The sequence below is a fragment of the Miniopterus natalensis genome, chromosome 17, assembly GCF_054644295.1.
Source record: "Miniopterus natalensis isolate mMinNat1 chromosome 17, mMinNat1.hap1, whole genome shotgun sequence".
In the NCBI taxonomy this organism is placed as follows: Eukaryota; Metazoa; Chordata; class Mammalia; order Chiroptera; family Miniopteridae; genus Miniopterus; species Miniopterus natalensis.
The window spans coordinates 30447277-30518787 of NC_142097.1; the positions used below are offsets into that span (position 1 = coordinate 30447277).

General features: G+C 45.6%; 1 protein-coding gene across 5 annotated transcripts; it reads left to right on the top strand.

Moving 5' to 3' along the window:
- Window positions 1-6794: 6794 nt before the first annotated feature.
- On the top strand, window positions 6795-36076 carry PCTP (phosphatidylcholine transfer protein). 5 transcript variants are annotated; one of them, XM_016207206.2, is made up of 8 exons: window positions 6795-6957; window positions 14078-14225; window positions 14872-15057; window positions 27793-27910; window positions 30401-30480; window positions 32381-32552; window positions 33407-33474; window positions 34812-36076. In XM_016207206.2, exons 4-8 carry the CDS (start codon window positions 27868-27870, stop codon window positions 34875-34877), a joined length of 429 nt encoding a protein of 142 aa, XP_016062692.1. In that variant the 5' UTR covers window positions 6795-6957; window positions 14078-14225; window positions 14872-15057; window positions 27793-27867; the 3' UTR covers window positions 34878-36076. The 5 variants fall into 5 exon arrangements, with proteins under 5 accessions (XP_016062692.1, XP_016062694.1, XP_016062695.1 ...); XM_016207208.2 differs by having other exon boundaries at window positions 14924-15057; XM_016207209.2 differs by having other exon boundaries at window positions 14953-15057.
- The last annotated feature ends 35435 nt before the right edge of the window (window positions 36077-71511 follow it).

Genomic DNA, 71511 nt, shown 5'->3' on the forward strand with positions numbered 1-71511 from the left:
GTCACCCAGGCCATTCCTCAGCTTCCAGGGGCATTTCGGTTCCACTGATATTTATTGTACTCCTTCCAGGTGGCAGAAACTTGTTCAAGCCAATAAACAAGCAAGACCTCTGTTCTCAGGGAGCTTACAGTACAGGACAGGAAAACCACAGGGCCACCAATGTGGAAATCTTTTTTGCTAGAGGGAATAACAAACTGTTACAGGAGGCCCCGGGGATGGTGAAGTCAGTTCTGGTCTAGGTGGGAAGGAAAGCGTCGTGGCAGACCAGCATTCGACAGTAGGAGCAGGAAAGAAAGGTGATTCTAGGTGAAGGGACAGCCTATATATAAACAGCTCAGAAAAGTGCCAGTCTTCTGGCAGAGAGCTTTGAGTAGCCTACAGGGCTGAATTTTAGATCTCAAAGGGCAGGCAGAGCAGTCAAAATAAGACTGGAAATGGTTTACGGTGAGGTGTTTGCCTGTACATCGAGTTTGGAATTTATTTGGAAACCGATGACGTTTTTGAGCAAGATGACATAGTCAGCTCTGTGCATTATCAAAAGTAGCCCAGCATTAGAGTGTTGAGGTGCACTGGGGAACATCAAATGGGGAAGGCAGAAAATACAATTGGGACGACCATCAGTTAGGAAACCTTTGTCCAGGTGAGAGGTGCTGGGCCTGATACTGGGTCACGCGTGCAGCTTGGAAGTCACTGCAAGGGGAGAATTGGGAAAAGTTGGCAATGAATGTCCCGGGGGGGAGGTGACCAAGGAAGAAGGCTTTGTCAGGTTTCAGAGCCTAAGTGATGAATAACTTAGCGATGCTGTGGGCAGAAGTAGAAGGCCAGGGCAAGGAGCAGGTGCGGGTGGCGGTTATGCGCTTGGTTTTGGTAGCTGGGTATCCGCTTCTCCAGCAAAGAGGCAAAATGCTCGAGAGAGTGGTCTTAGCGCCCGACTGCTGATTCGTGAAGCACTGTCGGAATTGCCAAGTAATGCTGTCAAAGGCTCGCAGATGGATCTCCCGCTAAAGTTAGGAATGAATTTATAGTTCACTTCATTCTATATACGTGTGTGTGTATATATACATATATATATATATATATATATATATATACCATTGCAGACACATATGCAATAGACATGCATGACTGAGATAGCTCACTTTTTGCATAGACAAGAACGTACATAGTTTAAGCATTCCAGTTTGAACCTTTAATTGTACTGACTCTATGCAAAGAATGTATTGATTCAATTTTAAAGTGCAGCTTTAAACTCCTTGGAAACAAGAACGTAGCTATGCAATTCTTTCTATGCAGTGCCTAGAGTGGAAATGAAAACGCTTTCTCCTCCCGTGAATCACCACTCCAAGGTACTACTCTAGAAAGTTCCAGTTTCCCCACTTTACACGTGGAAAAATAGCCTTTGTCTTGCCAATAGCTAATTTTATATTGCCCCATGAGTTAATGCTTCTTTTAAATAAAGCAATCCAAGCTCACTGTGGACTTTCCTAGAAATGTCATGCTTTGGGCCTCACGGAATGTACGCAAATCTTCCTATTGGGTTTACCAAGATCATGTTGACTGGAAAGTCCCCCATAAGTTCCTGGAGGAAAATATCAGCAATTGTGTGTATGTTTATAGAAAGTCTTTGGCAAATAAAAGAACAAATAAATAAAAAATGACACTACACTGAAGTCAGATATAAACTTGAAAACTCAGGTCATTATTCAAGTGGATTACTTCAAAGCATTCAGATATTTAGTGCTAAGTACATTAATTATTCAATTTTATTAAACATTCAATTATTTCATTTTGTCGGAGTTCTTTGGATAGTGGATAGACACCATGTAGCTCTAGCCACAGGATCCACCTAACTAGTAAACCTAAATATTGAGTATTGACTGTATGCTATATACTTTCTATAGATTTATTATTTTACTTAATACTCACAAATAATGGGAGAGGTAGGTACCAGACAGTCTCAATATACAAATAAAGAGATTAAGGGCCCTGCCTTGGAAAGTCACCATTTGGAAAAGTACCAAAGCCTGTTTGACTCCAGAGTTTACCCGCCTAATCCTTATGCAATATGGTTTCTGTGTTCAGATTATGTGCACACTTTCTGTTACTCATAAGGAGTTTCTACTCCACTGAAAATAAACACTTAGGTTTTGAAATGATTGTTTTGCCAGAAAAAATATGCAGCCTCCCTTCCCCAGAATCTCTGTGGTGGTCCACTGATTAAGAATAGGACCAGCTTGAAAAAATGGAAGCATTTTTATCTACATAAAAAGTCTTTGATATCCACAACGTGGGTGGGTAGTGGGCAATGGGACCATTTGTCCAGCCGAACTGAGCTCAAAATAGAACTATTTACCTTATGAACTTACGCTGATCGTGTCAATGCAGAGAACAAATCTCTTGCTTTGTTTAGAAAAAAATTTTCAAGTCTTGCTCACAAGATGATGATGTCTCATTATTTACTTAGATAAACTATGTAGGAACCAGGAATTACTGTCTTTGTAAAAGCAATTGTAAAACTTGCTAAAAGGATCCCAAGTGCAGTGGCCACAGAAAGAGAACACAACGTTTCTTCCCTCGGCCACACTGAGGGGCATTAAGGCCACTCTGAATGCCACCTGGCCACTTGCACCTGGTCAGTAAATCTGCCATCGATAGCGGTGGACGGCTTCCAATTTGATGGGCTCTGTGGTCTCAGGGGAACCTCTCTCCCTGGCCTTATTTCATGCTTTTTATTTTCTAAGTTAAACTTAGCCTGGAAAATTTTCTTGACAGCATTGACAGGACTTGGTCTTTTTCTCTAGGGTCACAGGGTAAGGTTTTGGATCGCTTCCACCACAAAATGAACATTTCTGACTCCCTGCTCTCGTTGTGCAATCAAAACAGCCATGAACTGGAAGTCAGGAAACTTGGGTTTCAATCTCCTTTCCTCTTGGTGGCCTTTCCGACCTCTCCGAGTCCCATCTGTCAGTTCTCAGGGTCCTTTCCTTTTACTCTATTTTTAAAAATCCTATTCGAGCTCATAATATCAGAGAACGTAGACAAGACAACTTGGGGCAATAGTGAACGCTACCATCCAAGCGACCAGGGCAGCTGTAGGAAGTCTCTTTTTTAAAATAATATTCCCGGGCCCAGCATCCGTGAGCAGGGTCATTGACCTCTGCTGTGGACACTCGTCTCTTTCCCTGTGAGGGGGTCCCAGGCATCTGGCTGGGGGACTGACTGCGGGGCGCAGGTTTTCTGCAGCGCCCTCCAGAAATCCAAGCTTTGCAGTGTTGGCGCACCGATTCCACTCCTGCGGGCCCACGGTCAGGGCGCCGAGGGCGTGGGGTGTCCAAGGAGATCCAGCGTTTTCATAAACAGCAACTGGAATTTGGAAGTCAAGCAGCGGGGGCCAGAATTCCCACCTGCGGAGCCTTACTCCGCTGCGACTGATGCGACGTGACGCAAGTCGGAGACCTCAGTTCACAGTTTTATGTGACAGGACGCAGGAGCAGCCAACTCTAGGGAAGGCTGATGGGAAAGCCCAAGGGTGAGCTCCCTGGGAACAGGAAGCAGCGCCGCTCTACCAACGGGGCTTTGAGACAGAGAATTTTGACAGGTTTTGCAGAAGCCGTGGGGCTCCCCGGGGGCCGCCAGGAGGGTGTGCTCCTGTCCCACGGAGCACTCGCATTTCCTCTGGGGCTTCTCCCCGCCCAGGCCGCCGAGCCACAAAGGAGCAGCCCTGCAGCTGTGTGACTTGCGTTAAGGCGGCAGATTCCTTTATAAGCAGCCAGTTCAGGTCCTCGCAGGATGGGTTAGAGCAGAGAAAGGGCTAAGTCTATATATCCCTCTCTTTCCAGGATTCCTTCTTGTGCTTTTTATGGTGGGATTACAGTCTTACCACTGTCAAATAAATGTTGTACAGCAGCGAAGGTTTCGGCCACCTGGGTCAGAACTGCACAGGGAACTTGTCAAAAATACAGGTTTCTGGGCTCCACCCCAGATCTACTGCATTAGTGCACTGACGTGTGTGTGTGTGTGTGTGTGTGTGTTGAAAGGTCAGGAACCTGCATTTTTTTCTCTGCATCTCAAATAAAGTTTGACATCTGCTCCACACTAATCTAGCAGGCCATCGAGCACCCAGGCCTAATTATACCACTCTGCTGGCTAAAGGCCACCGGCGCGCCCCGGCCTGAGCCCTCCCCATGCACCGAGAGAGGCCACGGTTGGATTCCAGGTCAGGGCACGGGCCCGGGGTTCCTGCTTCATCCCCAGTAGGGGGCCTGCAGGAGGCAGCCAACCAATGTTTCTCTCTCCCATTGACGTTTCTCTCTCTCTCCCTTCCTCTGTCTCTCAAATAAATAAAAACGTATTTTAAAAACCATTAGTAGTTCCCCTTCATGGAAGGTCTGGAACCTGAGCCTTACACACAAGGGTCCCCGTGAGCTGGCCTCTCCCTTCCTCTCCAGCCTCAGTCCCAGGTTTAATCAAATTACAAATGCAATACGTCGACGTTCCTCACGTCTTGCCGGCCAGTGTTCTCGGAGAATCAAGACGACAGCTGCTCATCTTTCCTGACTACCTCAGGCATCGCTGCGTCCCCGACAAGTCCTCCATCCTTAGACCAGACAGACCCGAGTCCCTTTCTGCTATGTCCCCATACTGCTCTATGCCAGGCTTTCTCAACCTGGGCACTTTGAACATTTTGGACTGGATGATATATTTTATTGAGATATAACTGGCAAATAACATTATATTAATTTCAAGCGCACAACACAATTATTTGATATGTGTGTATATTGTGAAGCTAACATCACAATAAGTTTAGCGAGTATCTGTCACCACATACAGGGTATCCCCCCAAAATGCGTACACACTTTGAATAATTATAAAGGCAGTGTTTATTAAAATACATTTCATTTTCCAAATGTAACAGAATCAGCTGTTAAAGCATGTTTACACTTTTTTTGAGGACACCCTGTATAATTACAAAACTTTTTCCTTATGATGAGAACTTTTAAGATCTACTCTCATAGCAACTTTCAAATAGACAGTAAAGTATTATTAGCTTTAGTTACCATGCTGTGCATTTTATCCCCAGGACTTACTTATTTTATAACTGGAAGTTTGTACCTTTTGTTCCCCTTCACCCATGTTACCCACCCCCACCCCCTGCCTTTGGCAACTGCCAGCCTGTTCCCTGTATCTATGACTTGTGGGTTTTTCGTTTGTTTGTTTCTTTGTTTTTAGATTCCACCTATAAGTGAGATCATATGGTCTTTGTGTTTCTCTGTCCGACTTATTTCACCTAGCACGATGCCTTCAAGGTCCATCCATGTTGTTGCAAATGGCAGAATTTCCTTTTCTATGGTTGACTAATATTCCATTGTATATGGAAGCTTCTCTGATGTGGGGGGCTGGCCTGTTATTGAAGGATGTTTAGCAGCATTCCTGGCCTCTACCCACAAGATGCCGGTAGCAACCCCTCACTTGTGGGAACCAAAAAATGTCTTCAGATGTTTCCAAATATTTCCCTGGGGTGCAAAATTGTACCTGGTTGAGACCACTGCTCTGTGCATCTATCATAGCCCTCAACACATAATGTAGAAAGCAGCTGTTTGCTTGTCTGCCTCCTCTAAGACTCTGAGAGCCTCTCAAGGCTAGGGCCACACAGAATGAATCCCATTTTCTCCTGTGCCAAAGCATAGCACCTGCTGCATAGTATGCATATAATACACTTTTTAATTTTTATTTTAGCAAAACTTGATTGAGAATCTGATGTCAGAAGACCTAGATTTTAAGCTTATCTTGGTTGTCTCTGCTGCTTGAAATGTTGTGACTGGACGAATCAGCGAGCATCTCCTTACCTCAGTTTCCCTCATTTGGAAAACGAGAATAATAACAGCAGCCTCGCCCCTTCGGGTTGTCATGTGGATGGAGTGAGAGGGGGGTATGGAAAAGCACACGGTGCAGAAAGGAGCGTGGGTAAGGCATGTCCTAAGGGAGGTTGCTGTCGTGTTTGCATCCTCTGGGCGCGACGTCTGGGTGGCAATGAAAGTTCAGGTGTACGCAAACAACATACAACCTTCTGTAACAATCTGGAAGATTTCTTTAATGCAAAACATGATAAATACAAAAAAAAACAAAAACCCCACCTTGTTGAAATGATTAAACCTGCAATGTGGAGTGAGACCCACACAATTACCAAAGAGTTACCTTAAGCACGAGGCCGTACAACACCTAGGACAGCAGAAAGGGCAGGCGCTCTCCTCCCTGTCTCGGCCAGGCCTCCGCGGGCCCCAGGAGGGCTCAGGCCTCGGGGAGCCGTCTCAGCTCCGGGCCTGTCTGACATTCTGTGTCCTCAAGGGCCTGCCAGTTCCTTTCTTTAGACCCTTTTCTGCTCTGTGCTGGGATGGCTGCTTCCTTATTTCCTGACTTTTAATATCAACGATAGGAAATTAGCAGGTTTTGCATCAGCAAGGGCTCAGAATTCACAGTGTAAACTTCTTGTAAACTCCCCCCCCTCTAGTATATCCTATGGCATCCCTCTCCAGTTATTTATTACCTTCAAAAAGTCCCTCTCTCCCCCCCCACCCTACTTTATGACTTCCTCCTGCAGCCTGGGTGTCCCCTCGCGGTTGCCTGTGTGCGCCCAGCGCCGCGGTGGGCTGGCTCTCGTGCCTCTCTCCCTCCTTTTTCCAGGCCGAGCCCAGCTGAGAAGGACCCTTGTTGGATGGAAGTGGACTGTGAGGTCCCGGTACTGCCATCGCCCCCCTCCAGCCGCAGCTGCCAGGCTTTCCTGTTAACCGTTGCGTGCCCCGAGCACATCAGCAGCACAAGCACTCCCGTGTTGTACACTTCTACACAAACGAGTCCAAAAGTCCTAAGCACATATTCTTTTAGGGCTGCAATAGGACCTGGAAACCATCTAGTCGAGCTCTTTCATTTTAAACTCCAGAACACTGAAGACCGAACAGGGTAAGTGACTCAGTACCATTTTCTTTGTGATTATTAACCATCTCAAATAGCCAATCTGAATCCTTCTGTTCTTTTTAATGCATCAGAGTTAATCTTTACTTTCAACTTTTTTTTATACTTCTTACTCTTCTCTTTAAGCTTAAAAAATAATTTCTTTTCAATACGGAAAGGTGGTAGATGTTTTAAAATAGTGTGTTCTGTGTATCTATTTTAACAGTAGCTCATGGTTTAGAGTGATGAACAGTATTTTTTTTTTACCCCCAAGAGACCATTTTCCCCCCATGTAAATTGAAAATAACTCTATTCCAAAAATGTTCTTTCTTACAATTTATTTTAAAAACTTCTTAGGCAGATTACCAAGATTTGTTTGGGAAAAGACTGCCTTTTGGGAAAATTTTCACTGCCCATTAGCCATTAAAATTTTTCTATTTGAGAATTTTGGAGAACTTGAAATATGGATGCACCTGTTTATTAGTTTACCTGAAGAGCTCACTGAAGGCTTGGCTGAGAAGCTTTTTGGAGTCTGCTGCAGCCGGAGAGACTAGGGTTGATCGAAACCAGTGTTTCCTTGGGGACTCAGATCAGAAAGAAACTAAAATGGGTCGGGGAGATTGACATAGGATTCCAAACTTTTGTTTTGCTGAACAAGTGCTTTAGAAAAAGGAAGCCCACCATCATCCATCACCATGGTGTTTTCTTAAAAGAGAGAATTCTTTCGGATAAAAACAAAAAAACAGGATATAAAACCTCAGCCCGTGTTTATTTTTCGTATTTGAGTGCATGTCTCCAAACTGATATTTGGAAACCACCAAATTTAGGTTATTTAATCCAGGAACCAGAGGTGTAAATTATGATGTCAAATCCTATTAAAAAAAAAAAAAAAAAGGAGAACCCAAATTCTTTGATTTGTATTGGTATTAACTGTTGCTCATATCATGTGGCTCTCTAGGGGCCAAGGTATTTCTTACGCCTGAAGATGTCTGGATTATTAGAGAGACAGCATTAGGGAGGTCGGAAAGCTCAGACACACAGGCCTGGGCGAGAGAATCTCGGGCTTTGCCACGCTCCCTACACCACTTAGCCTGTTTGTGCTTTCATTCTTAAAAGAAGGATCTATTTCACAGGATGTTGTGTAAAGTGAAACAATTAATCTGAAAGCATTTAACAAACCAGAAAGTGGTCCGTAGCTGTGAGATTTTTGTCAGGATCTCTAAACTCTTGTGGATTTTTCTTTAGTCGAAGCCTTATCAAGACTATTAATCTGTCTACAATGTCTGATGAAACTTATCAAAATATATTGAACATAAGCTATTGTAGTTTGTAAAGTATATGCCAGTGCCTGGCCAAAAAAAAAAAAAAAAATAGTCACTCAATTATTTTTAATATCCTTTACTCAGTAAAAGTGTATATTCTGACACTTCCCATAACATAATGCCAAATGTTTTACAGTGTAAGTGACTGTCAAACTGCAATTATGCGCCTGTGATCTTTTGAAAGTTTTCTTGGAAAAAGGAGTGAAAAGGAAATCGAATAGCTTTTATGTTATGAAACCTTTCAACCCAGCTACACAGGGGCCTTTCCACTTCACTTCCTTCTTTCGCTCCTCTGCGCCCTCTACCGACCGCAAATCTGTATTAAATTGGCAAATTTAACTGTTTTGAACAGAAAGGTCACAATTTTACCGTCTGTGACTGACAGTTATAACACGAAAATAACTGCTTTAAAGAATCATGGTACTCTCTTTCTCCTTTGTTAAAAAAAAATAGGTTTTTATTGATTTTAGAGAAAGAGGAAGGGAGATGGAGAGAAAGAAACATCAGTGAGAGAGAAACGTCTATCAGCTGCCTCCTGCACGGCCCCCACTGGTTTTGAGCCTGAAACCTGGGCCTGTGACCTGACTAGAAATCGAACCCGTGACCTCTTGGTGCATGGGACGAGCCACACCGGCCAGGCTCCTTTTTCCTTTTAAATGACACCAGGGAAACCTGGTGTAATAATGTAAAGATTAGGTATTAGAGATAGATAATAAAATAAGTAGAAAAAATCAAATGTTTACTTTCAATAGAACGGTCAACATTTTCCTGTATCTTCAATTTTCTCTCTATACAATGAATGTTATTTTCGTACAAAAATAGGATCATGCTGTTTTTATATAATTTTTACAAACTGACTTTTAGCACTATCCATATATGGCAAACATCTTTCCACATCAGTAACTGGACCATCAGAAAGGCTACACTCCGTTCCATCGCAACGATGTCCCGTAATGTCTTCATGTATTTATAAAGTGCACATTGAGTCTGCTTTTAGCTTTTCCCATTGCTGTTTTCTTTTTTTAATTTTCTTTTTATGTCCCATTTTCTCCATGAAGATATGTCAGAAGTTAGAGCCAACATTGATGATAGTCCATCATTAATATCAGGGGCTAAAAATGATACACCAGTACTCATAACCCCCCAAGGGACTGTATTGCCAAGTATTTCTCCTGCCCCTTTCCATTTCCTGCGCTGCTTATTGTTTCTTACTAACTGGCATGAAAATACATCCATCATCAGCAAAGCGCAAGCGTTTTAATAAGATTTAAATCTTTTCCTCAATAACATTTAAGAAGACATTTCATCTCCAAAATGAGAGTTGACAGTCATGAAGAAGGAAAAGTCTGAGTCTGGAAAGAGTGGGTGAAAATTAGAGCTACATTTGCCCTGTTCAACTCCCAGTGAAGGAATAAGTGTCTTAGCTTATACTGAAAAAAAAAAACACCAAAAAACCCAATTAGTGAAGCTAAAGATAAACTGGAGAGTTCTCTTAAGACTCGTAGGAAAATAATTAATAATTGAAAATAATGAGAGAAAAAAGTTAAGAAGTAAGGAGCCCAGCCCTGGCCGGGTGGCTCAGTTGGCTGGAGTGTGGTCCCATACACATAAAAAAGTTGCGAGTTTGATTCCTGGGGAAAATACCTGGGTTGCAGGTTCCATCCCGGGTGGGATGCATATAGGAGGCAACCGACTGCTGTTTCTCTCTCACATCGATGTTTCTCTCTCTGTGTCTCTTTCTCTTCCTCTCTCTCTAAAACAAAACAAAACAAAACAAAACAAAACAAAACAAAACAAAACAAAACAAAACAAAACAAAACAAAACAAAACAAAACATATCCTTAGGTGAGAGAAGAAAGAAAGAAAGAAAGAAAGAAAGAAAGAAAGAAAGAAAGAAAGAAAGAAAGAAAGAAAGAAGAAAGAAAGAAAGAAAAAGAAAGAAGGAAAGAAGGAAAGAAGGAAAGAAGGAAAGAAGGAAAGAAGGAAAGGGAAGAAAGGGAAGAAAGGGAAGAAAGGGAAGAAAGGGAAGAAAGGAAGAAAGGAAGAAAGGAAGGAAGGAAGGAAGGAAGGAAGGAAGGAAGGAAGAAAGAAAGAAAGAAAGAAAGAAAGAAAGAAAGAAAGAAAGAAAGAAAGAAAGAAAGAAAGAAAGAAAGAAAGAAGGAGACCAAAGGGTTTAGTCTATGCAAAGTAGAAACTGCAGAGCAGGAACTGGGGCCAAGAGAAAGAAGCACAAATAAAAGCAATAGAAGACAACACTTTTGAGCTAAAGAAATATCCGGGTTTGAAGCCGTAAAAAGACTTACCGAAAATAAATGAAACGCGGGTCTAGGTAGGTCCAGGCAAAATTCTGGAATATAAAAGGGAAACCAAACTTTCTGCACAAATTGAGGCTTTTAAAAGAAAGCAAATATGCATTCGGGAGAACACAAGTCAAGTTATTCTCCCCGAAGCTAAGTGCCCATCCTCAGTGTTTATAGAACTTGGAAGAGGGATGAAAAGGAAGAATTGAAGGGTACTGAAGACATAGCATATACGTTTTAAAATTGAGCAATGAAATCATCCTTTTAAAACATGTTGCAAATGTAAAAATATAGTTCTCAAACGAGAAGACATATATATTGTAAACCACAATGGTACTAATTCAGGTTTTCATTCCAAAATAACATAAGCCAACCCAGGAAATAGCAGAGGTTAGTGAGAGGCAGTATAAACTCACTACATATTTGTTTTACTTTACACAGGGGAAGTCAGTTATAATTGTTTTGTTCTTGATACTAGCATAGATGATATATATATTAAAAAACCTAACCATTAGTAGGAATTTCTTCTCTCCCTTTTTTAAAATTTCTACTTTCCCTTCTTTTGTAAGACAGGCATATCCCATATATGTCTTCTGTTTTAGTTATCTGGTACTGCTTAACAAGCCACCCTAAATCTCAGTGGCTTCCAACAGCGACCATTATTTGTTTGTTCCTGAATTTGCACTAGGCGAGGCTCAGTGGGGCCAGCCCCCCCCCCCCGCCCCTGCAGTGTCAGCTGGGGTGGGCTAGAGGACTTCAAGTTGACTCACGTGGCTGGCAGGGTGGCACCGACTGCTGGCTGGGAGCTCAGCCAGGGCTGTGGGCCAGGGCCCTCAGATCTGTCCCCAGGGATCTTTGCAGGCTGCTTGGGCTTCCTTGTGTCATGGTGTCTGGGCTCTGAGCGAGAGTTCCAAGAGAAACGGGGAGCTGCACTGACTTCTATGACCTGGCCTTGGAAGTTACAGAACATCACTGCTGAGGGCCCAGAGGCCCACTAGGATTCAAGGTGAAGGGACACAGACTCTACCTCTTGGTGGGACAAGTGTGAAAGTCACATCATAACAGATTATGTGGGATCAGAGATATTGTTGTGGCTATTTTTTTGAAAATACAATTTGTCTATTTTTCAATTACTAAAGGAAATAAGTATTTAAAAATCTCCTCATGAGAGGGTAAAGGGGGGGGGAATTGGGGGACCTCTGTAATACTGTAAACAATAAAAAAAAAGAAAAAGTTATTACAGTACACACACACACAAAATAAAACAAAATAAAATAAAAGCCTCCTCATATATGGCTTATTTACCTTCGTAGTTATAAGAAATGGCTAGGCTTAGAAAGATCTGGAATTGAATCCTGTTTGTAATATTTACTTTCTGTGTATCTATGGATGGGTCACTTAGTTTTTTTTAAACCATCTGTGAAAGGGAAATATTGACATACAACTTGTAGTTTGTAGTGAGAAATGTACTATTAAGTACTGAGCATAGTCTCTACTCATATAATCAGTCAATACGTGGTAGTTTTAAAAAAGACAAGGACGGCTATGATATCATTGTTCCAGAAGTCCTAGCCCAGTAATTTTCAAGTTCATTGTGAGCAGTAGAACCCCCTCATAAACTCTTTCGCAGAGCCCCAATGTAGAAAACCAAGGGAAGCTTCCCTCTTGTTTGTGAGGCAAGGATGGGAAGGCTGGAGCTGTACCTGCATTATGGAGCCAGAGGCATCTCGTTGGACATAGTGCAAACCACTGTTCCAGCCCATATAATGACGCTGGAAAGGAAATCATTGGTATAGCTCATGGAAAGGCTATGGTGAACTTACCTATGTCATTTCCGCTGACAATATGATTGTCTATGTAGAAGACTGAGAAGAACTTAAAAATTAATGAAACTAACCAAAAACAATGTAGTATGGTGGTGACCAGTATATATATTTATATATATATTCATATATATATATGTACATATATATATATACACATATTCATATATAGAATTCATGTATATATACCTATATATACATATATATGAATATCAACAGGATCCTGATACTAATTCACTCAACAGATATTTATGTGCCAGGTGTGAGCTTGTTACTGGGGAGGCCGAGGTGAGAGGGACGGACAGGCCTTTGCTATTGAATTTATGCTTTGATGGAGGAGACAGCTGCTCAACTAATTACAGATCAAGATCAGTGCTGGAAAGCAATTCAAATTTATTAGTTCACTTTTTATTGTTTTCCTCCTGCCCCCACTGAGGCACAGGTCCAATTGCCAGTGGCCATCAATTTTATTCAGGAAATAGAAACCAAAGGCTGAGATAGCAAATAAAAGAGGTTGGGGGAGGAGAGTCCTTGGAAGAAAGATTCAGGCTGATACCAGAAGGACGAAAATGAATGAAGAGCGTGGGGAGAGCAGTTTGGCAGAGAAAAGAAGAGGGCCATGCTCCTGAGGCGAGCAAGCACTTAGCATGAGCCAGAAACCCAAGAGCAGCAGGCTGGAGCCTGGTGAGTGAGGGGAGGGTGGAGAAGACAGGAATGGAGATTCAGGAAGGGCCAGCAGGATGGCATGACCCTGTAGGCTAGGGTGAGAAGTGTGAATGTTATTTAATGCAATGTGAAGCCTGTCAACTATTCTTGTAAGGCGGGGACAGGATCAATTCAGCATCTGACATTTTTAATACAGCTCTCTGTGTATGTCCATGTGGGGAATGGACTCCAGCAGGGAGACCAACCAGTCAGAAGGTCACTTGGCAGTCAGGGGAACAGCGATGGTGGCTTCGGCTAGGGAGGCCAGTGCAGATAGAAAGAAGTGAACAAATTCAGGCTACGTGGGCCGTAGAAATAGTAAAACCTGTTGACAAGTTATATGCAGGGTTTGAAGGAAAGAGGGGAGTATCCTTGTAAGGTTTTCGAACTTCCAAACAAATGTGATTTGTCCTCATGGACACACAGCCCTAGTGAGATAGTGAGTAAAACGGACCCGAGTGAGTCCTTTCCTCAGCTAGAGCTCATCTAAATTAAGTCAACTAAAATAATGAGAGGCACCATCCACATTCCCAGACGAAGACAGCCAGGCTTCGGATCCAAACTTGAGACCTCCACTCGACGAGAGGGTTCCAGGTGTACAGGAAAAAAAAAAGGCACTGGTATTTATGCTGATTAATACGAGAGTGCAGATCTGCAGTCTGGGGAGCACAGCCCAAGTGAAACCCTAGCCCCTTGGTCTGAAACGCCCTGGAGCTGAACTCGGATCCCCGTGGCGATTAGTCAGGGCAGCGGAAGGGACTTGTAATACAATACTTCCAGCTCGCTCTGGAATCTCCTTACTGGAAGGTGCATGATGACTTTATTCTCTGACCCCTTCCAGGATTCCAACAGGCGCAGTTTTCTTAAATGTCAGTTTCATTTAATCAAGTTCACAGCAAGCAGGTGCCCCACAGGCAAAATTATAAACTCATCTTTCCTAACACCTGATTTGCATGTCTTACTTGATTTGTATTAGCAGGTGAAAGGCACTAGGGACCCCGGGGCCTTATGGATCTGTGACAACATGGACTGACTAACTGCATACCCAAGTTATCATCCAACGTATCATCTCCTTGTGCCTCGATTCTCTTATCTATAAAAGTGGCCGACGAGAGAATGTGTAGCACGTACGTAAAATGATTTCTCTGATGAACCGTGTTCATGTAGATGGCAAAGCTGAGAAGGAGAATTTGCATCTGACGCATCTTTGTGCTTTATAATAGCTGTGATGGTCAGAAAGCCTAACATCTGGTGCTGAAGGATGATTCAGACATTGCCTTTAATTTATTCTTTTATCTATTAATGTAGTCACTTGTAATAAGTATTGATCAATGATTAATGAATATCAAACAAATGAGTACATGAATAAATGAGAGAACTAACTAAAGGTGATACCTACATCAGTTTTCAGTATTAAATTTTATAGTTTTTATGGCTGCAATGGCTCATAAAAGTCTTTTAGGAGTGAAACCCTTTACAGATATAACTAGATTAGAAGCTATGTTCATTGCTTCAATGTCCTACATCAGTAGGAGGTGACCGGGACCTGAGTAAGCAGACTGTAGATTCTAATAGAACCGTGGCCTTGGATAAGTCACTTCTCTCCTCCAGACTTCAGTTTCTTCATGTGAAATCTGGAGATTATAGTGGAGCTGATTTCAGAGTGGTACTGTGAGGATTAAATGAAAACACTTAGCATAGCTGCCGGTTCCTAATGAGTACTTTGCAGGTTTAAACTATTATTAACCGACTTACGGGTTATTATTTTATAAGCTCTGGAGCCCAGTGACAGCGAAGTCACCCTGTTGGGTCTCCATTGTCCCAGCAAGATAAAGCCCTTCAGCATTTCAACAGGAGAAGACATTCAGCAGTAGACCTTGAGTAGAATGGACGGCCATAGAAACAGGTGAAAGTCAAGTCAGCTGCCCGGTGGAGATACCGCTTGAGACAACGCATTCTGTAAGTGCTCACTTTCATTTTACAGAGTCCTTTTGTTTGTATCACCTTTATATTCCTCTCTGCAAATCTTGAGATAAATTATTATTATTTTTACATAGCTATTATTATTTTTTACATAGCACACAGTTTGTTTTATTTTGTTTTACAATTACATTTTATCTCTATTGTTCAAAGCATTACTGATGTCCCATTGTTTCTCCCATTTATCCCCTCCACCCCCTGGGGAGGGGTGTGGGCTGGGCTGCTACTGAGGGGATGTCTCTGAGATGACACTGGCGTCTTCCTTCTTCCTTCCGTCTATAGATAAGACGCCCCCATTGCCCCGGCCCCTCCATCTCTCCCTAGCTCAAACCCAGTTTCTCTCCTTGCACCTTTTTGCTCAGCCCAGCTCAGCTCTGGCTAAGCTCCGCCCACTTCGCTAGGCCCGCCCCTTCTCGGCTCCTCCCCTCCCCTCGACCCCGCCTCCCCACTAAGTCCCGCCTTCCCCTCGCTCACTTCTCTGTTCCCAGCCAATCACGCGGGGCCGCCCTTCCGCCCCCTGCGCCCCGCCCCGCCCCGCCTCGGCCCCGGCCCCGCAGCAGGCCCTCCGACCGCCTCTCTGCAGGCGGAGGCGCCGGGCTGCGGAAGGACGGACCCTGCCATGGCCGGCGGCTTCTCCCAGGAGCAGTTCCGCGAGGCCTGTGCAGAGCTCCTGCAGCCCGCGCTGGCCGCGGCCGAGTGGCAGCTGCTGCTGGAGACCTTGGGCATCAGCATCTACCGGCTGCTGGACCAGGTAGCGGCCGGCCGGCCTGCGGGAGGCCCGCGGGGCTCAGCGCTCCGGGGCCAGCCTCCCCGCGGGGACCGAGGGGCTGCAGCCACGGAAGTCAGGACCTGCCGGGTCCTCTGGAGCTGGGACGGGCGAGCGTGGTTGAGGAAGGGGGGGCTGTGCCTGCAGCTGACTTTGTCCTGTGCAGGGAGTGGGGAGGTCAGCAGAATTCAGCGTGAAGCCCCAGGCCCCACGGGGGTGTAGTTTGTCAGAAGTTCACTGTCCAGTTAAAACGTGGGTCCGCAGATTCTTAGCCTCATGCACCTCCGGGGTGTGTGCATATGAGGAATGTTCTGGGGTTTGGATATAGGTGGAAAAGAGACTGGTCTTTTCAGAGACTGGATGTGCAGGGGGGCTGGTGTGTGGGGCGAGGAGCGTCGCTGAGGACGGGCCTGTTACCATCTCAGGCCATTTTAGTGACTTGCTTCTTTTGGCTGCTTCCCCTTTCCTTGTAAGTTGCAGTTAATAACTTGAGTTTAAAGCTTCAGAGGAAAAGATTCACTGGAGGCCTTGGGCGAATGGAGTTGGTTATTAAGCAAGTCTCCAGGCTTTCCTGCAGGCCTTTGGAGTCAGGTAGCCATCCAGGTGGAAGGCTCGTATTGCACCTGAGCCCTGTCATCAGTTGCTCTGCCTAATAGCAGTTCTTGGCAAGTAGGTTAAAAGTCAGCCTTAGGCGAGGTAAATGAAATAGAGGTTTCTTGGCAGAGGACCAGAGTATTATAGTGTTAGAGCAGGGAGGAGCTCTGGATGTCTCGCTATATATACCTTTGGGTATAGCAAGGTGAGCAAGTTCACGGCCTAGAGCAGATAGAATTAATTTCGTAGTGTAATTGCAAGTTACCTTGGTACAAAAACGGACATGTTTTCAGACAAAATCCATTTATCTTCTCTCTGATTATTCCATTTTTTCCATACCAGCCACATCCAGGCATTTGCCAAGTTTTGTCCATTCGATTGCTCAGACATATCTGACCTATGGCCCATTTCCCTTCCCTTTTCTTTCCTATATGTTTGCCACTTTGCATGGCACCTGTCACCTAGAATTGCAGTGACCTGTTAACTAGTTTCCCAGCCTTGCATCCAACACATTACAGCCCACTCAACCACCTCAGAGGCCGTGATCTTATCACTCCCATTTCAGTGGCATTGTTGACTGCAGAATTAATAGTAACTATTGTAATAAGTTTCATGCTTTCTTATGTTCCAAGCACTGTTTAAGCCTTTGCAGGTACTGACGTCCTTAATCCTCACATCAACCCTAATTAAGGTGCTATGATTATAATTTTTTTTACCTGTATGGAAACGAATCTATGGAAAGATTGATTGTTCAAGATTTGAACTGGGGTCAGAACTCAGCTGTCTTGCTCCAGACCTGTGTCATAAATAGGCTTCTATATTGCCTCTCTGAAAGAAGGCAAATGTTACCCGTATGTTACCCTGAACTAGTTTGGTCTTAACTCACATTTTCAGCTTTATCTCTTGTGATGCATCCATACAGCTCCTGTCCTCTAGCCAACACATGCCCCTACCCCTTACCCTATAGGCCCTTGCTTTTTTGCTTTTGTGCCTTTTATCCCATAGTATCCATTACCTATAAGCTGACTGGCTTTGTATTGTGTATTGTTTCTGTTATGTATTGTTATGTAGCAGGGACCACTTCCCTCCTGTGGACATGAGTGGTATTCAGAACAGTTCCTATCCCTACTAACCATAGGTCTCATTTCCACCTGTTCTGGAGCTGAGGATAGACCTGGTATATTGATGTAAATTAGAGAGCTTTTGTAAGTTTGGAGGGCCATAAGGTTCCCATAGGTTTGCCTTTGAGCCTCAGCAGCCTGGATGGAGGGCCATTGCCCCTGGCCATTTTGATCTCCATCTATATTAAAATGTGGAGGCCCTATTCTTAATGGAGGCAGGGTTGAATCATATAAGGCATTTATTGAGAAGGCTGGCCAACCAAGAAGACAGGGAGCATACGAGCATTCAAAACCTGTCTTAAAGAGTGGCCTGAGGGATAGGGTTATATGGGGCAGACTCAGGCTGGGAACGGAATGCAGCTACATGCAGTCCTGGAAGCCATTCTCTTGATCTTGGTCACCTGGCGATGTCTTACATCATAACCCATTGTTCACAGCTGCAGCCACCCCCTTAATTGCTTTAGTCCAGGATTAAGGGGAGTGCAGGGTGTAAAGGTCTAGGAGAAAGAAGCCTAAGGAAAAAACCCCACTTAAATCCCTGTTCACATAAGTATATGTGTTCTACAATTTTATAAGTATTATAACTATATTTCATATTAATTCAGGTGCTTAATCTTTGGAAATTATAAGTGCCCCTATCACTATTGGGTCAGGGTACATACAAGCTCTTTTCTAGAAGCCTTACCGGTCTGTAGCATTATCCAGCATCATTTGCTGCCTGGCCCACCTTGCTAAAGCCTCGTTTGTTTTCCAGGTTGACTCCCAACCTTTACCTTCCCCCGGAAGAGAATTCCTTCTAATCTCTAGTTAGTAAATCTTTTCATATGAACACCCATAGATTTTGGGTTGTTATGTTTTCGTTTTCATTTGTCTTAAGATATCTTTTGACTTTTGTCATTGATCTCATTGTTAACCCATTCATTGTTTAGTATTAATGTTATTTAGCCTCCATGTGTTTGTGTGTTTTTCAGTTTTTTTCTTGGAATTGATTTCTAGTTTTATATCATTGTGATTGGATGAGATGCTTGATATAATTTCAATCTTCTTAAACTTACTGAGTCTTGTTTTGTGGCCTAACATGGGGTCTGTCCTGGAAAGTGTTCCATGTGCACTTGAAAAGAATGTCTGTTCTGCTGCTTTGGGGTGAAGTGCTCTAAAAATACCAATTAAATCTATCTGGTCTACTGTGTCATTTAAGGTAGCTGTTTCCTTGTTGATTTTCTGTCTGGAAAATCTATCCATTGATGTCCCGGGGGTTATCACCCATCTACCACCTGCCTGGGACCTGTAGACAGACCATTTGGGTTGGGCAGAGTCTCACAGATTCAACAGGGTGGAGCTAGTGGAGTTCACCGGGCTAATGTAGATTAAGATTGGGCTGTGGGGAGAGGGCTCAACATAGGAAAGATGGTGCCTGTAAACCACATTGGGGGGGGGGCATGCGGCTCAACACAGGGTCAATGGCAGCTATCCCTCCAGCCCATTTTGTGTCTCTTCCCTTCCCATCAGAGTCGATGTGGCTTCTTCTTTATATTCTTAGTTAGAGGGCTTGTGTTCAGCTAGTCTTTCTATGGTTACCCAGGTTGGCTGTTGTGTAATTTAGCTGTAATTTTGATGTGGCCGTGGGAGGAGGTGAGCACGGTGTCCTCCCACCCTGCCGTGGAAGTTTCATTATCCGGCGGAACAAACCTGGAAGACGGGCGGGGACAGGCTTCTCCTCCTAGTTCACGGGTGGAAGGAAGACCAAGAGGGCGTCACACAAGACCTCGTAACTAGTAACTAGGCACGAACCACCTACTTTGATAAACCCAGTACCAAATGTGCAGCTTGCTTCCAGGCAAAAACTTCATTCTCTTTGCGGAGGCCAAGCAGAGCTAGTCCAGAGCTGCCCCTTGGGATCGCGGGAAGAGCGTGGGTTTGGAGGCAGACGGTCCTGGGTTAGAGTCCTCACTCCGTCCCACTGTTAATCATTTACTCACCCAGGGGATGCTCACCAAGTACCACCCACGGGCTGCTGCCCTCGGACACCGGGGATGAGCAGGCAACAAGGCGGTGGAGCTGCTGTTTCCATGAGTTAGCTTCTTGAGCGACAAACAACATTCACAGACAAAAATAAACCCACAGTATATAATGAAATGTCGGGTAAAAAATGCTCCTTAGAAAGTAAAGTGGGGTAAAGGGATAAGAGGGATGGGGTTGCCGGGGGTGATGTGATGTGTTTCAGATGAGGGAGTTTGGAAAGCACCTCCACGGAGGCAGAAGTAAAGGGAGACACTGCGTCATCCAAATACCTGGGGGAGAAATGCACCACAGACCCCAAGCCCTACCCGAGTCCCAGGGGAAACTGATCGGAAGGGGGCTTGGGCAGTTCTTTCTAAAAACTCCCCTTTCATGCACGGGTTGATTGTTCTGTTCTCTCTGCTTTTGTGTATGTGTGAAATGCTTTAAAATAAAATGTTTTGTTGTTTTGTTTTTGTTTTTGAATGCTCAAGCTTCCCAGGAGACTCAGATAAGCGTGCTGGGTTTTAAACCACTGCAGTAATGGGAACACTTTGTGCTAAGTCCCTGAGCCAGGTTGTGCTCGCCTTGATTTTCAGGAATTGCCAGGAAGCCACAGAACTGGGGTCCAGCTGAGGTTGGAGAGTGGCTAGGGGCCAGGCCCCACTCACTAGCAGGTGATATTATTCAGTTATCTCAGCTCTCTCATTTGCAAACTAAGCATAATACTTATCCTTTAGGATTGTTGACCTCTCAATAATCATTGAATGAAATGATATATGACAGAGTGGTTCTCAAACTTGAGCACACATCAGAATCACCTGCAGGGCCTGTTAAATTTAGAGTCGCAGCCCTACTTTCTGATTCAGTAGGTTTGGCGTGGGGTATGAGAATTAGCGTTATATATATTTTCTTTTTCTTCCCCCTTTCCCTTTCCCTTTCCCTTTCCCTTTCCCTTTCCCTTTCCCTTTCCCTTTCCCTTTCCCTTTCCCTTTCCCTTTCCCTTTCCCTTTCCCTTTCCCTTTCCCTTTCCCTTTCCCTTTCCCTTTCCCTTTCCCTTTCCCTTTCCCTTTCCTTTCCGTTTCCTTTCCTTTCCTTTCCTTTCCTTTCCTTTCCTTTCCTTTCCTTTCCTTTCCGTTTCCTTTCCCTTCCCCTCCCCTCCCCTCCCCTCCCCTCCCCTCCCCTCCCCTCCCCTCCCCTCCCCTCCCCTCCCCTCCCCTCCCCTCCCCTCCCCTCCCCTCCCCTCCCCTCCCCTCCCCTCCCCTCCCCTCCCCTCCCCTTTTCTTTTCTATCTTTTGTCTTTGTGCTTGCATTTTATTTCTAACCAGTTGCCAAGTGATGCTGAAGCTAGTGGTCTAGGGACCATACTTTGAGAACCACTGATGAGAAGCTAGCATGGTCCTCAGGAAGGTTCTGACATTAAGAGGTAGGAGAGTGACCTCGAGATAAGAAGCAATGGAAGCTAAAAGGTAAGAGTGAGAATCAAAAAGAATTATCTTAAAACAAAGGCAGTTAAAAATCAGTGATTCATTCTCCCTGATTTTTAAGTGAGTGGCCACTTTCGAGTGAATGCGGTCCCCTGAGCTGTGCCCAGAAGCTCCCCTGGCAGAGGAGGGCTGAGGCTCACTCACAAAAGCTTTCCCAGTGATCTGCAGCCGGGCCTGGCAGGAGCTGCGGGCCTGCGTTACCATGCCAGTTACCATGCCAATAGACACGGCGACAGTGCAAGGGACAGTGTGAAACCAGCACGCAGAGGCTCACATCTTTGGTTTAGACCAAGGAAATGCTGGACTGAAAAGATCTGACTGATGGCTTGACTCCTATGCCTTAGAGCCTCACTGCCTGGCACCGGGAGAAGGCACTGCCTGCCCTGTGCTTTTGTCCTTAATAGGCCTTCTAATCCAAGAGCGTGGTGAGGGGCGTCCCGTACTTTCCCAGGGACTGTCCTTCCTGTGCCGTTTACCTACTAAAGGACCGAAAGCTTGGCATTGTTGGAAACGCTCTGTGTGTAGCCGGGCGGGGCCGAGAGAAAAGTTGGCCTTTTGCGGGGAAGCTCAGATTTAACTCCCATGAGAACAGCTTGACCTCAGTGGGCGAGAGGCTCCACTGTCCTTTCCAAAGTGGGGTCGCCATCTGATTTGTATAGTGAGCTTCTTGACTTTGGGTTACAGGGCTGATCTCCCTTCTTTCACCCTCTCCCTCTCTTCTAAGGGAGGATTAGTTAGCAATGTGACTGATGATCATTTTTTTCCACCCAAGGCACTTACTGAGCCATATTGTACTAGGGGGTAGGGCCACCGTGTCTTAAAGCTGAGCACCCATGTGTGACATTCTGCTTCCTGCCACAGACCAAGGCACTGGCTCATGCGCACTCCCTCCCTCTCGCCCCTCCCTGCTCCCCTCTTTTCTTTTCCATGTTTCCTGAACCCACAGCTGGGTGGCTATGTTAGAGCCTCAGCTCCCCTTCTCCTCACCTCCCTCAGGACCAGCGTGTGGTATGACGCAGTGAGAGTGCTGGTCCTTAGATTTAGATTTGGGGGCACGTGGGGAGAGGGGCGAGTAGGATCCCATACTCCTGTTTCTAGTTCTAAACCAAGCTTCGGGTTCTCACCCTGTCTTTCACCAGCTTCTGCACGGGGATTACGGGAGGTGGCTACTAAGAAAGCAAAAAACTCTGATTTTCGTTGGGTCTTGGGATCCCTTTGAGAGGAGAGGTGACTTGTGGGGAAGGATGCGGACACTCTGGGTCCTAGGATATAATGCCATCCCAGTACTTGGGTGGACCTAATTGCTCTGTCATTTTAGCAACGCCTGCCAACTAGTAAATTGCCAAATCATGCCTCCCCCTTCCTCTTCTTCATTACAAAGTGGAGATAGTAACATGCTTATGTCACAGGATTGTCGTGGGTATTAAGCATCAAGCACAGCGCCCCCACTTAGAGCAGGTCTTCTGGAGATACTCGTTTCCCCCAAAATGTGCCTTATGCTGTGGTTCTGAATCCTGAGTTCTTCAATCTGGAAAAAGATCCTCACACTGACCTTATTAATGAAAGTGATATCTAATGCTGAGTACTTATTATGTTAAGAACTTTAGAAGAATGATGTGATTTAATCCTCATAGTCATTTCCTTAGGCAGAAACTTTAATTAGACCCACGTTGCTGCTGAGAAAACCAAGGCCAGCAGGTGACTCTGAGCCCCGGCGGTGACCACCAGGCCGTATTTTCTGTCTACAAGGTTTTTGAGATGACTCTTGGGAATAATATAAGGCCCTAGTCCGTTGAAAGTGATAATCATCCTTTCTCCGACCCTCCCTTTCCCTGGTCATTTTCTGAACCCCCCAGAAGCAGCATCTGAAAAATACCTCTTCTGGTAGTTGGAGGCCTGTTGGACAAACATCAGGCTTAGGGGCTCCGGGGAGCGTCTCAGTGGGAGGTCCCTCTGGGTGGCCTGGGGCAGCAACACCGGCTTGGGGACTGGAAGGAACAGCTTCCCATCCAGGCTTCGCCACCAACAGTGTTGTTGACTGACTGCTTCGCAAGTCACTGACAGCTTTTCCATAAGGGCCTAGGGCCCCTTCTGGCTCGAAGATTCTATGCGATGAGTCTTCTTTACCTTAATCATTAGCATGTGGTCTGGGACTGTGGTTTGGACCGAGCAGAGCTAACTAAGGAAACATCTCAGGAAGTAGGAGGGGCCGGCGTCACCCTCTTTCTGGCTGTCCCCAGTAGGAGCTGTAGGACTCAGGCACATAATTTAGCCTCGCTGAGCTTCATTTCTTTATATAAAATGGAAGGCAACACCAGTGTTTCTCCATCACGGGGCTGTGTTAAAGATTCCATGGGATAATGAATATAAAACTGGAAACTGCACTGTGCTGAGAGAAACAATTACTAGTATTATTGGAATAATTTATAGCAGGTCAAATTGGCTGGACAACTTCAAATACAGAGCCCGGAGCTGGTGCAGTAACTTACAGGTCACCAAAGGAAGCACGTCCCAGGCCGGAAAGCTGGCCCAAGCCTGATTTCTTTTCAGGACTAAGGATGTAGTGGGTCCCAGCAATATTATAATTTTTTTTTTTTTTTCTGAATTACTTAGTGGAAGGAGGTGGCACTTTCTATACCAGAATGTGTGAAGTTTTAGCTATCTCTGCGTAAACTTAAATACACTTCTATTTAATGTTCATTAACAGGGCCCATTGTCTCTTTTCTTCCTTGTCAATGCATTTTAGCAATGTTTATATATTTCCGTGCTGCTTTAATTCATTTACCCATGATCGTATTTCCCTGTAAATGTTCATGTCTTATCAGCACTATTCTGTCAGTTTGCTTTTACACTTTCATGTCAAACAAAAAGAAAATCTGTACTTTGTTAAGGAGAGTCTTTTATTCAAAAGGATTATAGCAAAGTCAGAAGGAGGGAGTATTGCAGTAGGGAGAACACTTTGACTATTGATCTGTGAGTGCCCCCAAATTTAGGCAAAAAGAGGTTTTCATGTGTAAAGAGGAGTAAAGAAGGCTGGAAACAGTGTGGGGGAGTGAGATGAAAGGTGGCATGACTGGATAGTAGCTCATAGAATATTCTACCCCGAGGCCAGTCTGTTTTCAGGAGGGGCTGGATGCTGGCTCAGGCTGAGGGTGGGCCAGCGTTTAGGGGCCTGGAAGGAGAGAAGTTTGATTAATAATTATATTGTTCTCATTGCTCAATGGGGTAAGCCGTTCAACTAATCATTTATAAGGCAATGAAAGGGAATCCAGAGGGTCTGTGTCTTGTTTACCTATGACAGGAGGGCATCTGTGAGTCTTACCTAATCCATATGGGGAGTGGTGGTTCTTTACAATAAGCTCTTTTCTGGACCACAAAGAGCAGGGGGATTTCTGAAGCTCCACTGTCTTCCCAGGTCACAGGACTCAAGTTAAATTCATTGTTGGAAAGGGTCACTTGAATCAATTAGGATTGCTTTTAGCTGCAAGTAACAGAAAACTGGAATAATGATGACTTAAGAAGAGGTTTATTTTTGTCACCTAACAAGTAATTCAGAGGTCAACAGTTGCTGACATTGGTTTAACTGATCAGTGATATCAGTAAGACTCTTTGAATCTTTTTACCCTGCTGCCTCATGTTTGTTACCTCTTCATCACAAAATAGCTGCTGCAGCTCCAAATATTCATATTCAAGATGGGATGGAGGTTTCATGGCTACCTGTGCCTGCATTGGAGACAGGGAAGTTATTAGCTGTGCACATTGCCGTAGGGGTTCTTTTTTTTCTTAACAGTGATGCATTTCTTTTTTAAAAAAGTTTTTGTTTTTTTAAACTTAAAAAAAAATTTAATTATAGTTGACATACAATACTACGTATATTATTTTGAGGTGTACAACACAGTGATTAGACATTTATATAACTTACAAAGTGATCACCCTGAGAAGTCTAGTATCCATTTGACATCATCATTATTACAATATTATTGACCATGTTCACCCTGGGGTCCCTTTAGCAAGCAAGAAAGGAATATCTCCTACTTCTTCTGGTAACTATTCTACGCTAGATATTGACTGATTCTCTACCACTGAATAATTCTTTTACTCTCTGAAGTGTAGGAAATTAAATGTGCTGTAAATGGAGCATTAGACAAATATACAGCGTGTTTTCCAGTGTGATAAAGAAAGGGAGCCATTCATTGTGGTTTAAAGCCAAGAACCTTTTGAATAAGCTTATTTGAAGTCATTTATTAAAATGTTAGTAAACTTAGAAACATTCCTGCAACAGATGTTACAGAGAGTTTCTATCTCTAATTTTAAGGAACTCAGTCAATGGTAAAACTTTGCCCAAATTAAGCTAAGATTTATACTTTTTTCTATCAAATTGTACAAACAATGGTACCGAATCCTGGTGAGATGATCCTTTGCTACTGTGGAGAGTATAAACTGGTATAAACTTTCTTAAAAATCTATATAAAGTATAAAGAACCTTAAAATGTTAATACCCTTACCCTACAATTTATCTCTAAGGAAGCTTTCCTAATGAAAAAGTTGGAATTACGGACCAAATAATAGATTATTCCAGCAGTATTTATATTTGTTAAAATATTTGGAAACAGAAATAACTTAAAAGAACAATTAAATTAGGTGTGCTCTCTCCATAGCTTCAATATAATATTGTTAAAAATAAGAACACAAGCTGTTTATACCGTATCATTCCCATTTTTGTAACATAGAGAAGTATTTATTTACTTCAAATAAATGTGTTGACTATCACCAATGGGTATTCGTGGCTTATGGGGTCACATGCCATTTTAATTTACTTTTTATTCTTCTTTGGCATTTTCCAATTTTCCTATAATGAATGTGAATTATTTCTATAATTATTCACTGTTGTTTTTTTTTTTAAAAGACAAATAAAGACGTGAGTATGTTTGCTGAGATCCTTTTTTGGAAGAAATAACGGGTGAAATACGTGCTCTGACCCAAGAAATTGGGCGCGGCCGCCCAGCCCTCAAAAAGAACAGTTTCTCCATAGACTAGGAAAGGTGTCACCGAGCTGTGTTCCTGCGCCCTGGCCTCTCTCGCTTCTACCGCGAGGGGCGTGTCGAAAGGAAGCTGCCACAATAGGTCATTCTTCAGTGTTCACGTAAATCACCTCCTTCTACGTCCCTCTTCCTGCAGGCCTCTGTTTTCTTTTCTGTGAGATGTATGGGGCTGAGGTCACCGGGGCTTAGTTACATTCAGGACGGGGAAAGGCACCAGGTGAAGGAAACAGTTTGTCTTGATTTACCCAGATAGCCTAAGGGAGCCCAGGTCAGGCTGCGGAGATCACTGTCTCGGGACATAACTGTCCCTTTAGCTCAGCACGTGTGGAAAAAGGGGGCCCCAGGATTCCTGAACAAGGAGCTAATTCATTGTCTCTCTTGCAGAGGTGATGAAAACCGTGCGGGTGTGAAGGCCAGCTATGTAGAAACCCCCCACCTTTCCAGGTGGGAGTGTGGGGAGCGGCCAGGAGGGACAGGCTTCTCCCGAGGTCTGTCCTTCCGTTGGGGCATCCTTAAGGGGCTCCGATCTACTAGTTTGCCATTCGATGACTGGAAGCCCTTGGTATGAAGCCAGTACTTCTGGAGCTGGAAAATCCTTCTGAATCCAGTTTCAGTTTTACCGCCCATCTCTTGCCAGGTGCTTTCACATGTACCTGCAGTTCCTAAACTGGGAAGTGTTTACCCCTGGGTTATGCCACCTGAGCCAGGGGACCCGTGAAGCCTCACGACACCTAAAAAGATTCACTGTGTTTATGCCCTTGGCTTCTGGCACGGTGTCGAAGAGGTTGGCTTTATTTATGCAGTTACCCAACAGCATGGTGTTAGCGCCTGGAATTGAGTCGATCGAAAGGCTTTCTTCCTGTTGGTTTGCTTTTGCCCTGGGATTCAAGGGCCATTGGTTTAATCTTAACCATAGAGCCGTTAGACAAGGCGAGGTTCAGGAGCTTCAAGCTGCCATTGTACAGAGTGAAAATGTGTAGTGTGGCCAACCCCAGCCAGCTACCCTCGCAGGCAGGGTTCATGTAGTTTGGAATCTAGAAATATATATATATATATTTATATATATATATGTTGAATAGAAGGGACTAATATGACCTGAAACTGATATTTCTTCACATTTTTATTCCTTTGTGCGCAAGTCCTTTATATAAAAAGGAAGCAGTGTTGAAAAATCCTGTCTTGGAATTGATAAAACAACGTGTTGAGTTTCATTATGCCCCGTGGATATCTAAAATAGTAGCCTGTCCCCTGAACGCTAGCTGCCTATATGACACCCCCACTTGGATGTTTAATAAGCCTCTCAAAGTCAAAGGCAGAACTCTTGATTACCCCAGAGCCCACAGACTACCTCTTCCCCAAGTGTTTTCTTTCTTAGAAAAGGGAACTCCCCATTTGGCTGGTGGTTCAAGCAAAGGTTCTAAGAGTTATCCTCAATTCTTTGCTTCCTCCTCCCACCCCCCCGGCCAATCTGTCCCCACCACAGTTGCTGTTGGCATTACTTCCAGTATATATCCCCAAATCATTGACCTCTCTCCATCACTGCTGTTACTGTCCTGTTCAAATCACTGTCTTACACCAAGACCACAGGCCCAATAAATGGTGTGGCATGAACCGCACAGCCTCAGCTGTTTTTCACACACTGTGCAGTCCAGCTGTCTCTCAACGTGCGAATCAACAGGTCGTTTCTGCCTGTTCTGTTTCTACAGCAGACTGGACTTTATGAGTATAAAGTCTTTGGCGTCCTGGAGGATTGCCCGCCGGCTCTGCTCGCAGATGTCTATATGGACTTAGACTACAGAAAACAGTGGGACCAATATGTTAAAGGTGAGTAACACCTCCTGTGTTTTTAAAAAAAATCAATTAGAAAGTAGAATCTATTGTTATTTATTCTACTGAGTATAAAGCAACAGGTTTAATTTCTACTCTCTTCCGCTTCATTTTTTTATTTTGGCATGAAAGCCTCAAGTGCTGGGCTGAAATGTGCCTCTGCTGTTTCTTGGGCCTGCGCCTTGTATACATACTCTTAGGTCCACTCTCCAGTTTGTTCTGAGGGCTACTTTGTTCTCTCTGTAAGTTGGTCGTCATCTGTACACCTATGTGTCATGGAAGGCTGCTTGGAGGAGGTGGTGTCCAAGCTTTGTTTTGGAAGTTGAATCAAAGTTTTATAAACAACAAGAACACTGTATGTGAGGAGGCGAGGGTAAGGGCATTCCAGGCCCAGAGAAGAGCATGAACCAAGTCAGGAAAGCATGAAACAGCATGATACGTACAAATTGTGAGCAATCTGGTCGCAGAGTCTGGAGCTAGGGTGGGAAGATGGCTCAGATCCCCAACGGCCTAGCCTGGCTGCCAGGCTGCAGATCTTAGATTTTACACTATGAATGATGCACAGTTATGAAAGGTATTAAACAGGGGATCCTCGTGCTGTAGAGCTGGGAGAGACCTCTGCCACCTCGGTCACAGGGGAACAGAACTACGGACTTGCCAAGGGGCACACAAACTCTGCAAGATCCTTACTGTGGCCCGGACTCCTGGTTGCAAGTAACAAAAAGCTAACTAATGCCAGTGAAGAAAAGATTCAGGGCAATGGAAACTCTGTGGGCTCTGGCTTCCAGGAGAGCTGCATCTAATACTTGAATCGCTTCTCCATCTCTTGGCTCTGTGTTTGTCTGTATCGCCCGAATCCTCAGGCAGATTCCTATGTCACGGTGAAGATGTCACCAGGAGACCCAGGCTTATAAATAACCATATAAATAACCCCAGAGGAACAGGAACGAGATTTCCACTTTCCTACTGATGGTTCTCATCTGCTCAGCATGGATCACCCGCTTATTTCCTGTGGACATTTGTCATGGTTGTGGGTCACTTACTCTTTTCAAATACACTTCTTATCTAGAGGGAATTGTGACACTCACCTGTCCAAGGGAGAAATGTTTTCTGTGTCCCTGTCTCCCCAGCAGTCATATGATATGAAAGTGGCCAGTAAGATGCCCATGTGGCTTGAGGTTGGGAGAGAGCAATGTGAGAAAACAGGTAGCAAGCAAAATCCATTTTCTGGTGATGGTCCCAGCAAAGGCATCCTGACTCTGGGGAGACAGTTGTAGAGCCTCTGACATTTGTTACTCTCATCAGCAGTCACACTGTGGTGTCTGGTCCACTAGACTGGCTTCTCTGGAACAATCCTGAGGTCTAACTAACTCTGGTCCTCCTGGCTATTCTGTGAGCTACCTGAGGGCCTTTACTAAACCACTTTCAGCCAAAACCTGCTTGAGTGGCGAGCTGAGACCCTGGCCGGGTGCACCATCCCTGAACTAACCCCTGTGGCCACATCTTGCTCATTTCCCAGCCCTGGAATTAATGCTGAGCCCATTCTGCTTAAACCACAGTCAAAAAGGAAGGCAAGGGTGATGCCCTGAAGGACAGCTGAGATGCTGGGCCCAGAAGGGGGGTCAGTGCTGAGCATGGGAAAGCAACAGGTGTCTACTCCTTACCTTCCTTTCAAGGGCTGTCTTCAACCCCTGTGGCACCCATGGGCTGGCAAGCTCTTTATTAAAGAGTTTCTTTCAAAAGCTAAGTTAATAAGACCGTTCTCCCATCCGCGTCTCGGTGGACCCTCTTGGTTATTTCAGCCTTGGCTTGGCTTCTGCTCTAAATGGTTGGGGAGAAGCTCACTGCACAGCTTGGGGCCACGGGGTGCAGGTCATCGAATTCCTTTGCTATCTCCCTCCGACAGCCGGCTGCTTTTTGCACACATTAGCGTGATGGCATAGTAAGGAAATTTGGTCACTGCAGCTGTGGCGTAGTGTAAAGAAACACCGGAGAGAAGCAAGACCCTCTGGGTTAGCCACAGTCATGCCACTTTCTCTGTAGGAAGGACGCTGCCTTCTCGGGAACCTGCATTTCCCAGCTAAACGCGCTAGACTGGGTGACTCAGTCCCGAGCCATCCAGAAAGGTCTTGAAAGCAAAACTGTTGGTACTCTAGTGACATCTGGTGGTGACCCTGATTTTAAAACCTGAAGATTTATTTTCGCACGCCTGATTGGGTTTCATTGCATCCCGTCTGAGGATCCTGTTTGTGCTCCGAGGCAGACAAGTTTTGTTGGGTTCTGTGATTCTGACTGTGCTTTTATATCTGATAGACTGTGCCCCAGGCAACGAGCTTTCTGTGGTAATGAATCGGCCTGACTTTTTCTAGAATCCTGTGCCTTGTGTGTTCATGGTTTATCATGCCCGTCGAGGTCATCCTACCTAGGCTTCTTGTTCATCAGAGGCAAAGAGGCTTCCAGATGCATTAACTTCTGTTTTCTCCGTAGAGCTCTATGAAAAAGAATGCAACGGCGAGACGGTGGTCTACTGGGAAGTGAAGTACCCTTTCCCCATGTCCAACAGGGATGTATCCTTTCCCAAGCTGCACCTCTGCTCTGCTTTCTAAGCGCTGCTGTGCCCCATGGCCATCGCCCAGTGGTGGTACGTCCAGCAGGTGTGGACAACATTGTCTCTGCTTCTTGAGAAGCATCTGCTAAAGCTGTTACTGCCCCTCTTGTGGCCTTTGGAGACCTCAAAATGTGATTTCTGGGCCTGACCACGCGGAGCGTCTGTAATTGTGGTCACTGGAGGCAGCTCCTACTTTCCTGAGAAGCTTTCTAGGGCTTGAAATTGTTGGGCTGTAGAATCGGGGACTTGGAAATATATATATTTTTAATATATCTTTATTGATTTCAGAGAGAGGAAGGGAGAGAGAGAGAGAGAGAAACATCAGTGATGAGAGAGTCGTCATTGATCAACTGCCTCCTGCACGCCCCTAACTGGGGATCGAGCCCGCAACCCAGGCATGTGCCCTGACGGGGAATCGAGCTGTGATCTCCTGGATCCTACGTTGATGTTCAGCTACTGAGCCATGCCTGGGCGGCAGAAAGAATTTATTTATAAAGAGTGTTTAACACACTCCCTCAGTCTATAGAGAGGTAAAGTAACAGAGGCATCCATACAGGTGATTAGTGGCAGACTGGGACTGGAACCTGGGCCCCCACAATTCCAGGTGTTTTCATACCTCCTCATGTTTTATGGCCCCACAGTGGTCCCTCCGTCAGTATTGGCTCTGGACCCTGCATTTCTATTTCTTCCCTCAATTTCCTTATTTATCTTATGATGCAGCCGAATGGGACATGGGGAGTTTTAGCTGCCACTCCCAGGTTCTGAGAAGCCTACTTAGGACTAGCCTGGGAGGGTGGGAGGAACATTTGCTGGGGGGGGGGGGGTTGGATGATTGATAAGCAAGCTTTCTCTTCAGTCATAGCAGCTGAGTGCTTTAGACTCTGAATTTCCCTATAAGATCCATTTACCAAAGGGGCTTGTGGGTTAAAAATTAAGTTTTGGAAACCACTGAATCAGGTGATTACTGGGATGTTTTCTAGCTCCAACATTCTATAAGTCTGTTTGTTCCTAAATAATTATTCTCTAAAAAGAGAGGGAGGGTGTGGGTGTGTTTTGTGTGTATTGTCTGTATGCGTTTTTGTGTCTAAGTCTATGTATCTACCCTGGCCCCCAGCTAGATTTTAAGCTCCATGAGGGTTTATTTCTTGGCTCAATAAGCAGTGACTTATCATTTCTTAGGATGTAGTTATCTTCCCTAGAATAGTGCTCTAGACATAGTGGTGGTTCTGTGTTTAATGAGATGGAATAACTGTTATTCTTGGAGAACAAGTGTTAACTCAGAGTTAGGTATCCAGGTACTCAGTGTCTTCCCTCGACCGCCAGTTATAAGTAACATTGCTTGACTGTCCTCTGTGCATAGAGGTCAGTAATTAGAGCTTTGGGGGAAGTCAGGACAGAATGGAAGGACCTGGGATGTTTATCGTGTGCTTGTTCTGCTCCAGTCTTCCTGTGGTGTCCCCACCGGCGTGCCTGCTGAGTGTGATATTCCCTTTTCCCACGTAGGGAAAGTGAGACTCAGAGAGGTTGAGTAAATAAGCCAGGATCACACAGCTGACAGGTGATCAATACTCTGATATCTCCCTGTGCCACCTTAGAGAAAGGAGGAGTGGTTTCCTTGCGTAATTAAGGACATCAAGGGGTTATTCACAGGCGGGCAGTGCATGCTCTCAAACGATACACCAGGCGATGTGAGGCACAGTCTGGCAGTGCAGGTAAGGAGGCAGGGCAGGTGGGTGAAGTGAGAGTACAGGGGGCAAACGGGGGGAACAGAACCCCTCCCTTGGCTCCTGGCTTGTGGGGCGCTCCTTCTGCCCGCCCGAAATGCTGGTGTTGACGTCATGCCTTGACCAGCCCTGCAGTACGTCTACACCCGGCAGCGGCAAGAGCTGGACGTGGAAGGACGGAAGGTCCACGTGGTCCTGGCCCAGAGCAGCTCCGTGCCACATTTTGCTGAGAGGCCGGGCGTGGTCCGGGTGAAGGGCTACAGGCAGAGCCTGGCGATCGAGAGCGATGGCAAGAAGGGAAGCAAAGGTAAAGCCGGGGTGCGTGCCAGGCACCGGCCGGCCTGCCCGTGTGAAGGCCACGCCGACCGTGAGGCGCGTGAATGCATGAGGCGCGTTCCCCGAGGTCAGAGGATGGGCAGGGGCACCAAACAAACGCGTTTCGTCCCAGCAACTTGGCCAGAGTGCAGGGTGGATGTTAAATCTGACTCACTCCATCCTTTACTGACAGCTGTCCAGATGAACTAGAGCATCCAAGTCAGCCAGAGGGCTCCGAGCGGCTTCAGGCTGGTCCTGTGGGGAGGGCAAAGAGCCGGTAGGAATGTTTCGGGGGACACAGCTCCCCCTCGGCAAAAACCCAGAGACCTGGGGCCTGCCTACCTTCCGTTCAAACCGCAAGAAGGGCTGGGGGCAGACAGTGAGGCCTGTGGCCACCTGCCCTGCTGGGATAAGGGGGGCCTTGAACCTGAAGGGAAATCTGAACCATAGTTGTGATGCCCATTAGATCGGTCACCTTGACATGTCAACGAACACTTCTGAGTCTCCTCTTTATCTTTTATACACTGGGGTTTAGTTTCACCAACTCCTTACGATTGTTAGGTTGATGAATGAATGAGAGAGAGAGTGAGAGACTCCATCCAAGTGTCTAGCACTTGCAGGTGTTTAAGAAACAGCAGCAAAATGTACCCTGACTAGGTTTTGAAAAATGTTTATATGTAAATGCCCCGAAAGACAAGGCAGAGAAGAGAATCCGCCTGAATTATGTGTCACCTGCCTCCTGTCTGTCTGGGTCAGAATCTGAAGGTGGGCGGTTCGCAGGGATTGCGGCTGTACCTTCCTAACGTGTTTTCTCCTCCTGACTTGTGCTTTCCTTCCCCCCTCTAGTCTTCATGTATTACTTCGATAACCCGGGTGGCCAAATTCCGTCCTGGCTCATTAACTGGGCCGCCAAGGTGAGATCCCAGGAGGCGGGGGTGGGGAGTGTGTTTGACAAATGTTGACTTAGCCCATGGGGCTGTCAGGCCGAAGCGACACGCTGTCTCAAGCCTAATGAGGCTCTTTTATGAAGCAGCTTGGTTGAGTGACCACGGCTAGGACTGGGGTTGCCAACACCGAGGATGAAGCTGGGACAAAAGACAAAGAATCCTGAGCCGGAATGCCAGCCCCTCCCTGCTAGTGGCCTGAGACCCCGCCAGGATCACTCGCTGGAACCTCGGGACAATAGCCTGCTCCTTGTAGGGACAGTGGGACCCTGTATCTGCTTATGGAGGAGCTGACCTGGCTCGGGAGACAGCCAGACGTCTCCGCGCCGGGGGAAAGCGTCCAGTTTTGTTTTGTTCTGTAAGGAGAGGGAGCCACAGTGGCAGCCCAGATCTCTGGGAACTGCCTAGGAGCCTGGCCTCATGGGGACCATTCAGCCTGCTTTGTACGAGTCCTACTTACTGGCTGGAGGGCTCCCCTGGGAGCAGATCCCCTGGGAGAGTGAAAAAGTTCATAGGCTTTGGGTCAAACCCATGTGAATTTGAATCCAGCCCTGTTCTGATTGTGTAAACTATGGAGGTCACTGAGTTTTCCCCTTTTATTTTGTTTATTTACTTCTTTAAATATATCTGTATTGATTTCAAAGAGGAAGGGAGAGGGAGAGAGAGAAACGTCAATGATGAGAGAGTCATTGATAGGCTGCCTCCTGCACGCCCCCGACTGGGGATCGAACCTGCAACTGGGGCCTGTGCCCTGGCTGGGGATCGAACTGCGATCTCCTGGATCCTAGGTCGATGCTCAACTGCTGAGCCACACCGGCCAGGCAGAGTTTTTCCATTTTAAAAGTGGAGATGGATATTACCTACCTCACAGAGTCGGAGTAGATATGATAACGTTTGGGGAAAGTCTTGCAAAAGGATCAACACTAACTGCACTGACCTCTCCGACCTCACACCCCCAGATCCTTACCGTTCTCTAATTCGGTAAAGCAGGTCCTTTCATTACTTCAGCAGAATTGAACAACCCAGCCCCATCCCATCTCCTGTGTTTTCTTCTTCTTTTCAAGAAACAAAGCCTCAGAAATGTCTTAGCTTTTCACTAGCAAAAGCCAAACTATAAGTGAGTGTGTTGCAACAGTGGCCTCTGTCGCCCAGTGTCACGTGCGCCCTGGAGCTTCCCTTTCGCCATTCCCCATGGCACCATTGCGTGGAAGTCGTTCCGAGGCCCTACTGTGTTCTCATCTTCCCAAAGTCATCTTTGTTCACCTTGCAGTGAGGACATGGGAGTGACAGTCTCCTTTGCTTTGCAGAATGGAGTTCCTACCTTCTTGAAAGACCTGGCGAAAGCCTGTGGGACCTACCTCAAGAAAACCTAAGGAGGGGACCTGGGAACCCTGCGCTCATGGGCCGCTGCCTGCAGAAGAGCCACCACCCACGGACGCTCGGCACTTCCTCTCGCTTTTCTGTCTCCAGGGGCCGGCTCGCTCCCCAGCACGTCGGCCCTGAGCCTCTGTGCCTGACGCCCCGCTTCCTTTCCCACTCCCCCTGCCCTGGGACCCGCTGCCTCCTTCCACTGTTGAATATGGGTCAGATTAGGGAAACTTCTGCTTGTTTGTTTTCCAAAGGGGAAGTCCTCAGTAGGGAACACAATCAATCCATTGTGCCCTTTGGAGGGGATGGGTGGGTGGAGGAGCTACAATGAAAATGTAAGAATGCCCCGTCCAGGCAAGCTGGCTCCTGCCCAGAATGTGATCTCTTGCAACTCCGGAGGGGCTGTGGAAGCTGCATTCCCTGCTGAGTAGATTCTCAGCATATCAAGACTGGAAGACTGTGTTGATGTCCGTTTGCCTTAAGCTTTGGTGACTTGATTTAGCTGGGATTTGAGGGGATAATCCAATAAGCCTGTGCCCATTCCCACAGCTGGAGGGTCACAAGCTGTTTTGATTTCAAACCATGTTGAAAAACAATGTAGGCCTGGCCAAACACATGCTGTGATTACCATTTTTTCTTGTTCATCCATGTCTGGATGTTTCTGTGTCCCAAATGCCATTGGGGAGGGGCTGCCAACACCTCACTAGCTCTGCATTTTACTGGAAACTGAGGCATCAGGATGGCCCTGATAGTTAGCAAAAGCCCAGGTGCTTGGCACACCACCCTGTGATAGTGTCCTTATGTGCAATGTGATGAATTTCCCTTCTGGAACATTTGGAGATGTCAAAGGGATACTATTCCATGGCCAGGGAAACATAAATGAGTGGCTTGGGCGACTCTGCACTTTTTTTCTCAGGAATTCTACCTAAGTTGTCTGCCTCTTCCACCACCGAAAGACTTCTAGTTGCCTATGTTTTCTCCTGAATTTTGGTAGGGCAAGATATTCTGTGACGCAGCCTTGATGATCTCAGGGAAAAATTTTAAGCACTGTGTGTGATGGTATCAAACCTTGATTAATGGGCATAGAAATTCAGGATGTAAGGCCAGAAGCAAGGGGTTTATTAAAATGGGATACCTCAGTCTGTGCATTTTCTCTCTGGGAAGGGAAGTTATTGACTATCAAATAAATACAGAGTGGCTTCTGTTTGTCTTGTCTGCAGCTTCCTTCCTACCTTGTTCCTTTGGTGAGGCTGAATCAATTTGGTCTCTTTTTTTTTTTTTTTTACAAGTCACAACCAACCTAACTTATGGACTTGAGCGAAAAAAGAATTTTAGGCTCAGTTACCCGCAAGGCCAGGTGAAGAATGGCTTCAGGTGTGGGTTGTTACAGGTGTTCAAGATGACGTTAGAATTCAGCTCTCTTCAGGTTATTTTTGATGTTGGGCTGTTTAGTGGCAGGGTTGCTGCTAACAGCAAAAGGTAGGCTTGCATCTTCCCAGGCTCATGCTGAGCCAAAGGGGGGGGGGGGTGAAGGGAGAGACAGCATTTCTTTCTATTAAACCTACATCATTCCATGACTCCCTCTAAACCATGTGCATTTCCCTGCCCCAGTCATTGTCAAATGATAGAATTATGCAACTAAGTGAATACTTCATTAATTTATTGTTAAAATGTCATTACCATGAGTGTAGCTGGGATTTAATTATAGATAAACTAAACGAAGTGCCTCATGTTCAGAAGGTCAAGTTGAAATTTTATGTATAGAGCCACTGAGACACAAGCACTAAGGTTGTAGCCTTTGAGCAGAGAACTGACATTAAACGACATTACACAAACCGCAGTTTTAAACAGTGTTTCCTAACTTGCTAAAGAACTCTGGGGATATTAAGAATACTAACTTTCTAAAAGTTTGCTGTCATTAGAGTTTTGATTCTTTGGAGTTTATGTTTGCTAATCTGGAGAAAACAGTTCTATACAGCATTGAAATATGGGATTATGTGGGGAGCTGAGAATCCCTGAGCCAGAAACACCAAAAATACAGAACTGGAGCAAGTGAGGCTCCCCTGATTCTTTGTGGTACGCCTGCTCACAGGGGCTGAATGTGCCCTTTGGAATTTGAAAGTCATCAATATATTGTCATTCCTCTGGCACTTTGTCCCACTTGTTTTTCCCATGTCTGTGGCTCCACATAGACAATAATATCTTTGTGAATAGAAACAGTTCTGTCGCTTTGGTTATTGCCCTGTAGGGTAGCCTGCAGTACACACGCACTCAGGTGGTGACGAAATGAGGGAATAAGTGATTGTGAGGAGACTGACTGACGCATACCCAGGAGACTAAACCCATCCGATACAGAGGTGTAATGTCACATACAATCATTGTGTATTATTTAATAATTCAAGTCAAATTATGTCCCCCAAACCATCATTTCTGGGTGTTCTAGGTTCCCATAGGTCCTTCCTTTAAAATACTAAGGTCCCTTCTTTGTTAAGGGCCGTCTTTGCTGGTGTGTCTACAAGTTATATTTTAATGTTTTGGAAAGGGCGCTGTCGGGACTGAGTCCAGCTGAGGTTAGTCAGGATGTCTGGGTTTTAATGAAACAACAACAACAAAGCAGCACTACTGCTGGTGCTAAATCTTTTCCACAGGTGGCTTGTTCACAGTGCATAAGTTCAGAGTTAATGAGCACCTTGGAACCGAGGAGCTCCAGCAGAGGGTCACTGCCCTCGAAGATGTTCCCCCTCACAGGGAGAGTCCTGGCCTGGCTCCCTGGCGGAGATTCCTCACCCAGCACCCCCATCTTTCAAGCCTGCCCTTCAACCCTGATTTCCCAGCCGGGTTCGGGAGAGACGAAGCAGGGACAGCCCATTCGTTGGTTCCCGTGTTGCTGGTAGCACGACCCAGTTGGCTCAGAGAATTATCTTCAAAAGCTTTGAGGTATGTGGTCACTCAACAGGCGGCTGGAGCCCGGAGTCTGGTGTCAGTCTGCCAAGGGGACAGGCAGGGTGGTTCCTGGGATGAATGAGAAAGGCCTGGTGTCCGCCCTCCAGGAGCTTCTGGTCTGGTGGAGACACGGCGGACAAGCTGTTGGAAGGGTGGTGGGTTTTGAGAAAGCAAGTAAAGGGTGTTGGAGGCTCTAAGGTGGTGGGCAGGGCACTGACCAGTTTGAGGGGTGAGGGGAGAACATGGAGCTGGCTGGGCGCAAGCTGGGGGAAGGAACGACTTGCACAAAACCCCGCAGGCGGGACAGCAGCTACGTCTGGGAAACCACCAGAGGCAGTCGGGTGGTGGGAGATGACCCTGAGAGCTACGGTAAGGAATTTGGACCTTAATCCCAGAACCCCAATAAGCTTCGAAGGATTTTAAGCTAGGAATGGATGACCTGATGAGATTAATTCATTCGTAACAGCTGCTCATTTCCCCCGTGGTGCTCCGTCATCTCTCCCACCCCCTTAGCATCGTCATGAAGATCCCATCCAAGGTGCTTTAAGCCTTTTCGAGTCCCCTCCACCGTCAGGCAGGAAGAGTAGCCCACACCCAAACCTAGTTTCCAAAGTGGAGCATCAGCCTCTGAAGTTGAACCAGAAAAAAGAAGGCCAGGGAGCACCCATGCACCTCCCCTCCACGTGTCCTGGCCCAGCTGGGGTGCAACGCGCTCTCCGATGGGACTGTCTCAAGCAGCCCGTCAGAGCAGAGCCAATTCAGGAGCCAGAAAAGGCAGAGGCCTAAGAAATGCAAGCAGGTCCTTTTTCTCCAAAGTTTCTCTTTCTATACTCCTCCCAACTACAGGAAGATTGTTTGTTTGTTTGTTTGAAATGATAGAAACATATTGTTTAGGTTCTCAGGGTTTAGAACCAGTAGAACAGGAGGGCTTCCGAAAAGATTATATTGCTAATCTATGTGCATTTGTGGGTGCGTCTGCTTAAATACGTAACATGTGCTCTCTTTCACGGGACATAAAATGGAACAATTGAGTGGCACGTCATGTGAGTGACAGTTCAAGCTCTCTTCATGCCGCGCAGGTTCAGCGCGGGGCAGGGGTCCATAGAGGGACCCTTCCCCTGGGGAGCCAGCAGTCTAGTCCCTGACAGTGAGCAGGAGCGCCACCCCAGGCAACGGAAGCATGCACCGTTTCAGGAGCTTGTGGCTAACGGCTGCTAAAAACAGACAACAGGCCCAGGTGGAGCTGCGTATGCTAAGCGCTACATTACCAGACTTAATTGCAGTTTGGCTTTTCGATAAACGAAATCTCAAACCACTCACTCAGGAATCACCGGATCAGCTAGGTAGGTTGTCTTAGAGCAAAGTCACCTCGCAATAACCAGCCTGCTTTCCCCCCGAGCGGAACTTCTTTGTTCCCTGTCCCTGCTGCCTGTCAAAGTCTTTCATTTCGTACAGCTCCTCGGAGCTTTTTTATATCTGTTTGATTGAATGCTGCCTGATTCGAATGGATTTTTGCTCAAATAAACTCTCGAATTTTTAAATATGGCTCAGTTTGTCTTTGAACAGCTCTGGTGTCAGAATAAAAAAACCGAAGGAGACCCCAACATCCCCCAGGAGCAACCAGCGCTCTCGTTTATAGGCACCTGCCGAGCCCATTGAGCCCCCCGAGCTCTCCCTGCTCTGGAGGTCCCGGGTAGGCCCCCTCGGGCCCAGCTCAGCAGTGTCTGCGTTTGGAGCTTTCACACTTGATTCGAGCGTTTCTTTTTTCTGGACTGGATTTGAAAACTGGTGGGAGTCAGACTGGGCCTGACTTAGAAACTGGACCTGGTCTGGGGTCAGACTGAGTCCGACTTAAGCTGGACTGGGAGGGTCAGGCAGTGTGAGGCCTCAGGTGAGTTACATTTTGTTTTTAGGCCCAGCAAGCAGGCTGAGCTTACCAGGGACAACCGTGGATTGCGGTGGCCACACCGGGGAACGTTGAACCTAAACGAGCTTGTCCGTGTAGGAGGCACCTGGAGAAAACCGTGTCTCAGCTGAGTGCTCCCCTCCGAGGCTAGAGGGAAAGTTATTTTTTCTCTTCGGCAGTTTCTGGGGACTCGGATGAGCCCTGCTGGCACACCCCACTCACTCCAGAGCCTGCAGACTGATCCTGGGAACCTGGCAGAAGACGGCAAAGGGTAAGAAATCTTCCCAGTCAGCTCCCCATCGCTGTCTCTGTGATGCGTCGAGAGAGGAAGGTAACATTTCGCTCCGTCCCTTCTTTTCCAAAGTAAGATCAGCAGCCAAAAGAGATTTGTAAGATTATTTGAACTGTGTGACTTGTGGATGTGCTTTCAGGTACCTGTTGTCTGTCCCTCCTTTCTCTCACTGGGACAGCTATTGCCTTCTTGTTTGTCTCATTTTGTGTCCTGAGAGCTTGGCTTAGCATCTCTTAGGTCGGGGCCCACAAAATATGGTCAGACAGAAATTTGGGTTACGTGCTATTTGTGCCTAGATGTGGTGACAGAAATGTGAGTCTGCCATTTGCAGCCGGGGTCCTACAGACTGTTGCCAGTTCTCAGGGGAACGGGGGAATTGTCTTTTTTTTAACTTTTGGTTCATCTCTGGTAGTGGCTCTGGGTTCCGGGAGAGTAGTATCAGTATCTTTTGCACCCTCTATGGGGATGCTGCTTGTTCCCAAATATATACAGGGCGTCCCCCAAAAATGTATACGCACTTTAACGGCTGATGGCTCGATTTTGAAAATGAAATGTATTTTAATAAACACTGCCTTTATAATTATTCAAAGTGCGTGTCTACATTTTGGAGGGACACCCTATATACACTCAAGAAAGAAAACACAAAAAATGCCCAAAACTCTCTGCAGAAGGAAGGAACGAGTGAATCCGTGTTGGAGCAACAACGTAGCTCCTGATCTCAGTCCGACCACTGTGCCAGAAAGATGGGCACAAAAACATTTACACTTGTGTTCTACCTAATGCTCACCGAAGAGCGAACTTTGGGACCAAATGAATTTTTAGAATGGTTTTTGGTTTGTTTCAGTTTTTTGGTTTGTTTTCTTTTTTGGCTTGGTTTTTATTACCTAACATTCTTTCGCCTTTCCATTCCTGATCCAACTCCTTTGGAGCACTCATGCCGACCATCTCATAGTCCATGCTGGAAGGGTATTATTGACTGAACTGGGGCAGGCACCCCAGCCGGAGGAGAAGAGACCCTTTCATTGGCAGGCCAGGATCCTGAAAGCTGAGAAAAGCTGTGCTCCCCCAGGGACAGAGGTGGAGGTCGGGGGGGGGGGGGGAGCACACCAAATCCACGCTCTCCTATCTGTTTTCCCGGCTCCTCTCTAGTGGTTCATAAACCGAGAAAAGGCCAGTGGAAGCCGAGCGGGATAAAAACGGCACTTAGAGCTCAGCGAAGGACATACAGCGACGTTTTGTTCTGTGTCACCCAGCTTACGAGGGACTGGATCTGTTTTTAAGTGGTCATGGGTTCTGCTTGCCGATGAATGTGGTGTTTCATTTTCCAAGGGGAAGGGAAGAATATTCTTCATTGGGAGCCTGTATTTCAGGCCTGGTATTGAATAATTCCTGGACCGCCGAAAGCTTCCAAGTCGGAGCTCACCCTCCACTCCAGCGCTTGGCTCGGGGCCCCATTCCAGCCACATTAAGCTCTTGTAAACAGCATTTCTTTTCCATTACAAGCTAGGAAATGTGACTGCGCAGCGATGGTGCCGGGTCCCTGGAGGGGACCTGCCAGGGAGGCCGTTTCCTCACATCTCATTTGAGTTTCTAACTTGCCGGCGGGGTTGAGTCATTGCCGAGGCCCCGTGTCTTCCCATCCTGTTCTCTTACTGTCCCTTATGAAACAGCCAGCGACCCGCTGGAGGACCGACCAGCGGATCAGCCAGGTGTTTCCTGAGCAAAGACAGGGTGCGTTTCCCCTTCGCACAGCACCTTGTGAGGGGGGTGGCTGGCAGGACACTCAGCCCTCTGACATCATTGGGCGGGGTAGCCCAGGGGGAATTTCAAAGTGCAGCAGCTTGGCCAGGGAAGAGCTCAGCTGCCAGCTCTGTGCTGGGGTTAACGGACCCAGATAACCAGGGAGAAGGAGTCGGCAATTTAAGTGTGTTTCTTCTCGGGCAGCATGTAGACCCTGCACTCCCTGAATAGCCGTGGGCCAGGGGAGGCCTTCCCCAGCGGCTCCACACACAGTCCACCCAACTCTCATTCCAACTCCCTGCTTTCCCTCACTTTTGCCTGAGGTTGAAGTGGGAGGAGCTCAATTGATTGCAATCACTAATAATAAAATAACAATTCATGATAAAATAATAAATCAAAGAATCCTTCTTCCCTAAACAACATATGAGAGCTCAAATCCTAAGGCATCTTTGATTGCGAACCATCTCCTTATACATCACCAGTTTGTCAGATTCGGGGTATTCGGAACCAGTACATTAAAGTAATTTTTTAACATAGAGAACTAATTGCCAACTTCCCCCTAGAAAGTTTATTAAAAATAAATAAAAAAACAACAGAACATACCATTACTAGCACCATGGTTTCATAAAAGAAAGGTTCATTTACCTTCCTCTACCCAAACCCCTCCAGGGACTTTTTTTCACATTCAGGATCAGATCCAAACTAGTGAGACCTAAAAAGTTTTGTATGATGTAGGATCTGGCCCCGCCTACTTTTCAAGCTCCACCTCCTCCTCTTATACCTCTCCAGCCTTCTCTCAAACACACCTTGGCCTTTGCATTGGCTGTTCCCAACATCTGGAATACTCTTCCTCCAGATCCGTATGTGGTGCACTGCCTATGGTAGGCAACATTCTGACATGGCTCCCACTGACCCCACCTCCTGGTACTCACGACCTTGTGTATACTCACTCCCCTGTGCATGAGCTGGACCTAGTATCTTGCTTTTAAGGAGTGGAGTGGAGTGGAATAGAATGTAAGGGAGTGGAATGGACTGGAATGGAGTGGAGTGGAGTGAAATAGAATGAAATGGAGTGGAGTGGAATAGATTGGAATGGAGTGGAATGGAGTGGAGTGAAATAGAATGGAATGGAGTGGAATGGAGTAGAATGGAGTGGAATAGAGTGGAATGGAGTGGAATAGAATGGAATGGGGAAGCCTAGCATAGAGTAGAACAGGTTTGCTCTAAAAGAATTGCAAGTAACAGGATGTCACACAGAGATTAGGTTATAAAAGACTGTGCCTTTGTTCTTGCTCACTCTCTCTGGCTCATCTCACTTGCTCTGAGGAAGCAAGCTGCCACTTGTCAGCTGCCCAGTGGAGAGGCTGATATGACAAAGAACCAGGGGTGGCCTCTTGGCCAACAGCCAGTAGGGAACTGAGATGCTCAGTCCAGTAGGCTGGGAGGAACCGAAGTCTGTCAACTACCCCCTGAGTGACATTGGAAGCAGATCCCTACCTGCTGGGCTTTGCAATCACTGCAGTCCCAGAGGACACCTTGATTGCAGCCCTGGGAGAGAGGAGGCATGCCCAGGCCCTAGACACACACTCAAACCGTGAGACAGTAAATGCTGTTTAAAGCCAGTAAGTTCTGGGGTAGTTTGTTACACAGCGATGGATAACTAATGCACTGCCTCACTTCATTTAGTTCTCTGCTCTAATGTCTCCCTCTCTCAATTAATTTCTCACCTCTAAAGCAAACAAAGCAAACAGGAGTGATCACACATCATTCTCTATTCCTTCACTCATCTGTTATTTTTCTTCATGGAAATGATCACTACGTACATTTATATATTTATTTGTTAGCTGGCTTCCCTTCCAGAATGAAAATTTAATGAACACCATGTAAGAACATGAATACTTACTTATGTCTAAATCAGATGGACATGTATTTGCCCTGATAGTTCTTAAGATTATTTGACAAATACTTAATGTAGGTCTCCTATATGCCAGGCCCAGTGATTACAGGGTTATTTATTCCTGTTCCCTGGTATCTGGACCAATTAATTTTAGCCCTTTGGCTAAGCTTTAAAACACACACACACACAAAACAACAACACTAAGCTGCTCTGTTTTGATAACGCACCCTTTTATGCCTTTAATCAAATATTGGATTAAAATGCCAAATAGGATGGGGCCAAGGCTATAGCTTGTCTGTGCTCTATTTGAAGCCCATTGTTGGATAGAATATAACTATTTGGAAAGTTCTCACTTCAGACTGTGTTGAAGTCTAACTGTTGCCACTTTCATCTATTGGCCTTGGCTTTACTCTCAGAAATAATAAAGAACATACCTATTCCTTTTCTACAAGCCCCATTCTGTTTACTGTGTTAACTTCATTTCCTTGGGTGTAAGTTCTGTTTTGCTCAATATAGTGTCCTTTTTTTCATGCTATAGACTTTCATTGGATGCTTGGTGTTTCTTCCCATTTTGCGCTCATCTCTGGAGCTGAGATTGCAAATTCAGCTGGCTTGAGAGGAAGCATGAGAGCTAGCGCTGTTCCTCTCCACCCAGTTTCCAAAGGGACTGCTGGGGTCCATGATGCCGTCAGTCAGGCCTCCAGGGATGGTCTCCTGCTTTACCAGCATCCAGGAACTGCCCATCTGTCTGTTTCTAGCTTCCACATAGACTGTTCTCATCTCAAGGCAGATTCCTCTGTGTGTGTGTGTGTATTGGGGGGGGGGGGGGAGGCGGGGGAGGGGAATATGGTGGTTAACTGGCTTGGCTACTCTCCTACTCTCACTAGAGAAACCAGAGGCAGACAACCTCTGAACACGGATTATTCTTGTTTCCATCTTTTACAACTGCTTTCTTCTACATCACTGCTGGCCTCCAGCTTTTCGTGAAACTTTATCTCATCCATTTTCTGTTTATTTCTGGACCATGAGCATAACAATCCTTATGTTCTAATCCTTATTTTTAACTCTTATTATGTATTCATTTATGTGTTTGTATCTTACATATTTTAAAAAATATTTAGTAAAGCAAACCCAGCAAAAATGTTCATTATAGAATCTAGGTGGTAGGTAGATGGGTGTTAACTTCACAGTTCTTTCAACTTTTCTGTGTATTTGAAAATTTCCATAATAAAATATTGGGGGTGAGGGGATCTGCCTATCCTGCAGAAACTATGTATCTTTTATACTCCTCAGCTGTGGATTTGGACATATCCCTCTTTTAAACTCTTCTCATGGCTTTACTTGCTTTTTTTATGAACTTTAGGATACAGCAGCCCTTTTCTCCCAGGGTTCCTGCAAGAAATTGTCACATAATAAAAAGAATACTCTTACTGGAGGTGGAGTAGGATTCAAACTCAGCCTGGCAGCTCCTGGCTCTGTGCTCACAGCAAGTCACTTAGTGTCGCTGAACCTCAGTATTTCTCATCCCTGAAATGGGGGCGATAACATTCATACCCCAAATTGTTGTGAAAACTAAATAAAGTTATGTACACAAGCACTTGGCATATTCAACATACATCTGCCCCACTTTCACCATTTTACCCACTCCCCTACCTTGCACATAACCACTGTTTCCTTCTTATAAATCTAAATTAAGTGGTTAATATCCACTCATCCTCTTTTCTTCCATCACCCTTTGAAAAATAAAATTCCTAGAAACTCACATCTACAACATATGACTAGATGCTTTTGTGGAGCAAACATGGTGTGGGAAGATGTGAATTCATCCGTCACCCTCAAGTTTCCTTTTGGCTCAGACGTGGGATTGATGTTAAGGATGTGCCGTTCATATCCCGACCAGGTGCCTGAGACTGCTGCCGCTTTGTAAATGCTTCCTTGCCAGTTCCTGTCTTGACTCAGTACCGTTACTGCCAATTGTCTGTGCGTCCTGATTGCTGGGTCTCTGGATAAGTGTGCTATTAATAAGATGCTGTCCCTCTAAATCTCTGACCCTTTTGCCCTCCGGGGGCCCCCTGGAAGACATTTCAATTCTAACCTTCTAGGATATTGGGAGGCCCCACTGATTATTCAGGAGGGTGGAGATGAGAAGGCATGTCAGGGAGGTGCAAGACTCATATTTACCCCTCTCCTCGCCCTCTAAGTCCCAGCCATGCTGAATTTAAAATTCTCAGTGCTCTACACTCTCACTCATTCCCTTTCCCTCTACTTGACACACTCTTCAAATTCTATCTTCTTTTGCCCTCTAAAGCTTATGGATCCTCCAGGGCTCAGTGGAAAGTGTCACTTCCTACCCAAAGAGTTTCCTGATTCTCCTACTGTAACACTTACTACATTGTTGGGCGATTGTCTGATTATGTGTGTGATTTCTCCGCGCTTTTTCTGCAAGTTTCATGTGAGAGAGGGGTCATCTTTCTTGTTCATTGTGTGTCCCTAGAGCTTGGCACAGTGCCTGACACCTACTAGTAGCTCAAACTGTATCTATTGAATGAATTCATGAACGTAGTAGTCTTGCTCTCCTGGGGACTGAAATGTTATAGGATGCACAAGACAGGCACACAAATAACCAGTGTATTAATGCCTCTTACTTGTCAACTCCCAAGGATCCTGTGGAGATAGCATTGTTTCTCCCATGTTGCAGAAAGGAAAACTTAGGCTTAGGAGCTCTATTATTTCCCAAGATTACTATACAGCTAGAAAGTGGCAGAACTGAATTTGAACTCTAGCCGTCTGATGTCAAGTTAAGTGCTCTCTCCATAACGTTGCAACTATCTGCAGCAAATATTACCAAATCGGTGCAAAATTCTACTACACTGCAGAAATGAAATGGGAGAAATCACTCCTAGATACGATGGTATTTGGGCCTGGATCTGAAAGACAAGTAAGCTTTTCGTTAAAATATTTTCAGTTACTAAAACCCAACCAAACTATAACCCTTATGCATGATAATAAATTCAAGTAACATAGACATACTTAATGCAAAAAGTAAAAGTTCACTCTCCCTTTTTGCTCTAATTATATTACCAAGACATAACCATCATAAACCCTATCTGTGTGTAAACACACGATATAGTGGTTTTGTTTGTTTGTTTTAAGGAATCATTCCGTAAATATTATTTTGCAACCTCCCTGCCCTTTTTTTTCAAATCTCAATACAACCTGGACAACCTTCTCTCTGTTGTATTTATATTTTCTCCCACATTTTTAAGTGCTTTCATTTCATTCCTTTGTAGGAACATTCTATAGTTTATTTAACCAGTCTCCTATTGTGGCCATTTTGGTGGTTTTCCATCTTCCTCTTTATAAATAATTCTGCAACAGTCCTCCTCGTTTATAGGTCTCTGAACTCTCATGAAATATTTTCTGCCCATCAGTTCCCAAAACTAGGATTGCTTGTGTTGTGAGTAATAATGCAACTTAAATTGTGAAAGAAACAGAAAAAAATGCCCAGAATGTGAAAAAGTTAGAATTGGAGAACAAAAAACATTCAAGGTGGGGAAAGTCACATCAATAAAGGCACCAGAACGCGTAAGTGACATTCCTTTATTTCTCCCAAGAAGTCTCAGCATTTTGAACCTTTGTGTGAGCCCTAATGACAAATTCCAGCTCCTGCCCAGAGACCACCAAGCAACTTGTCAGGGTGTCTCTCTGTCCCCCCGCTGTCCCCTCCGTGATGAAGTCCCCAGAGGTTAGACACTCTCATTATTAATGGGACCACAAGAATCCTTGAAAACCAATGTTTGCTGCCCTTTGGTTCTTTATTTTAATGACTCCCCGCCACACACAGGCGCCTTATTGTGCTATGAACAGCTTCCCAGATGAAACCAAAGCCTCGGTTCAGCTGTAGTCAAAGAAAACGAATTCTCCACGATTTTCCGTGCACCCACAGACACCCACTCCCCTCTTTCCACCAGTGACTGAAACTTACAATGAAATGAACGTGACATGAGACGCTTCTAAAGAGCTGTGTCCTGGCCGTGGGCTTTATTAAAGGCACAAATGTGCGGTCGCGTTGAGTGGTGTTTATTTTGAAACATGCGATGTTTACCCTTGAAAGTCTATTATGCGTCTCTCACCTTACAGTGGACAAAAGGGCATTGTAACTTCACGCAGTCCGCCTGCTTGCTTAAATTTAGGTCTGCACTCAGACGAGGAAAACGCTGGAGAATCAGTCATCTTGGAATCCAAGGGACTTATTCATGGAGCATGTGGGACTCTATTCATAAATGATTTATGTCTTTGCATGAAGGGGAGTGGGGTGGGGGGGGTGTTGCTCAGAGAACCATCGGCCGCCTCTCCTGAGTAATTTATACAAGATCAATATTTATCAAAGCGAGCCAAGAATTGTGCCATAACTCTCTGTGAACCAAAGACTTCATTTACAGTTCCTTTCACCCATGGAAGGGAGCATGGCATTGAAATGTTTGCGTAAAAGCTACTTAAAGTGGCCCTCACTTGGTTCCTGTGGCTTTAGGTACAGTGTGGTGCTTTGGCAGAAACTGCAGATTTCTGTTGTGGATGTTGCCTGATGACTAATACACAGTAGACAGAAAAAACGTGCTTGTTGAATTAATGACTAAAGGGAAGTAAGCAAACACCCCGAAGAGAAAGGAGGGTTGCCTGCTTTATTTATTCTTTTAACATATTAATTGAACACCTGCCGGGCATTAGGTGTTGAATTAGGACCTGGTTCTTACCTGGAATGCTCTCCCAGACACATGTATGAACAATTAAAAGCATATCAATGAAAAGTCCTGTATACTCTATTAAGGTTACAGAACGGGCTCTGGAGATCGAGAGAAAGGATCAACTATTCCCAGAGAAGTTTAGGAAAGGACAAGAGTAAATAGGAGTTAAATAGGCAGATAGTGAATGGAGAAGGGAATTTTAGGAAGAAATAGGAGCGCGAGCAAAGGAAGCACTTTCAGATCACAGGAATGGGATAAATGTGTTGCCATAAGAGATTAGAGTGTTTGTGTCAATAATGGTAAATCAATGTGAAAATTTTAATTGGATGGTAAAAGGCTTTATACACCAGCGATCTGTCTCTGGAGTCACAACCTATACTATCTATATACCATCTGGAAGAGAAAGAGAGAGGAGATGACAGGAGGGTTGTAATTTGTTTATCAACTCTAGCAGTGTTTTTATGGAGAGCTGCTTTAGGAGGATTTTAAAACCATATCTGGATGCATCAGGAGGGTCTCCAGTAATACAGAAGTGACGCCTGCCGTGAGCGTAAGAGGGGAAAGAAGAGAAAGTGGCAGCAGGCGTAAGCTCAGCATCGCTGAATTCGCAGGATGCTGGGACAGTCTAGGTGAGAAATCCGAAGTCCTAAATTAGCCAATCTTGATGTATAAATGGGGGATAATGAAGTATATTTAAATAGTATATAATTAGATTAAATATGTTCTCTATAAAATATTATGTATATCCCTGCATGTATAGGACTTGATGAATTTTTATGTGAGGTTTAAGGTGGAAGAATAGAGGACTGCTTTCTAAAGTTTGTAGCTTAGGATAGGAACCTGGCAAAGCAGCCGTCATTAGTTGAGACAGGAAATAGGAGCCTAAACGTGAGGTGACAGAGGAAAGGAGGGGAAAGGGAAGATGGTGGTTTCAGTATTGGGCATGTTAAGTTCCAGGAGCACAGGTGACCTCTAGAGAGAGGTGTTCTCCCACGTGTTTGAAATAGGGGTTGAATGGGGTTGCAGCCCAGGAGAATGTCCTAGGATGGAGATAGGAACTTGGGATTCATCAGCAGAAAGGCAGCACTTCTTGCACTGCATGGATAACGCTGCAGCCTTTGGTCTTTGGCGTTCCGGTCCAGGCCCTTTCGCCTATGCATTGCCAATCTGATGCACAAAAATGCCCTTCCCGCTCCTTAGGTGATACATCTCACCTCCGTGAGGACCTGGATTAGCTGGACCTCCTCTGAGAAGCATTCCCCGCCACTTACCAGCCACGTGGTTGTAGGCAAATTATTTAACATGAATGTACTCACCCATAAAAAGGCAGTAACAGTACTTGTCTCAGGAGTTGTTGTAAAGATCAAATGGGTTAGCCTAAAAGGCCCGGAGAAGCCTGGCACGTAGCTGGCACTCACTGGACTGTGGTTCAGTTTTCTGCACTGGCCACTAGACCTCACGCTTCATCCTAATTATGAGGCATGCGAGCGACAGAGTCACGTTAGCTCGAGGCTCACAGAATTCACATCGGCACATTATTCCAAGTGACTCATACTAGCCAGTGGGTTGCAACTTTCCTCTCCGTCCAGAGCTCTCAATAGCATCGCACTGGAGCTGAGTCCTGCCAGCACTAATGGGAAAGAAAATGTCCTATAGGAAGATGTCCGAACCCTGGGAGCTCAGTCCCAGAATGAGCCAAAGCTTACACTTCCCCAAAGCAAACAGAAGAACGTACTTCGTTCCTCTGGCGCATGTAATGTATAGTTTCTAAGACGTCAGCTGAGACTAAGACTTGAGCCAGTTCAGTGCTGGGCAACTGCTCCCAGGCTGCCCCTCCGATACCCGGTGAGGAGCGGTGCCCGAGACATCGAGGCGCAGCGAAGACGCCAAACCCCAGCCCAGCCTGAGTGTGACATCGCTAGTCTCCTTCAACCTTGAGTTAAAGCAGACTATAAAATGACACTCTACCTTTTTGCCTTCTCTGTCTCCAAACAAGAAAATAGAAATTCTGACATGAAAAAAATGATATTTAAAATGCTCTTATAGTCCTCAAAAGAGTGGTTGTCCATGTCGCTTTTTTCTACCACTCCTGTAAAAGGGTCTTTTTTCTTCCTCAAAACAAGCAAACAAGCCCCTTAAATTGAGATTGAGTTCGGTCTTATATTTCCTTTCTTGGAAAAGGTTCTCTAGATATGATTTTATATCTGTTACCTGTTGGCACAATGATTCTCCTCAGGGTCAGCAGGATTAGTTTCATAATCTCTGTTGTATAGATGCGGGGAGGTTTAGAAAATGTTGTAATGTACCCAAATGCCTCGGCTAGTAAGTCGTAGAGTCAGGACAAGAACCTACAACTTCTGCCTGGCTGGTGTGGCCCAGTGGTTGAGCCGACCTATGAACCAAGAGGTCACCGTTCGACTCCCGGTCAGGGCACATGGCCCGTCGTGGGCTCCATCCCCAGGAGGGGGCCTGCCGGAGGCAGCCGATCAGTGACTCTCTGTCATCATTGATGTTTCTCTCTCTCTCCCTCCCTTCCTCTCTCGGAATCAATACAAACATATTTTTTTTTTTTTAAAAAAAACCTATAACTTCTGACTTAGGTTGTTTTTCTAAATCAGAGCACCCGCCGAATGTTTTTGTTTTTGCATTTCCTAGTATTCTTGTATGTTGTTTGTGTGTGTGTAGGTATGTTTTCTCCATGCACATCGAGGACAGAGCTTAGCTTTGTAGATACAGAGAAAAAACAAAAACAATGAAGCTGTTGCTACCTGGAAATGAACCTTCCGCTTAGCATATAGACGGCACTGCCGGATTCAGAAAGCAGTCATTTCCTTTCCTCCTGCCCATTGCTTCCATCCTTCGATTGCCTGTAAGACGTGGCTCTAATATTTTCTCCAACAGGGTTATTTGTAGCCACTAAGACAGTAGAGATCTCGCTCAGTTGTTAGGCATTCCGAACAGCTCTGTGTCATCGTTTCATTCATTATATATAAAGTCTCTTCTTCAAACAGAATATAAACCGATGAGCACATGCCTCTTGAAAATCTCAGAGGCCTCAGTACAATAATCGTCGTCATCATAGAAAACACAGTCACGTATTCTAAGCACTTTTCACACATCTTGTCTCATCCTGACAACAACCCATGCAGCATTGCCTATTACTCTCCTCTTTGACACACGAGGAAACTGAGTCCTAGAGGCTTTAAGTGCTATCCCAAGGGCACCTTGCTTAAGATGCTGACCTCCGGGGCCTCCCAGGCCCGCAACAGTGTCTCGGGGGCACGTTCACCTTGCTCAGCGCCAAAGAAGTAGATGTTACGTGGGACCTGAACACAGCACCTGGCTGGAAAGGGTTGCTTGTCTGATGATTCACACTTTTAAATAAAAATAATAAAACCTTTGGCCAGGCAGCTTTCCTTCCCCAGGCCAGCTGGATGTGGTCACTGCGGTTCCAAAACACACTCGGGTGATCTTCCAGCTTGAATAGCATAATTTGCACATTTGCTTGTCAGAGCTCTGCACGGTGGTCTTGTGATCACACTCCTTGCCCAGCGCCTGCCAGAAGCTCGCTAATGCCTTGGCTCCCTGTCCCGCTGGAAACGGCACAGAGGAGGGTGGGATGCTTTCTCCTGCAGTTGCAAACCTAAGCTAAAAGCTAAAAAAAGACAAGCTGCGTAAGTGACCCAAGCCTAAGTCCTGATTCAACCGTTGTTTAGTGAGCATCCAGCCTATTCCCGTATCTTACTCCATCGGATCTTCCCAGGAGCGCCGCGGGGGATCGCTATCTGCATTTTCCAGATGCGGGAGGAAATTCAGACGTGCAGAGTAGCTTGTCGGAGGTCATTCAGCTAACAGGGTGGAAGAGCTCTGATTCTAGCCGCCCTGCTCCGGCCGCCGCGTCAAGGGGCTTTCAGTTCACGTCGAGGGGAACAGAGTGAAGCGTCACGGGGCAATGTAATAAATCAACAGTGCTAACAAACATGACTACCAACATTTAATGAGTTCTTGGTACGCGCCGGGCGCCATGGGGACACTTTGCAAGCATCATTTCATTTTGTCCTTGAGGCAACCGCATGAAGTGCGCACTGGTATTTCTCTCATGTTACAAAGAAGACAAACGGTGCTCAGATGTTAACTCGTTAGTCCAAGCTAACCGATGACAGTGCCCCGACCTGAGCCCGGGCGCTTTGTCTCCCTGTAGCTTGTTAGAACAGCAATAGACGGTGTACAGTGTGGGGGTGCTGGGATGGGTCCGGCCCCTGCTCCAGGTCCTCAGGGAGAGCACCAAGGGAAGGTGGGAGACAGGTCAGACCACCCACGTTGCCTGTGGAACCCATTCAATCAAAGTCACAGTTCTCAGCTGTTACCTGCGTGTTCCGAGGCCGACGTCGGAGAATGGCAGACAGACTCGGGGGCAGACGTGCCTGGCAAGGGAGACAGGGAGAAAGAACAGGAATGGCAGCTTGAGGATTCCTTTTATATCCAGTTATTAGCATACCGAACCAAAAAGCAGCAGGGGGGTGGGTGGGTGGGTTCGATCCCCCGTTGGGAAGGCAACCCATCGATGCTCCTCTCGGACATGGGTCTTTCTCTCTCCCTTCCTTTTTCTCTAAAATCAATAATTTAAAAAAAAATCCTTAAAAGAAGACATTATTTAAACAATATTATAATAACATTAGAAGACGTTAAACCAAGAAAATATTCATATCCTGCTGTGGGTTTTTATGATCCTTGCTCATATATCGTCCATTTTTATGTGACTAATTGTAGATGAGAGTGAGTGTTCTGTGCATTCCCATATTTCTTTAAGACATTTCTTATCAGAAGAGAGCTCAATGCGTGGGTGACCCAGACCGGATCCTTTCTCCTGTCTTCTTTTCACTGATGTCCTGATCTTTTTATCTTTAGTCTAGAGTGTGGTCATATCCATTCAAGAGAGTGAAGAAGGCCTGAAAACCGGGGGGAAGTGTACATTTGTCTACTCTGTCATGTGCCAGTGGCAACCGTTAAAAATGAAACAGCTGTTGGATAGGAGAAGGGAGAGGGGAAAAATGGTCCAAACAGTTCATTAAAGTGAGTCTTTATTCTAGTCATTTTCATGTTAAGATGAAGAAATGCACCAACAAGCTGACAAACAGCTCTGCACTCCTGAGGCATCAGGTTGCCCCTCGGCTGCTCCTGGGCTGGGCAAGGGCACCTCTGGCTGTGCCAGCAGCATGCCAGGCCCGGCGAGGTGGGGGCAAGAAATGCCTCGCATACCTTTGCATCTGTTTGGTCACTGACTCAGGAAATATGTCTGTGCTGCTCAGCTGGTAGCACCATTCCCTTTGCCTGGGAGGCCAAGGGTTCAAGTCCCACACCAGAAATCTGGCTGCTTCCCAACGCCTGTGCCTGCATTGTCATGGAGGGTGGATTGGGGCGCGCACTGGGAAAGGGAGTGCTTTCTCTCTGGTTCTTCCACGGAAACGGAGACCAGAGGAGCAAGAGTGACACCAGGTCGATCAGTTTAGTTGGACCCACAGACCTCAAAGACCTCCAGTGTGAGACTGGCAAAACTATCGGCCAGTCACAGGCATTTCCATAAATGGTGGCAGAGAGGAGGTGCTGTAAAGCTGATGGTGGTGATGGATCTCTTTATATAAAATAAGTCCAGCCGGATAAAAGAGAAATCATTTTAACATGAAATAGAATTTCTTCTTCTCCGTGAAGATGTCTATGGTAGCCTGCTTGGCTTGAGAAACAGGTTGGCGGTGTTCGTGCAAGGGGCAATATTTAGGCTGACAAGTTGCTATAGGGCTAGTTCCTGGTGATTTACTTTGAGAGTAGCCCCGATCCCAGAGCCCTTTGCCCCAGGAGCACGGGAGGCTGACGGGGGTGGGGGTGCTGCTCTGCTGGTGAAATCGTCTTTCGAATGGAGAGGTTTCCGTGACCGGAGCTGCCTCTCAGCCTGAAGGAATATCACCCTTCCCTCCTTTCCCCTTTAAGTAAAACACCTTGCTTGTGACCAGCTGTAAGGGACGTCCCAGCTCACATTGGGACCCCACTAGGAAGCCCGAGTTGGATGTTTCTGCTCCCAGGATATCTTTTGCCATCTTCCCATGGATTTCATTTTCATTCAGTTACTAGAAGCTCTTTTCCTGCTCCTGAAAATCCCTCTTTCCTACCCTCCAAGACCTAAACATGTGCTAAGAGAGGTTGTGACCATTTCAAGAGAAAGAAAAGCCTGCCGAGCTGGAAGGAAGTGGAGCCGCTGGGAATCCCCCTTAGCATCCTGTGATCCCTGTCTCTAGTTCTTCACGTTTCCCACCTGAAATTATCAACACCTTTTCTCTCTTTGTGAGGGCAAGGTGGTTTTTCTTTCTTCTTTTTTTAACAGCTTCATTGAGGTAGCATTCACATACCATACAGTTTTCCCATTTAACACCTCAAGGGTTGTGCAACCCTCCCCACAATCAATTTTAGAACATTTTCATTACCCCCACTCCCTCCATTCTCTTAGCTCTGGGAAACCGCTAATCTACTTTGTATCTCTATGAATTTGCCGATTCTGGACATTTCAGAGAAGTGGAATCAAGGGTCTTTTAAAAGCATCGTACTATTCTTCCAAAGGGCCTGGCCAAAGACCTTGTACCTAGTAGGTCTTCAAGTAAGGTTGAATTAGTTACTTGTATTGGGTATATTAGATTGCTCAGTCTTAGGCTCAATATAAGCCATGAAGCGGGAAACTGGATAGTCCTAGATGAAAACCCTCAAATGCCATTACCCAGAGTGAGCTAATGGTCTGGATTTTATCAGAATGGAAGGACAACCTATGATTCATAGTTTCCCCCAGGTCAGCTCCCACAGACACGGCCCCCTGTCCTCCAGTCTGTTCGACGGCACAACATGGACGCCATAAAGCTCAACAATTCAGAAATCAATTCCTTAGAAGACTGGAGTCCTCTCATGAGCTGGCACACCACACCGCGTGTTAACAGGCAATAACACTAAAACGCACTAAAGACCATGTAATTTATTCCCAACATGCTGTTATTCTTTCCAAAACATTAGCTTTGGAGCAGAACGCTTGCTAAATGTTGTCTTTATTTCCAAACCTTGGGGTAAAGATCATATGCGACCAATGGCTCAGAGATAATTGGCCACTTTACAGGTTCAACCTCAAATGAACTCCCCCGTCTGAGTAAATTTCCTGGTCAAAGATCCCATTTTAATAGAATGTGAAAGCTGCAAGAAGGATGGAGCTTACAGATCACAGTATGCTCTGTTAGATAAATGACCAGGAGTAATATTTCTTAAAACCACATTTTGTAGACAGAGTTAACAGAAAGCCCAGGGAAAAAAAAACACAAAAAAACAACCCAACACTCAGTGGTTCAGCATTCACGCTTAAATGAAAATAACATGTGTGCCTTCAGTCCAAAATGTGCCAGGGCTTGTAGCAAAATTGGCAAGGATGAATACCAAGAGCTTTTGGGGGCTGTTGGGCATTGTCATCCTGGATCTGACCTCACAGCCTTCTCTTGGAGGAGAAAGCAAAGGGTGCCTGTGTTTAAGCTTTGCTCTCAGAGTTGCCGCAAAGAGCCCCCAGAAAGCTCTTTTTGCAGCTGGCATCTTTTTACTGAGCTGGCATTGAGTCAGAATTGAAATGATCGTTTTATTTAATAGCTAAAGAAATGGACAGCTCATGCTTTTTAACCTAAATGTGGTCTCTGCTACTGATAGTGGGTCTCGATGTTGAGAGTGCCTAAGAACTTTAGGGGGCACTTACCCTGTGTTGAAGTGAGGCCCTTGGTTTCCTCCTCTGGATTTTCATCTTTCCTGAGGTCTGCCTCATGGTGACGCGGTGAGTGTGTTTTGCAGAGTATAAAGGTAGTTTTGCTGTTTTATGTTCATATTTTACAGGCTTAAGCCCCTTCGTTTAGGATTCAGGTTGTCTACCATGGAAGGGAACAAGAACTTGTCCCAGCTGTTCATCTATTTGGGTAGAGAGGTGGTTTAAATCTCCTACCAGAGAGGGCATCTCTCTATGGGAGCTCATCTTTCAGGTTCAATTAGTTACTCAAGAAACATTGGGTCAGGAACTATCCTGAGTCCTGGGAGACAGGAGAGAACTAACCATGGCCCTTTCCTTGAAGGCATTCATAATTTTCTGGTGCTTGGTTGTGGGGGAGAGGGAGAATATAAATGTGATGAGCACTGTGACATAGGTATTATGGGATGTGATGGAGCACAGTCTGGGCTGGGTCAGAAGCAATTGCCAGGGGAAGTGATTCCTATATTGGGTCTTGAAGTATGAATGGAGTTGGCCAGGCACCTAGAAGTTGGCAGTTGAGCAGAAGAGACAGTCTTTTTTTAGGCCAAGATACAATCATATGAAAATGTATGGCAATAATAGATAGTATGGCTTTGTTTGGCTTGTCTTGAGTGGATGAGCTTGTGTCTTCTGGAAGATGGGTCTGGACAAGTTGACCAAGGCCAGAGCAATAGAAGCCTTGCATTTGAAATGAGATTTACCATTTTCCTAGCTCTTCCTGCGTATTCCAACATGGCAACTGATGCCCTGAGTTCTGTTTTAGCAGTTACCGTAGGCATATTCTCTTTTGCTTCAAGCAGATAGACCTGTAATCAGATTTTGACTCTGCTACTTACTATATATGTAACTTCAGACAAATTAGACACATAGAGCCTCTGTTTTCTCTTCCGTAAAAGGGACCAAACTGAGAACAACATCATGAGGTTATTATGAGTGTCATCATGATTAAACAAGCACATGCCTTGGCATTAAAAGTTTCTCGTGAAATATTTGTGCAATCAGACTGGGTACAGGAATGAAAAGGAAACTCAACTGCCTAGATAACAACAGCCTTTAGCTTTCCAAACACCAGTAGCTGCCAAAGCAGTCTAGGACACCTGGGAAGAGGTAGAAAAGGGATCTGAACCCTGAAAGAGAGTGACAGAAAGCCAGGGACCCAGAACCAGGAGATGGTAGGCCAGCAGAGCAGATCAAAGGGGGAGGGATGCAGCTTGTGCCAGAACAAGGGCACCACTGGGTCAGAAGCACAGGCAGGAGGGAGGGGGTGGCAGATGCTTGCTCCCAGAGCTCTTCAGGGAGTGGATGCACAGCAGCCGTGGCTTCCTCTTTCCTGATGCCGTCCCTGTGTCCTACTAAGCTCTGGAAAGAAATCAAAAAGGGAAAGAAGAAAGGAAAAAAGAGAACAGCTGCATTTTTGTATGATAAGATAACACCCTTTCCCAATAAAAGACACTCAACAAATGAGGAATAGAAGGGAAGAGCCAACCCACAAGTAACATCATTCTTAATGGTAACATATTGAAAGCTCTCCCCCTAAAATCAAGAACAAGACAAGGTTGTCTGCTCTTGCCACTTCTGTTAAAAAAATTGTACTGGAGGTTCCGACTAGGGCAATTAGTCAAGAAAAAATAAAAGGCATTCGGGTTGGAAAGAAAGAAGTAAAACTATCTCTGTTTGCAGATGACATGATCTTGTATATAGAAAAACAACCTTGAAAATGAAGAAAAAAGTTCGGAAATGCACAGTCTCTGATTTGAAAACTTAACTGCAAATCCACATTAATCAAGACAGTGTGTTACCGGCATGAGGATAAACGTATAGATTAATGAATTAGAATTGAGAGTCAGAAATAAACCATCTCATTAACAACCAATTGTTGTTCCACGTGGAGTGTCAAAAAATTCAACAGGGAAAGTATAATCTTTTCAACCAAGAATGCTGGGAAAACTGGATGCCTACCTCACACCATATGCAAACATTAACTCAAAGTGGATCAAAGACTTAAATGTCAAGAGCTAAAACAATAAACTGCTAAGAAGAGAACAGGGGGGAATCTTTATGACATTGATTTGACAATGATTTCTTAGATATGACACCAAGAGCACAAGCAACAACAGCAAAAACCCCCACAGATACATTGGACTTCATCAAAATTAAAAATGTTTCTGCTTCAAAGACCACCACCAAGAAAGTGGAAAGAAACCCCACAGAATGGGAGAAAATATTTCCAGATCATATACCTGGAAAGGGGCTTGCATCTGAAATATATAAGGAACACCTACAAATCAATAATAGTAAGACAAAAACCCAATTAAAAAATAGAATAAAATCCGAATAGCCATTTATCCAAAGAAGATATGCAAATGGCCAATTAGCACATAAAATATGCTCAACATCATTAGCCATCAGGGAAATGCAAATTAAAGCCCCGATTAGATACCACTTCATAACCACTAGAAAGGCTCTAATGACAGAGGCAGATAATAACGTGTTGCTGAGGGTATAGAACGGGCGGAGCCCTCACACACTACTAAAGGGAGTGTAAAATAGTGCAGCCACTTTGGAAAACATCTGGCAGTTCTTGAAAAGATAAAACATAGAGTTAACATATAACCCAGAAATTCCACTCCTAGGTATATACCCAAGAGATGCAAAAACAGGTCCACACACAATTTTGTACACGAACGCTCATAGTAGCATTATTCATAATACCTAAATATTGAGGAAAAAAACCAAATTTCTGGTAACTGATGAACGAATAAATAAGATGTCGTATATCCACACAATGGAATATTGTTCAGCAATAAGGACAAATGAGGTGTCGATACATGTTACAGCACAGATGGACCTTCAAAACACGTCAAGTGAGAGAAGTCGGTCACAAAGGACCACACGTTGTATCATTCCATTTATATGAAGTGTTCAGAACAGAGAAATCCATAAAGGCAAAGAGAAAATCAGTGGTGGCCTGGGTTGAGGCAGTAATGGGGAGGGACTGCTAATGGGTAGGAAATTTCTTACGGGGGTTTCAAACTGTTCTCAAATTGACTGTGGGGATGGTTGAAGAACTCTGTGAGTATACCAATAGCCATTGACGTGTACACATTAAATATGTAAACTGTATGGTATATGGACTGTATCTCAACAAAGTCATCATAATAACAGTGCAAATAGTTGTCATTAATTGAGTGCTTTCCAAATGCCAGGCACTGTGTGAAGCTCTGTAATCTTACCCAAGTCTCACAATAAATATACCAGGAAGGTTTTATTATCTTTATTTATAATGAAAAAGCCGAAGGTCAGAGATATTAAGAAACTTGCCTAAGGTCACAAAACTAGTAAGCACCATACCAGCAAGGAGTTCGGATCTTGACTCCCCTTTGTGTCCTTCATTGTTACTCCCAATGGAAGATGCTGTCTTTACCATTACTGTGATATTTAAAGCCCAAAGCTAAATTTTATAAGAGGGAGAAGGAAATTCATCATTTAATCCCCCCTCCCCAAATGACTGAAAAAATAAAAATTGGGAAGTGCTGACATCAATTTGGAGATAAAGCTTCCTTCATGAAAATCTCTTTTTCTTCTCCTGGTCTTCTTAGCATCAGATATATTTTTATGCATGGAGGAAGCAAAATTTGAAAGTACAGATATTAAATAGAAGCTTATGCAAGAAATAACCAACAGCCACCTTGGATTTTTTGCTTCGAGGCAAAAGGATGGCCCTAGTCTCCCCTTCCTTCCACTTCTGCAGGCCCGTGTCCTATATTCATATTTTGTGGTAGGCCATGTTATTTTTAGTGGATTCCAGCCCAGCCTATTATGAAGAGAGCTCCTGTGGACATGTTAAGAGACACAACTTTGTCAATGCTGCGTTGGCCCTCACCTCGCATTCACAGCTTCCGAGGCCCCAGCCGGTCCCAGCCCGTCCTGCTGACGCTCCCCAGCTGCTCGCTCAGCTCCTGGTGGAGACGGATGACACAGCATGACTCCCGCTCCAGACTGGCTTTATGTTATGCTCAGGCCCAAGACTCGGTGACCCCAGGTGACTGAAGGGCTCCCACACTGCTTACTACTAATTAGATCTGAGATCTACTGGCAGTATTGATTACCACAAAGGATTGGGTAAGGTTGGGTCGCAGCTCCCTTCTGCTTCTGCTTCCCCTATCTCCACCCAGTCAGCAGAATAGAGCTGCAGCCTTGATGTCCTCTCCTTAGTGCCACCAGTTCACTGTTTAGTTCACTAGTCCAGAATCTGGAGATTCGAGCTCCGCTGACCTGGGTCTTCTGGCTTAGATGAAGACCTCAGAGACTGTGTCCACCTGGCCTGCTAGTCTGGTCAGTGTGTGATTTTAGGTTCCACTTACTGGATGCAACTTGTTGGTATGACCATTTCCAATATGAAGATGAAGACGGGAATAGCCCGAGGACACTGGGAATCACCAGACCTCTAGCATCTCTGGAACTATCCCTTGTCCCACCTGAGTGTGCATGTTTCAAGCTAACTCCTGCTCCATTCACACCTCGCCTGACAGTCCTGTAGGCAGCAATGCAAACTTTCAAAGGTCTAAGTCTCAAGCAGTGATAATCTGTAATTGGAGCTACTTCATGGTAGAGAGGGAAGCTTTTGGTGTCAGCATTTATTAGCTGTTGGACCTTCCTGAAGTCACTTGATTCCCAATCACATAGACAGACACACCTGGGTTTTATAGTTACCCCAGTTCCTTGAAGGAGGTCAAGGCTTTAGAGCCATGAGTGGCCTGGAAGTTCTCTGGGACTAACCCAAGACCTCATTCAGCAACCTCTTGAAAACACCCTGGGATATGCTTCCTTAGATTCTTTGGTGTACCCTGAGCATGGCATAGATTTCATATGATCGCCGGACCCTTTCAGTGTTTTTACATTTTTCTGTCATCCCTACTCTAATGATTTTTTTGGAAAAAATTCAACATTGGGTATACAGGTGAATTTGGTGGTGCGAAGGAGGGCTCTGGGAGAGAAAGTGAAAACAAAATTAAGAAGGAGCTTATTTAGTGCACCAGATGGCTCTTGCCTCAGGAAGGTGCATACATTTTTTCTTTCAAATGTCCTTCCCCCACCTCCCTTAAGAAAAAGAGTAATCAGTTCAAGTCCATGACTCTTTGTCAGTATAGAGGCTACTAGATTCTTGTCTTTCATCCAATGTCCAGGTCAGGGTTGAAGTCTCTTGATATGAGTTCCGAGAGCTTGTTGAGAAGCCCGCGGCTGGCTGCTGGAGGAGTGGCCATTCTTGTCTTTCTAATATTTTGTGATTCTCCAACTCACCTGCAAAAGAGGATGAGACCAGCGTAAGGCTGCTGTTTTGTGTTGAACAATGTTTGCTTGCTATAGAGAAGCAAAAGGAAAAAAACAAAGGCAAAATATTTTGATGAGTTCATAGAGAATTAAGTGTTAGATGTTACTGCCATCTAGTGATGATTTAACATCTGCTGCCAGGGCAAGATGAGTCATCTTTTTGCCACAAAGACAGGGGTCTCACAGACAGGAGCCTAGGATAGCCTCGTAGGTTCTGGAATGGAGGTGACATCTGGGTGAGCTTGGGCACTACCGGGAGAGGTTCCCTGGTGGAAAAATCTACTCTTTCCAACTGTGAGAACAACACATGTCCTCATGTTAAATCCTAAATCTTTCGGTCTGTATTTCTGCTTGTGTTTTTAACAGTTCATGGAAACAATGAAAAAATGGGCTTTTTAAAAAATACGACTCCACCTTCCCAAACACATGTCTACACATTCCCAGAGCCCAGGCTCTGTAGCACTGCTCCCTGTGTCTGTCCATAAGCCTCCACTCCTCACAGAAACATCATTAATAAAGCTCGGGCGAATTTCAGGCACGTTCCCCTCTCCCCTCTCACATGTGGTACCTGAGGATGAAGGTGGGGAAGGAAAACGAGAAATATCAGTGACTGAGTGCCTACCTTGTACTAGGCGTTTCTACCGTCATGGTAGCCCTCATTGTAACCCCATAAGGTGAGATCACCCCAATGTGAAAGATGAGGAAACTGAGGTTCAGAAAGTTTGGATGGTTGGCCAGAGGTGACACAGTTGATGACAACTGGCAGAGGCGGAGTTTGAACCCAGTGTGCCTGGTCTCAGTTTGGGAGTTTGTGCGGCTTGGTAAGCACAGCGATACAGTGTCAGGAAAGATCATGGCATGTGGCGTAGGTAAAAGGTGCTCCCTCTACTCAAAAAAGAGCTGAATTCAAGTATAGCCTCCCATGGCCTCCTCTGGCACAGGTATAAACTCGAGGAAGGCACAGATGTCCATGCTTGGAAAGGGCTGGCAGTTTTAGATGCAGAAATAAGCCCACACCTCGAGTAGATCTGCCAGAAACAGAGAGGGAGTCTGGGGCATTTATCTCATCCCCTTACACTCCCCCATCTGAAAACTGAATGTCTCATGAGGGTGACCATCTCCAAAGGATTACAAAGGCAAGAACAAGCGGAGGAAGAAAAAGCAGTCTAAGCACGGCATTAGCAGTTTCTTTGTTGTATAGAGGAAAAAACTCTGAATTTGCTGGACAGGATATAGAATGGAACTTTTGTTGCCTTGGATTTTGGGCTGAAGCCTCAAAAATAAAGACAATGAAGACAAACATTCATTTTCCTCCTTGGCACCAAGGAAGTTTCCCTTGGCAGTTAGATGGTCAATGGACTCTGAGCCCAGTGCAGGCCGATGGAAATAATGTAAGCGGGGTCTGATCTCTGAGATCTCCTGCGTGACTCTTCAGGCCCTCTTCCTCGATCTCCCGAGGGTTACATGGAGACTGTTCAAAGGGAAACTCTGAGGGTCTAAAAGGAGGTGGAATCGAAGCTGGGGCCTTGAAAAATTCTTTGGGCCAGAGATTCTTCTCTTTCCAAAACACCAGCCTTCATTGGACCGGGTTGTGAACAAGAAAAAAGCCACTGAGGTTTTGGGGTTGTTCGTTACAGTATTCAGTGTAAATTAGCCTGACTGATACACAACACTAGATGCTAAATATCCCTCCTGTGGGAGATGACAAAAAAAATATGGTCAAGATGCTCCATTGCTCCATGTATCAGGCTTTTTGAAATTTGGCTTTTCACTTTCTCTCACTAAAGAGACAAAGCCTATTTCTCTACCCCTTGAACTGGAGCTAAACTGTGACTTCTTTTGGCAAATTGAATGCAAATAATGAGAGCATCTAAGCCTTTAGAGTGCATTTGTCACTCTCTTAAAATCTTGCTCAGCCATGGTGACAACAAGCCCCAGCCTGCTGAACAATGAGACGTGAGGTCCAGTCCCTTCAGCCAACACCAGATTTGTGAACGAGCCAAACACAGAAGCATGAGTGAGCTCAGTTGAGTTCAGCTAAACCTGGCCGAGAGCAGCAAAAATGCCCAGCTGATGGCATTGTGTGCATTAATAAATAATTATTATTCCAAGGTACTGAATTTTAGGGTGGCTTGTTACACGGCGTTAGCTAACCAACACACCTACTTTGTAAAGAGATCTACTAGACATGCTCCTGCAGGACTTACTAAGGAAGTGCAAGAACCCTGGCCCTGCTTCAGAATCAGAAGGTTCTGCATTAGATTAGGTGTTAGAGGCATAGAGGAAGCCTGCTGTGCTCTTGATAAGAATTCAGTCCAGCCCCCTGGGCAAAGATGAGAGGTTTTCCCCACTTCTTGCCGTCTCCCACAAAGCAGTCAGCTTTTCTGAGCTTCAGCTTTCTCCTCTACAAACAGGGCGGTGAGTCAGGGGGCTAATGGGAAGATTAAATGAGATGTGAAATTGCTTTTAATTTTGTAAAGAGCTTTATGCTAGTAAAGTATTTCAGGCATGTCTCCTACTGTCTGCTTTTATAATACCGAAGAGATGTAACATGTTGAATTAAATGTAAAATTGGCATTACTTCAACGGCTATTGATAATTATTTGTGATCCCAAAGGATCTCGATCACAAATTACTATTGGGAAACCCCTGGAAAGCTTTAAAAATATTGATGTCTGGGTCTCACTCCAGAGGTCTGAACTTAATTGACCTGGGCTTCCATCTGGGCATCAGGGTTTTCAAAGCTCCCAGGGATTTGACTGTGCGGTGATTGAGGGTCAGTGGAGAGTTCTGCTGCTGGGCCTCCATGGTTACCTGCTCCCTTGTTACCTCTTCTGGTTTTTGTTTACCCCCTCGAAGGCACCTGCAATGCAGTTCTTGTTGCTGGACTAGGCACGTGCTGATTTGGGCCTGATTTTCTGGCTACTTGGTGATTTTTATTTTTTTCCGCTTTGTTTTTGTCCGTTTTGACCAATTTATCATTTTCAGCTTGCAGCATGAAATTGCACAGGCCGTCTGCAAAATGAAACTTGGTTGCTGAAATTCCGAATTCCGATGGGAAAGATAACGTCGTTACTGTGAATTTGACAGAGGCTTCCCCTCCCTCCACTGAAACAATTGCTTTTATTTTTTAATAAATCTGAGCTATCTTAGGAGGACTACAGTTGCACCGTAGGATAACACATTATATAATTAAATCCGAATAAATGAAGCTGTGCAAAACACATTTGCAAGTGCTGAGCAGAGAAAGGCCAAGACTCTCCACCATGGGGGTGGAGTGGGTGAGGGTCGAGGGCGATTGCAGGGGTAAAAGGCTTCTGGGACACCACCAGCCGGAACACGGGGCTGGCTGCTGCGAGACAGCAGTGGGGCTGCCCTGCAGGAGAAAAATCGCACTTTGGAAAGAAGATGCTAAAAGCCCGAGGTCAAACCTGTACAAGGGCCGGGAAACCTTGTCAGCTGTGAGCGCCTCCTCCGGTCTGGTTTGCAGGGCAGGCGCAGTGGGCCTCTTCCCTTCAGCCAAAACAGGAGAGCAGTTCGCTTGATCTATTGCGGGCTGTCCAAAGGCAGCTGAGCCCAAGCGGCTTCCTCTCCCTCTCCCCCCGAGGGAGCAAGGATGAGACGCCAGATTGAAAAAGCCACGCCGTTCCCGACAGTTCCTGTAACGCTCCCAGTCTCAGCTGCTTTCCTAACTCCAGGGTGTAATTATCCCTGAACTTAATTGGAGGTTCAGGAGAGCTTATTAGCTTGCTCTCTCGTTGCATAATTCAGGAGCTCGGTGCAAGCTTCCTCAAGAGCCTTTTCTTTGCTTTTGGTTCCAAAGGACCCCCTTTCCGAATTTTGGCAGGAGCCTTTGGGATGGAGGGGAGGGCTGCAGAGAGGGGTGTAAGCAGGGAGGCTGGACGGCTGGGGACGCGGAGACCTGGCCCCATCCCTGCTCTGCTGCTAAGTCGCGGGGTGGCGTCAGCCAAGCAGCCAAGCTCTTTGGGCTTCATTTTCCTTCCTCATCCGTGAGGAGGCAGAACTGGGTCAGCGTCTCGTCTCCGAAAGCGTGCTCCCCGGGACACTGTCTCTTAGGAAGCTTCTTAAGAAAGTGGTTCTGTGGCCTAAAGAACCTCAGGGAATGCTGCGTATCGGTCCTGCCTCGCTCAGTGTCTGATCCAGCAGCGAGGTTGCCTGGCTGGGTGATTGTCTGTGGACGCAACCTGAGCGTGGTTTCTAGATTTATGTGACGCTCCTAGCCCTTTGAGGCCTACTGTGTGTAATTCCTAAAAATATGGCTTACTCACACTTGTATCAAATTATGTCTTGTCTGAGCCATCTGGACACAAGGGAATATTCCGTTACTGGTATGTTTGGCGGGCTAACACAGCTTTGCTAGGTACCAGCTATTGCCGTGTCCTGCTAGGCCCAGGCCATTGGAGCATGGTTTACAACTGCCCACGTGTTTCGATCAGGGCCACCAGAGAAGCGGAATGCTTTGGGGAGGCTCTAGATGGCTGTATCAGCTTTATCACCATTCAGTGCGACTGGCGTAGGAGTTTGAAGAGACAGGTGTTCCCCTCGGGGAAGCTGCTCCTTTTCTGTCAAGACGTGTGTGTCCCCCAGAGAATGGTGATACCGCATGCTTCACGCTGACTGCCACTCGGCCCTCAGCGGGGCGGGGACTGAGGCAGCTGGAGATGGTGTTTAGATGCGTTCTCCTAGGAAAAAATCACTCATGAGAGTTTCAGAAGCAAAGGCCGAGCAAAGTCATGGGTGTGAGGATGCTAGAGGCCAGAGGGACCTAGGAGATAAAATAATTCACCACTGCCATCTGATAGGTAAGGAACCTGACCCCAAAGACACACGCATGAACCTGGAAGCCAGCACTCTTCCCTGAACACCACAAGGAGCCTCCAGGGTTTTCATTTCTATGGGAATGATCGGAGAAGGAGCTTTAATCGTGCCTTCTACATACTTCTTCTAAATTTCTCCAAATGCTTTTAAAACATGAGCGATTGACCTGCAGGATCCTCCCATCATGAGAAAAAGTCTTTGGGTCGCCAGAGGACCCTTCATTCTACTGCACCACCCGGCACTGTTCCCTTAAGTAACGCCAGGCTTCAGGACAGGGGTTCTCCAAGTGTGGTCCCCTAAGCAGCACCTGGGACACGGGTAGAAAGGTGAACTCTTGCGCCCCACCCCAGACCTACCAAATGCTAAACTTAGAGGTGGTCCCAGATCTCTACAGCTTCGGACTCTCCTTACACAATGTGATTTTAGAAGAAATTAGAAAATTCCCCATCCTCCAAAAGACTCTGCCTCCTGCTTGCTGTTGCCTGAGACTTTCACTCTTTAGATTTATGTCATTGGATTAAGACTTCTAGTTCTAGGTTATGCTGGGATGTAAAATATTTTTAATATGTTTTTCACTGATGGTAGAGGAAGAGAGGGGAGAGAGGGAGGGAGGGGGAGAGAGAGAGAGAGAGCGAGAGAGAGGAACATCAATCGGCTGCCTCCTGCATACCCCCTACTGGGGATAAAGCCTGCAAGCCAGGCTTGTGCTCTGACCAGGAATCAGACCAGCAACCTTTTGATGCACTGGACAGCCCCCAGCCAATTGAGACACACAAGCCAGGGCTGGAATGTACAATATTTTAAACTTTCAAATCATTCTCCCATCAATATATACCACCTCATCAAAACCTTCTAGACTAGATTTTGCTAGAGCGTATCTATCCTGTACTGATAGCTTACTTATCACTGAACCCTTCGAAGCTAGTGGTCTGAAGCCTCTCTGCTCCAATCACAGTGACTCCTCCGGGTCCACTGGCTGCACCGTGCTCCTTCCTGCCACAGGGCTTTGTCCCTGCTGCCCCTCTGCTTAGAACGCTCTGCCCTGTTCTCCTCACTTCGTTAAACTGTATTCCTACTTCATCCCTCTGTTCAGCAGTCACTTCCTCAGGGAGCCTCTTCTGATGTCTTTGATCGGTTAAGATCCTCTCACCGCATCTCATATTAATATGAGTGCTCTCGATAGCTCCATATTGGTGCTTGTCACCGTAGCAGTTTTGCACTTGTCTCAAATTTCTCTTCCCCCCACTAGATTGCAAGCTCCATGAGGGAAGGCTGAGTGCTGGTTTTTTGCTCAGGATTGTAGCCCAGGGCCTCACAGACCCTCAATGGTGTTTGTTGAATGAAAAGCAGCCAACTCAACACACAACCCATGCTACTCTTTGTTAACAATCTAATGTGGACCAGGTACTCTGTACACTTTCTCCCAGACTTTATCACAACCTGGGGAACAACTAGTAATTAAAAAAATTTAAAGATAAGAAAAACATCAGCTCAGAGAGGAGAGCTTGCCAGCGTTTATAAGTGGTGTTTTCCCAGGGTTAAAATCCAGCTCTGTTCCTGCAGGCTGAGCTGTTTCCACTCCAGCACACAGAACACGCAGGCTGCAGGGAATCTGGAAAGCATTTGGTCCAACATTGTCATCCTGTTGAGAAGGAAACTGAAGTTCATGCTTTAAAAAAAGAGACATATAAATTCACAAAAGCATCTACAACAGAGCACAGATGGAAATGAAACCTCTCTGGACTGCTTAAAAAAAATTTTTTTTATTGTATGGTCTTTTAAGCCTCTGAGTAAAGGCAGGGGGGGACAGTGACTTAACAGGCTTTGGTTTATCTTGCACTGCCCACAATTGCCGAACGTGGCCACTCAGATCAGGGCTGTAGCTAACTTATATGTGTAGCAAGGAACTCTGGCAGGTTTCAGAGCATCGAGGCTGCAGAGGGAGGGAGAGAGCGTGACTGAACGGTAAATAAAGCCGGTTTTCTTGCTGCTGATGATCTTGCTACTTAAATAAAAAGCCATAACATTACTATAGCAACATACTCATTGCACACAACATGAATATGTAGCTTCCCTAGGGGGAAAATGGAATAAACTCTACCTTTGTGCACCTTTACTTGAAAAAGAAAAAGAAAAGCTTGTAAAATTGCAAACCTCATTGTGTAAGTAGGGCTCTGCATCCGTGTAGATAATTATTTCGAATGGCTGCATAACCACCAGAAGTGAATGATCCACTCACTAAGGCCGTAGAAAAATAGCCAGTAATTGGTGTGTGCGTGTGTATAAAATACAGGGGGCCGGAAAAGAGGCAGAGAGAGACTGGAAGTCATAGTATAGGCAGGTTTCTGGAGGGAAATCCATTTAAAGAGTGGCCTCCTTTCAGAATTAAAGCTTCCAAAGTGCCCTGGAGGTTAAAGCACTTGAGCCATTGACAGTCCAGAGGCTGCCAGAGCGAAGCCTGGATTGTAGACTGTGGGCCATTGAGGAAAAGAAGAGGAGCGTCGTGGGTCTAGAATCTCCACGGAGCGCTTGGGTGGCCATCTGGTGAGAAGGTTGGGGTGGGCTGGTAACCATGGAGATGTCCCAGAATACTTGAAGTCTCACCAGGGTTTTCACTTAGATTATATTTGTACTGGGTTAGTCTTAGAGATGGGGTGTGACTCAACTCCCCCCGGCCACCCCTTGGTTCCGCCACCGAGGAGAGCCCTCCCGTTTCCTCTCACCTCCCCAGGTAAGACCGATGACAAGGTCTGTGGTCTCGGATGCTGCTCGGACGATAGATGGTTCTGAATGTCAGCTGATACCCCAGGTGAGGTCTAAATAATGAGCATGAGAGACTAGTCTAGATCGCCTGGGAGAGCCCAAATTCCAAGCGCTCTTCTGTGATTCCATAAGTAATTGTTAGATTGAATGTGCTTAATATTTATACAGAAAACATTGTGGCTAGAGGCGGACCCAGCGTGACTCTCATTCTGGCTGACTGTTTTAATGTTTCAGTTTCTTATTATATCTCTTCCTATGCACGCGTATAAACACAAATGTGTCTCTACTTACCTACCTACCACCTACCTACCTATAGCCTCATCTCTATTTACCTGTCTAGCGAGTTCTCCTTATTGAAATGCAGGTGTGAGTGAGCGTGTGTGTGTGTATTTATTATACATCTCTTTCTATACACACACATACACATCCTATATATGGGGGGCAGACAGTAAGCAATAACTAAAATAAGTAAGTTATAAGGTACGCAAGAATTAAGGTAGAGCACGTGGAATGGGGAGGCAAGTTGTATTTTTAAGTAAGGCGGTCAGGAAAGTCCTCAGCGAAGTCACAGTGGAGTAGATGCAATGGTCTATTATCCAGAAGTGAGTCCTAAATCTCAGAGCAAACGGGAACTGTTTGGTTTAACTCATGTGGTTTTTCTGTTGCCTGATTTTCACGGAGTTGCTGGAAGTCCCAGGAAACCCTGTGCAGTCAGATCAGTTCTTGAATGGGCAGAAGTTTGACTGAGAAAAGCCAGATCCCAAGTTAATCAGAAAAAGACTCTAAAGAGTTAGGCTTTCGTTGAAAAAGTGAAGAACCAGACTGGAAAGATCAAGACCAGATCCTGATGACAGCTTGGCGTCAGCTTGGAGGCGTGAAGAAATTGGACAATTTATGGTCGGCCAGTGAGGCCGCGTCATCATTTCTCGTCTGCATCGGAGCTCAAGGGAAAGAACGAATAAGCCCTCCGGTCCTATTTCAGTTTATGCTGCCGTCCTTTTCGTACGGATGTCAGACTCTTCAAAGATATTTTTCAGTAGCTTTTGTTTCCAAATGCAAACTGGAGAATGGTACCGGGATTTCATAGATGGGGTGGGTGCAAGAGGGGCTCGCCCTGCCCATAATTCTGGGGAGAATTGTTTTGATTGTAGACCAGCTACAGGCAAAGAGGGAAACAAATAAGGTGGGCCCTGGAAAGAGCACGGGTATGACCACGCACTGTCCACGTGGAAAAGATACAAAGATCAGATGGAACTTTTTACCGTTTGGAAGAGAGAGCTGTAAACCCAAGAAGCTGATTCACAGGTGCTATTGTCACCCTGGAAACCCATGAAAATTCAGGTGCGGATGCTATTACATACGCCATCCTACAAAGAGAAAATCAGAAATTGTCAACAGCCAAAGAAAATTCTAATTACTCATTGCATTATTCTCGTGGTCATGTCAGCTTATTTCTTTTTGTCTCAGTCGTGTTTCTTTCAGGTCTTGGGCACCGAGGCCTCTGAAATGTTTTCTGATTTTAAGTATGATTGCATTGTATAATCCTTCAGTGGGGCTTCCAAATTCCTTTAGGATAAGATTCCTTTAGGATGAAATGGATGGCTTAGGAAATGCCGCAAAGTCATTCTGTTCGGTCCCCTGACTATCTCTCCGAATTTATCCTCTGTTACTGTCCCACAGGCATCTTTCTGGCTGTCACAAGAGCTAGGCAATTCCCTAACAAATCACACTCTTCCATGCAGCAGTGTCTTTGCCCATTATAGTTCCTTTGCCTGGAATACCCATCCCACTCTCACCTGCTCTGTTGGATTTGTCCCTTCCTCTTAATAGTTTTCCTAATCTTTCTTTTTCACCCAGGCCAAGTTGGGTGGTGAGCCTCCTAGCAACCTGCATAGCACTCTCACGGCCCTTGCCAGCTCGTAATGGAGCACCTGCCTTGTTTGTTTTCTTATGCTACAGACTAAGAATTTCTTAAGAGCAAAGTTGAAATGAACTCATACCCCAGATTCTAGAATAGGACTGTAGTGCCTTACGTACAGTGGATCAATGCGCCCTTGTGTGTGTGTGTGTGTGTGTGTGAGAGAGAGAGAGAGAGAGAGAGATTGAATGAAGCACTTAAGGTATCAAACACTGTAATATTCACAAGAACAGGAATGAGAACTTGGCAACTTCTTGGCAATCATTGAACTAATGTTGTGACAGAGATGGGGCTCAATAAGTCATAACCATTGTTATCATAAGAAGCAATTTTTCAAAGCTCAGCAGTTCATGATGAGCAGTTACTGGGCCCTTCTGTCTTCTCCACAGCCCTGCAGGGAACAAATAGATTTGAGGGGGGAAGAGATACATGACCTTCCCATTTCATCGACT

Bases quoted from the DNA above. Each gene is read 5' to 3' on its own strand.
- PCTP (XM_016207205.2), top strand. From the start codon at position 15,698: ATGGCCGGCGGCTTCTCCCAGGAGCAGTTCCGCGAGGCCTGTGCAGAG. The intron at 15,830-27,792 runs GTAGCGGCCGGC...CTGTTTCTACAG, and splicing joins TCTACCGGCTGCTGGACCAG to CAGACTGGACTTTATGAGTA. The intron at 32,553-33,406 runs GTAAAGCCGGGG...TCCCCCCTCTAG, and splicing joins TGGCAAGAAGGGAAGCAAAG to TCTTCATGTATTACTTCGAT.